The 72,089-nt window shown below is 42.8% G+C and overlaps 2 protein-coding genes and 1 pseudogene across 2 annotated transcripts; 2 read left to right on the forward strand and 1 right to left on the reverse strand.

Annotated features, from left to right (window-relative positions):
• The first annotated feature begins 2,980 nt into the window (after positions 1-2,980).
• ccd93 (Coiled-coil domain-containing protein 93) lies at positions 2,981-10,929 on the forward strand. The gene is given in 4 exon segments (NM_001140793.1): positions 2,981-3,078; positions 3,246-3,359; positions 3,517-3,609; positions 10,437-10,929. Coding segments are annotated over 4 exon segments (312 nt in total). The 5' UTR covers positions 2,981-2,994; the 3' UTR covers positions 10,458-10,929.
• A 263-nt stretch (positions 10,930-11,192) lies between these two features.
• LOC106582057 (uncharacterized) lies at positions 11,193-21,417 on the forward strand. The gene is made up of 13 exons (XM_014164751.3): positions 11,193-11,366; positions 12,265-12,410; positions 12,563-12,644; positions 12,742-12,877; positions 12,982-13,184; positions 13,306-13,442; positions 14,709-14,850; positions 14,950-15,231; positions 15,484-16,716; positions 16,826-17,595; positions 17,804-18,211; positions 19,248-20,200; positions 20,649-21,417. The coding sequence occupies exons 1-13, from the start codon at positions 11,244-11,246 to the stop codon at positions 20,651-20,653; spliced, it is 4,620 nt and encodes a 1,539-aa protein (XP_014020226.1). The 5' UTR covers positions 11,193-11,243; the 3' UTR covers positions 20,654-21,417.
• Positions 21,418-26,617: 5,200 nt separating this feature from the next.
• Positions 26,618-48,253, reverse strand: LOC106582033 (uncharacterized; annotated as a pseudogene).
• Positions 48,254-72,089: the final 23,836 nt, after the last annotated feature.

Raw genomic sequence — 72,089 nt, forward strand, 5'->3', positions numbered from 1 at the left:
GTGGTTGTCTTCAATCATTTGAAACATAATATTACTAAAGTTGTTGTCTAAATGCCATAGAGAATTGAGAATATTATCAAACATAAACTAAATTAATGAAACGCCTTATTTGAAATTCCACCTATGCACATCTGTGCCAAGAAAAGTCTGTGTTTTTGAAAACATGTTTGCATGTTCCAGCATGTCCCCAGGTCCCCAGGGCTCACAGTGTGGATCAGGAATAACTCACAAGGGCTTGACATTCTGTGAGTCTCCATGAACATCTGTACTGTGTTGTGTTCAGAAGACAAGCCAGGAATGAATAGAGAAACGTGCAAGTACCTCCCTCAGAAGGTTTATTGACATTTACAGCAACAATGAAATACCAACCATCACATGTGTGGTATTGCCTAATGAACCAGAGTAATAATGGAATGTAGTTGCATTCCGTGAGGTTTTTAAGGAGTAAGGTATGCAGGCACACAGGGACACACAGTGCTTTCTATCATTCTAAATACATGAGAAAGAAACACAGGATGGGAAAGAATATATACTGAAACTTTAGAAACAGAGGGTAGTTATTTGTGGTTCCAAGTCTACTAATTCATCATTGTCGAGGAAAATTATTGCGTCTATAGGCAAAATGCTAATGTTATTTAGCTGGTAAAACAGAAACACCAACACCAGCATGTGTGTGGCATCTTGAATGATAATGACAAAGCATTCCGTATCCCTTGTGAGCAAGTCTGTGGAACGCTGATTACAGATTGGCCAGTGTGTCCTCACCCCTATGAGGACCAGGATTCTAATGCTAATCACTGTTGGCTCCCATTGAAATAGAATGTTTTCCATGTAGCTTTAAAGCACGGAAATAAAGTGGAATACACCAGTTACACTATTGTACAGAGCTCTGTGTGTTTTGTCATTTTTATCCCTACTGCATTTTGTATCCCACTTGCTCACTGCCAATTTTAACCAATTGCACCATCTACTGGCCTAACAATAGAACTAGCTTGTTTTTGTGATAAACCAGTCACTGGTCAGACCTTTCAAGTTGAATGTACATGCTCAGATTCTAACAGGAGGAAAGTTAAGAGAATATATGAGGAGTGCTATATGATGATGCTTATTCACGCCTATAGTATATTTACCAGTCATCATACAGGTATCATCAGTTCACTCTCAATTTGTAATGCCCTACATGGGATTCATCATCAATTACAAACTGTGAGACACTCCATAAATATCAGACAGCAGACACTTTATTTTCATTCAGGAGAAACATGTCGGAGCCGAGCCCAGTGATGCTCAGCCCAGTGATGCTCAGCTGAACATCTAATATAGGTTAATTGAAAGGAGGGAGATTCAGTGCATCTGTTCTCATTGGCTGACTGTGTGCAGCTCCTCTGTAGCACAAACTGTCTGTATTAATCAGCAGCCATCTCTTAAACAGCGGCCATGGCTATCAGTGAGGTTAGTCCATTGCTATTCAGGACCGAACAGATGATAAATCATTTGTACATAATTAGTGCTCAGCAAGGTTACAACTGACACAGATTTTCATCTTAATTAGGTGGGAAATTTGTTCCATTAATTTAATTTGGTGCGCATGAGCGGGTTAGTGCCTAACTAAGTTAATCTTACACCTGTCAGTGTGGGCGAAAAGAGGGCCTTGGATGACGGGTAAACGAAAATTCTTCTTCTATGAACTGGCTTGTTTCATATGTATGCTACCATTGTGAATGTCGACTGTTTTCAGTACTGTTTCACAGTAAGCCATAATATTCTAATCACCCTAAGAAAAACATGTAGCCTATTTTGTTATTCTGTTATAAGTAACTTGCAACATGGCTCCAACTTACAAGAAAAACCTTTGGCCCAAAACACTGTTTTGAGATGGCTGAAGTCTACACACCTCTTGTCAGGTGATGTACTGTTGTAAGCGTCTTATGTTTGAGTGAGAGACACTGCCTGTAATGGTCTCAGCCGGGTGGGCATGGGTAAGTCCAAGGACTAGGTTTCTTTTCATTATTGAGGAGGCAGGGGAGTAGAGTGTATGAAGCTGTAGTAATTACCTGACAGAAGCAGTTCAATACACAGACAGACAGAGAGAGAGAGAGAGAGAGAGAGAGAGAGAGAGAGAGAGAGAGAGAGAGAGAGAGAGAGAGAGAGAGAGAGAGAGAATGACTGATTTAGGAACTGTGGGTCTCTAATGGAATCCTCCACCTGGGCGCTTAACCTGACAACTGTTACCTGAACTGATGCATAGTGCATTATGGGATCCTCCACTTTAATAGAGTGTCCATCATGTGAAATACAGAGATGTCGGGTGCCAAAGGACTCACACCTATTTGAAGGTGTAACCCGCTCTGTAATGGTGTTCTTTTAGACAATGCTGCAGTACTATTTACAAATATGGTGAATCTATTCTTTGTAACAAAAAGCATACTTGAGACAGAGGGAAATGGGAATTCAAACACAGGTTTTTAAATGTGAGTGTTAAATTGTAATGTTCTCTTTCTCCCTCCCTCCCTCCCTCTCTCTCTCACACACACACACACACACACACACACACACACACACACACACACACACACACACACACACACACACACACACACACACACAAATCTCAAGTTGTATGATTTTGTTGTCTCCAAGAAGATTGACAACCCTGTTCAAGTGAAAGATACTGATGTTGAAAGGCTTCAGACCTAGAGCTTCATCTTGTGCACGAGAATACTTTACCATAGAATCTTTAGTGGCATTAGCTCTCTCCACTGGACAAAAGTGGTATTGCAACTTTTAGAATACTTGCATCGCTTCAAATGCACCATTTGTGTTACCTCAATCCTCACTTTATCAACTCTCTCATTACTCTATTGTGGCCGTGGTACCGTCGATATTTAGCTGAGTTTACCCTACTTGTTGTATAGAAATCGTAAACACAATTTCTCACGGAATGACCAAAGTCATATGCTTTCGTCATGTGACGACACACCACATCGGTCCAACATGGCGGCCACGTCTGTCTTCCAGAGAGTGAGAACAGGGTCGAAAATAGGAGCTCAATATGATCAAGAAGGAAATCTTATTCAGGTAACATACTTAAATGTTACGCTGTAGTCTTTCGTTTTTCCAAATATGGTGCGGTTTGTGTCATTATAACAATACAACATTGCAAGGTAAACATGGCTGGGTTTGCCAGTTAGCTAGCTCACCGTTTGCTATATAAACCAACTGATGTTAGCAACTTTGGCTTGCAGGTTGAAACACGGGAGGACGAGGAGCAGAGTGTCAAGCTAGCAGAAATCCTGGAACTTCTGCTTGCTGCTGGATACTTTAGAGCCCGAATCAAAGGACTGGGACCTTTTGATAAGGTGAGTACCAGCAACTTACGTAGGGGTGGCCAAGGCCAACCCTCCTCCTTGTTAGCTGCAGACTCCTTTCGATTCCCGGTATATCATCTCCTTGCTACCCTGTAGATGACACATCTATATTTCTTAGTCCACTTCCCTGAACCATATATTGTAATAGGTGGTTGGAGGGATGACATGGTGCATCACAACATGTAACTTCGACATTGACGTGGATCTACTGTTCCAGGAAAATTCAACTATTGGACAGAAAATGTAAGTAGTTCCCAGCATTACTGTGTTTTCTGTTAGTGATGTTTCTGGACCAGTGTAACTGATGTATATTGACCTTGTGTTTCTCATTGCAGAGCACTCACAGAGAAAATCGTGTCTGTTCTGCCCAAAATGAAGTGCCCTCACCGCCTGGAGCCCCATCAGATCCAAGGGCTGGATTTCATCCATATATTTCCAGTGATACAGGTGTGCTTTCCTAGACATTAGAGTACTGCACTTAGTTTGTGATCTCATGTCTGATTCATTGCCTGTGTTGTATGGTCTTCAGTGGCTGGTGAAGAGAGCCATAGAGACGAGGGAGGAGATGGGAGACTATGTGAGAGCCTACTCTGTCTCTCAGTTCCAGAAGACACACAGCTTTCCTGAGGTGAGCACTGTTATTGTAGGGTGGCTCCATAGCAGGGCTATTAAACTCCAGCGCTACTCATTACATTTCTAAGTGCAACGTTCTGAACGTTTCACTGAATAAACCCGTCTTATGCACCGTCTGTATTGTCCATCCATCCTAGGATGAAGACTTCCTGCAGAGAAAGGAGAAGGCTGTGAAAGCAGTCCTAGATGTATCGGTGAGTGACTCGCTGACACATCATTTCTGGGTCAAATTATCCGATGGCCCTTCACAATACAGGCCCCCCTTGTTATAGTATAAAAACATTAAAATCACATATACAACATTTGTTTTTCTCCTATGGTATTGACAGGAAGTGTATAAACCTCAGAGGAAGTACAAGAGACAGGTTGAAGCAGGAGAGCTGTTGGATGAAGAGTCCAGGGTTCACTCCACCTTGCTGGAGTATGGAAGGTAGGCTACCTCTCTACCTCACACTTTCTTTCTCGCGCTCTTTCTCCATATTCAGTTCTTCATATCCAACTTTCTCCACAGTTCATGTCATTTTCACATTGATTATCAGAACCAATGTGATCTCATCCCATTTGATAATTGTGTTCCTTCCATTTTCCTATCCTTTTCCTGCTTATCATCCATCCTTGTATTAGAATGTCAGATTACCTTCTGTAAGTATGTAAATGGATTTGTTCACTGCAGGGAGTGCTTTTCACATGAATGCTTGTTATGTGTGTTTGAATACAGAAGAGAGTACAAAACACTTAAAATAAGCATGTAGTCTCTGTGTGTGTGTGTGTGTGTGTGTGTGCGCATGCATGCATGTGTTAGTGTGTTCCTTATAATGTACCAGTATCTTAACAGTGATTTAATATAAGCAAATATTTCTCCTTGGTTTTAGACGATATGGATTCAGCAAGCAGACAAAACAGGACAAGGTGAGCTTCATTGAAATCGCATGAAGTTACAAAAATCTCTTTCATCCCTGACATGTGACGTTAATTGTAGAATTATATGAATTGAAAGCCTAACACTACAGCCTTCTACAGAAAGATACATAAAGGGACAGTAGGTTGATCATTTCGTCCATTATTACAGGGATGGAAACTGGTGGATTATAGGTGTTCTGTCAACTGTAGCTGTAGTAGAAAGTGAAACCTTCATAATGAAAGATGGTTTCCCCCTGTTCCTTACAGACAGAGGATCGGAAAGCCTCGTTGACCCCGGGCTCTCAGGCCACGCCCCAAGGGATGACAGAGGTGTCACAAGAGGAGGAGGACCTGCAGGCAGCAGAGGAAGTAAGGTCACGTCCCACGTGTATCGCTCTAAACCCAACCGTAGCCACATGTCCATTGTCTAATACTTCATGAATGCATCCCTCTGTATGATGATGTCCTGTCATATTTCCTCTCAGATGCGCATCAAAACACTGATGACCAGCATGGCTGCCATGGCGACTGAGGAGGTAGGCACGACTTTAGTTCTTCTCTTTGCCTGCACCTTTACTGTGTGGTTGATTTGTGTCAAGGTTTTTTATTTAATGTGCGACATCAATATATTGTGGTCATGTGTGGCTGTCAGTAGAGCATTGCGCTTGCAACGCCAAGGGTTGTGGGTTAAATTCCCATTCAGGCCACCCATAATCACGCATGACTAAGTCTCTTTGGATAAAATGTCTGCTTTATGCCATATATTATTGCATTGTGTTTGCCTGCAGGGGAGGCTAACAGCTAGCACCGTGGGCCAGATAGTTGGGCTACAGTCTGAGGAGATTAAACAGATAGCATCTGAGTACGCTGAGAAGGTAAGCGACTCTCACATCAGGGCTCACTTAAATGGTTAACCGCAATCAACAGGTTTCTGTCATATTTTAAAGGATAAGTCAATGCCACATTGTGTAGTTAATTTGTTCCCACACACGCATTTCCAGCAGTCAGAGCTGTCTGCAGAGGATCGTCCAGAGCGGTACGGGCCAGTCCAGCAACACCGAAGGATGGTGACCTCTCTAAACAAACAGATCCAACAGAAAACCAAGCAGTTGGAGGAGGTGAGGACTGGACTCTCTGAACTTTACTGTACTTTATTGTGAAATAGCCATGTAGTTCTCTAATGGAAGGATACAATGCTCATTCTTTTAGTGACAGAAGTAAATAAAAGTATGTATTTTGTGTATTTTCAGCTACAAGCCAAGCGCTTGGAGGTAAAATCAGGGTGTGAGCAGGCTAAGAGCAAACTGATGGAGGCCACAGAGCAGACAGAGAGACTGGAGAAAGAGCTGAGTGCCCTGGAAGAGGCTGAGGGACAGGCTGATACTGGGTGAGTACTGCACATGCAGACCAACCATAGGGCATTCATTCAGCGGTTGTTCGTATAGAAAAACCCTGAAATTATAAATGTGCTTTGGACATTTCTCATCCTCCCTGTGTGTACCGCAGTCTGTTGGAGAAGCTGAGGGCTCTGGTAGGCATGAATGAGAACCTAAAGCACCAGGAGCAGGAATTCCGGACACACTGTAGAGTGAGTCTGCACACTTTCCCTAATACATCATAATAGTCCATATGACTGGTTAGACATATTTCATAGATGTACAGTTGAAGTCGGAAGTTTACATCCACTTAGGTTGGAGTCATTAAAACTCGTTTTTCAACCACTCCACAAATTTCTTGTTAACAAACTATAGTTTTGGCAAGTCTGTGCCTTTTTTAAACAGCTTGGAAAATTCCAGAAAATTATGTCATGGCTTTAGAAGCTTCTGATAGGCTAATTGACATCATTTGAGTCAATTGGAGGTGACCTGTGGATGTATTTCAAGGCCTACCTTCAAACTCAGTGCATCTTTGCTTGACATCAAGGGAAAATCAAAAGAAATCAGCCTAAACCTCAGAAAAAAAAATGGTAGACCTCTGGTTCATCCTTGGGAGCAATTTACAAACGCCTGAAGGTACCACGTTCATCTGTACAAACAATAGTACGCAAGTATAAACACCATGGGACCACGCAGCCATCATACTGCTCAGGAAGGAGACGCGTTCTGTCTCCTAGAGATGAACGTACTTTGGTGCAAAAAGTGCAAATCAATCCCAGAACAACAGCAAAGGACCTTGTGAAGATGCTGGAGGAAACCGGTACAAAAGTATCGATATCCACAGTAAAACGAGTCCTATATCGACATAACCTGAAAGGCCGCTCAGCAAGGAAAAAACCACTGCTCCAAAACCGCCGTAAGAAAATCCAGACTACAGTTTGCAACTGCACATGGGGACAAATGTACTTTTGGAGAAATGTCCTCTGGTCTGTTGGAACAAAAATATAACTGTTTGGCCATAATGACCATCGTTATGTTTGGAGTGAAAGGGGGAGGCTTGCAAGCCGAAGAACACGCTAAAGAACCCCATCCCAACCGTGAAGCACGGTGTTGGCAGCATCATGGTGTGGGGGTGCTTTGCTGCAGGAGGGACTGGTGCACTTCACAAAATAGATGGCACCATGAGGAAGGAAAATTATGTGGATATATTGAAGCAACATCTCAAGACATCAGTCTGGAAGTTAAAGCTTGGTCGCAAATGGGTCTTCCAAATGGACAATGACCCCAAGCATACTTCCAAAGTTGTGGCAAAATGGTTTAAGGACAACCAAGCCAAGGTATTGGAGTGGCCATCACAAAGCCCTGACCTCAATCCTATAAAACATTTGTGGGCAGAACTGAAAAAGCGTGTGCGAGCAAGGAGGCCTACAAACCTGACTCAGTTACACCAGCTCTGTCAGGAGGAATGGCCCAAAATTCATCCAACTTGTTGTGGAAGGCTACCATAAACATTTTACCCAAGTTAAACAATTTAAAGGCAGTGCTACCAAATACTGAGTGTATGTAAACATCTGACCCACTGGGAATGTGATGAAAGAAATAAAAGCTGAAGTAAACCATTCTCTACTATTATTCTGACATTTTAAATTCTTAATATAAAGTGGTGATCCTAACTGACCTAAGACAGGGAATTTTTACTAGGATTAAATGTCAGGAATTGTGAAAAACTGAGTTTAAATGTATTTGGCTAAGGTGTATGTAAACTTCCGACTTCAACTGTTTTTGATATATTTCACTAATTTCCTGGTAAGAGCACCACAACTAATATGGAGTGCTATTTGATTCCAGGAGGAGATGGTTCGCCTGCAGCAGAACATTGAGAACCTGAAGATTGAGTCAGGAGATGATACGGAGGATGAGAAGGTAGCACACTGGCCCTGAGAGGAGCCCTCCCAAGACCAGCTAACTCTTCTTTGTCTATGTTTAACTCTCTCTCTGTCTCTGTGTCTCTCAGGAGAGGAGTCAGCTAATAGAAAAGCAGTACAACACAGACAGAGAGAAGCTACAGAAAATCAGACTACTGATGGTAAAATCTTCAACACACACTGCTGGAGCAGGATTAATTCATGCTTATTCAGTTTGAATTGAGTTAGGCATTTTGTTTGGATCATGCAAATAGTGGTTCTCTTACCACTTCCATTATTTGCTCATGACCTGAGGTCTACTCTGATAGGCTCGTAGGAACCGTGAGATCGCCGTCCTGCAGAGGAAGATAGACGAGGTGCCGAGCAGGGCAGAACTGACCCAGTATCAGAAAAGGTTCATTGAGCTCTATGGCCAAGGTGGGTGTCTTAGCCTCATCCTCTGTTTTTGGCATATTGTTTAACAAGTTCTTGCATCAAACGCAGTTATACACAGTGTACAAAACAGTAGGAACACCTTCCTAGTATTGAGTTGCACCTCTTTTGCCCTCGAAACAGCTTAAATTCGCCAGGGCATGGACTTTAGACATGGTGTCAAAACCAATCCACAGGGATGCTGGCCCATGTTGACTCTAATGCTTCCCACAGTAGCTTCAAGTTGGCTGGATGTCTTTTGGGTACACACAGGAAACTGTTGAGTGTGAAAACCCAGCAGCGTTGCAGTTTTTGACACAATCAAACCGGCGCGCCTGGCACCTACCATACCTTGCTCAAAGGCACTTAAATCTTTTGTCTTGCCCATTCATCCTCTCAATGGCACACATACACAATCCATGTCTCAATTGTCTCAAGGCTTATAAAATAATGATTTAATCTGCCTCCTCCCCTTCATCTGTAAGAGACCATAGCTTTCACCTGGATTAACCTGGTCAGTCTGTCATGTTTTATACACTGTGTATTTTTTTTGTGTTTTCAAGTTTATTTGTCATATGGACAGGATACACATAGTATACACAGTCCATAGCAGCAGTCATGATGTGTATGTACCATGAATGTTTATGTGTGGGTGCATGTATGCTAAGAGGCAGAGAATCAGTGCAGGTGGTCAGTCTAGTTCAAGGGTTCAGCAGTCTGATGGCTTGTGGATAGAAACTGTCTCTGAGCCTGTTGGTTCGAGACCCGATTCTGTCTGCCCTGCGGTAAGGGAGTGAACAGTCCGTAGCTGGGGTGTGTGGGTTCCTTAATGATGTTGCGGTGTTAATAATGTTTGCTTTTTCGGCCTTTAGTTTCAGCAACACATAAAGAGACCAAGCAGTTCTTCACCTTGTATAACACATTAGATGACAAGAAGGTTTACCTGGAGAAGGAGGTAAGAGAAAAGTTTGCCCTCTTTGCCCTCTATCTCAATCAATTTCATAGAGCCATTGCAGTTGAAATCAGCGGTTTACTCATCATAGTCGTCATCCTCTGTCTTGATCTGTTTCTTTAGGTGAACTTGCTGAATTCCATCCATGACAACTTCCAACAGTAAGTATTGTCACAATTAACCCTCTCTAAACCTATCCTGCATTTGGTATTATGGGTAATGGAGTCCAGCAGATTTACTTCCTGTCCAAGCTGTGGTTTTTCTGTCTTGCTCAGGGCGATGGCGTCTTCGGGGGCCAAGGAACAGTTCTTGAGACAGATGGAGCAGATAGTCGAGGGAATCAAACAAAGCCGCATCAAGGTAACCATCTATTATTATCTTTACTGTCTACTGCGTAATGACAGCTTTCACTGAACATGCCAGGTGCTCACCCCCTGGCCCTAGTGACACATAAATTAGACAGCGATGTGGAAGTGGAAAAAAATTAGGCAGAGCATATTGGTAATGTGATGTGTGTACAGATGGAGAAGAAGAAGCAGGAGAACAAGATGAGGAGAGACCAGCTGAACGATGAGTACCTCGAGCTGCTGGATAAACAGAGGCTCTACTTCAAAACTGTCAAGGACTTCAAAGAGGTGAGGCCTGAGAGAAAACAATGTTCTGGGTCTGTACAGTAAAACATAAAGGAACTAGTTAACTGTTTTATGAATGTATTTTATTGTAGTCTCCCAGAGCTGAATATTGTTTTCTGAACTGTTAAAGAAGAGAATCACTGAGGTTGTTTACTGATCCAATAGTCTTTCTTACAGGAGTGTCGGAAGAACGAAATGCTGCTATCCAAGCTGAGAACCAAGGGAGCTTCGTAACTCAAATAATCTCTTATTGTTTATAAAAACTAATCTCAAAACAAATCTCATCAGTCAATGACTTTGTTTTGCTGTCTGCATTATGTATTCTCCTCTATTGGAGGTCATCATTGTTTTGTCTTATTCTGCCTATTGTGTTTTGAGATTCCACGTTTATTTGCAGCTTTTGGTTAGGGATGTCACTCGTGGCAGGGCAGAGGGATTCTTGAGAGAGGGACATTAACTGCCCTGTGCACTGTGACATGAGGAATGTTCGCTCTACTTATGTGCCAATTACCTGTGCCCGGCCCCTGTGGCATTAGCCATTGCAGTAGACCTAATGTTGTAGATAGGTACTCTGTGAAATCCCAAGTGTGCAATTGGCACTAACGTGCAGGGCTATCTGTACAGTTGTATTCATTAGCTTTCTCAGATGTTGATTAGAGTGTAACAGTGCAGAATGAGGCATGGTTGACACTGTTACTAAACTACAGCATTTCAAATTAATAAATACTATGCAGAAATATGGTTCACTTTTATGCTGACAATTTTTTCAACCAAAATCAAATGTTTTACCGGTGTCTTATTCTCTGTCTATCCTTTCCAACAGTTTACTATCAAGTTGGCACTTAATAAAATAAACAACGCACAGTCAGTAAGATTTCCTGCTGTTCAATTCCTGATCAATTCAGAAGCTACATTTAAAATGCTTTATGATCTTAATACAACGGGATGTAGCTTTAATCCAATCAAAATCCAGGATATGAGTTGTTGTAGTAAATCAATGTACCCGCTAGTTGGCTCTTTGATAGGCGCAAGGTGAACAAGCCAGTATGGCGGAGGAGGAAAGTGATTTGGAAACAGACAGACTAGAATTGAAACTGGAGACTTTGTACATATACTCTAACGACAACTGTTCAGTACAAAGCAAAGAATATTGCTCTGAGTTTTGTAAGGTAAGCTAAATCAAGGCAATTTCTGGTTTTATCTGTGAGAGAGGCAAGGAGTAGTGTGCTTCCGCCAAGCTAACGTTAGCTAGCTAGTTAGCCAGTTGCTCATCAGTACAAGCAAGGTACAGTAGCCCAGCTAACTATTTAACGTCAGTAGCTAAAGTAGTTATCTAACTTAATTGCTAAAAGCTACATATACTAGCTAGCATTAATAACACATTCAGTAAACCCACACCGGCCTATAGTTACTATTTTATTTAGCTAACTTAACTAGCTAACTTTAGCTTGCTAACGTTCCTATTTCAATGTGAAGTTGCAAGCTACTATAGTTAACTATACTTACTAGCTAGCATGCACATGCACAACTGTTTGCCTATTAGTGTGAAGTAACGTTAGTCTACTGATTGTGTCTCCTAGATAACAAACTGGAATAAATTATAACTAAGGCTCTAATAGGTTTTTCCTCGCTAGCATGCCAAGCCAGTGTTGTTTACATTTAGCCAGTTGGCTAATGATAGGCTAGCTAGTGCAGCTGTCGCATTGCATATAATATCGTATACTTGTTTGAAAAGAGAGCTAACTAGTTAGCAAGTTGTGTTTAGCACTCAGGAGGACTGGTTGAAATCTGCAACTATCTAGCTAGCAACAAGCAATGAACCCCAATTCCAGCTAGCTACCATATAACGTTCCACGACACTTCACCGAAGCGTTCCTGTGACATATGGCTTCAAATTCAGATAGCTAGCCAGCAGCCACACAGGTCTGCGCAGATCTCTACAATACCGCACCTGGAAAAAGGTTGATCATATCAGTATTCAGGAACCATATCAAAAATAATCTGGACAGGAATTTGTATCTGAATCACACCCCCTGTATCTGTCTGACTGTCTCTCTCCCTGTCTAGCTGGTGGAGGAGCATACAGAGAGATGGCAGGTGCCGCTGCCCCAGCTGAAGGTGCTGCGGACAGCTCTTACCTGCTTCACCAGAGCCACTGCTGCCTACCCCGATGACTGTCAGCATGTCAGTTACGCTCTCAGCAGTCTGGCCTTGTAAGCACTTATTTATATGGTTCTTACACTTTCATGCAGACTCAAATTGTACTGTGTTGACTTGGATATCTATTTTCTACATTGTACAATCCTGCATGACTCGTCTCTAAAATCGAGCTGAACTGGCCGAATTACATATGTCACATTTTCAGGAGCTTCTTTGAGCTGATGCTGTTCTTTGGTAAAGATGAGTGCCAGGAGGCCCCCTTGAAGGACATATTAGCCTCTTTTCAGGTGAGGCCAACCGTGATGTAGCCTATTTGTTCATACAGAGTGAAACCGTGCTGATCCATGTGGTGTGTTAACATGAGTCCCGTCTCCTCCTCTGTAGGCCTGCCACCGCCGCCTGCTGAGACACAGGAACGTCTACCTGCTACAGGTGTGGCAGGTGATCAAAGATGGCGGCCCCTGGGAGAGACCCACTCTGCAGGCCATCCTGAAAGACACAGTCCTCACACAGACAGAAGGTACCTACCCTACTTTTTTTAGCTTGTGAGTTCTCTATGCATTTCTTATTCTCTCTCATCTCCTCACTCTCTGCTCTCACTTTCCCTCGCTCTCCCCGGTACAGTGGAGAAGTATCTGAGCTCGGAGAAGCCAGTGTTCTTTGAGCTGCGTGTGCGATACCTGCAGGCCTGTGAGCGCGTGCAGGAGGCCATGGCCCTGGCTAAGAGTTGTCTGGAGCACCCCGAGGTGGGGAGGCACCTGTTCTTCCACCAGGCCTACCTCACCTGCCTGTACAAGGCCTCGCTGCATGAACACTTGCTCAAGGAGGTACAGTCACTACCTAGAACTACCTTTCACTCTGTATCTTCAGACAGACTCTCTAATCAGAGTGGACTGAAAGACAATAAACATCATCAGAGAGGATTCATGGTTGTGTTTCCTCCATCAGGTGGCTGAGATAGATGGAAGAGACGCAGTAGAGATAATCTGTAACGCAGAGAGCCAGGAGAAAGAAGAGCTGCTGCTGTCTCTTTGTAAAGCCTTCCTCAGTCAACAGCTAAACAATGGAGACATGTACTACATCTGGTCAGTAACACTGTGATATATATATTACATGTACTACATCTGGTCAGTAACACTGTGATATATATACTACATGTACTACATCTGGTCAGTAACACTGTGATATATATATTACATGTACTACATCTGGTCAGTAACACTGTGATATATATACTACATGTACTACATCTGGTCAGTAACACTGTGATATGTAGTACATGTACTACATCTGGTCATTAACACTGTGATATATATACTACATGTACTGCATCTGGTCAGTAACACTGTGATATATATACTACATGTACTGCATCTGGTCAGTAACACTGATATACTACATGTACTACATCTGGTCAGTAACACTGATATATACTACATGTACTACATCTGGTCATTAACACTGTGATGTACTACATGTACTACATCTGGTCATTAACACTGATATATGTACTACATCTGGTCATTAACACTGATATATGTACTTCATGTACTACATCTGGTTAGTAACACTGTGATATATACTACATTTACTACATCTGGTCATTAACACTGATATATGTACATCATGTACTACATCTGGTTAGTAACACTGTGATATATACTACATGTACTAGATCTGGTCATTAACACTGATATATGTACTACATCTGGTCATTAACACTGTGAGATATATACTACATGTACTACATCTGGTCATTAACACTGTGAGATATGTACTACATGTACTACATCTGGTCATTAACACTGAGATATATACTACATGTACTACATCTGGTCATTAACACTGAGATATATACTACATGTACTACATCTGGTCATTAACACTGTGAGATATATACTACATGTACTACATCTGGTCATTAACACTGTGAGATATATACTACATGTACTACATCTGGTCATTAACACTGTGATATATATATATATATATATATATAATATATACACTCTACATCTGGTCATTAACACTGATATATGTACTACATCTGGTCATTAACACTGATATATGTACTACATCTGGTCATTAACACTGAGCTATGTACTACATGTAGTACATCTGGTCATTAACACTGTGAGCTATATACTACATGTACTACATCTGGTCATTACACTGATATATGTACTACATCTGGTCATTAACACTGTGATATATATACTACATGTACTACATCTGGTCAGTAACACTGTGATATATACTACACGTGCTAAATCTGGTCAGAGCTCACCACTTTAAACAGGGCTCCATGATAACACAGTACTGTAACATAATATAATGTTGCGTTGATACAGGGATCTGGTGTTCCTGTGGAGCAGACTGCACCTCAGGGCCCATCCCACTAAGCAGGGCTTCTTGTCTGAGTGTCACCAGCTGATGCTCTCCGCCATCAACGCCAGAGCCATTTTCCCCTTCATCAAAGTCATCACAGCAGAGGTGGGTGTATAGCCAACCATCAAGTTTACCTTGATTTAGAAACTTTGTTCTGTCATTTACACAATTCAATGTAACACATTGTTCTTATTTCTTTGCCAGATGGGTAGTGAGGGAGTGCCGCTGTGTGTGGAGCTGTGTACTGCAGCGTTGCAGACAGACCTCCAGTCTGACCCTGTGACACGCAGCCTGTTGTGTAAGACCATCGCCTTCCTGCTCCCCCGCGACCTGGAGGTGTGTCGCCTCTGTGCCCTGCTGGTGTTCTGTCTGGAGCGCAGTGTGGAGGCCTACAAGACCGTGTATTTGCTCTACACACACCCAGACGAGGAGCCACACCCCCTCCACACCCCTGTCAAAACCAACATACGCTTCTATATCTTACAGGTCAGAGGCACCGGGTAGCTCGGAAATATGATGCCAAAGACTTTTGCTCAATTGCTAAATACGGTATCTATAAAATACAATAGATTATTGAAACATATACTTTGTCATAAAAAATACTTTTCTCTCTTGTCTAAATGACATAACGATAGACTGTTGGCCTGTATTTTGACCTGGCTTTGAATCTCCTCATTGAGGATGCATCTATTAATAATATATTGTCTGTAACTGAAACTGTGCCTATCCCTGGTCCAGGTGCTGAAGGAAGGGCTGTTCTTCGACCCAGAGTTCTGGAACCTCCTGACCCTGAGAACCCACTGTCTGGAGCTTATGACTGACAAGGCCATGAGGGAGGCTCTCAACGAGGTGAAGGAGGAAGAGGAGTTGGAGCAGGTGGAGGAGGAGTGGATACCAAGTTACTGGATGGAGGAGGAGACATGCAGAATACACACAGACGCCTCCCACCTCCAACCACACACTAACACAGCACTGGAGAACTCTGAGACTGCAGGGCAGGAGCATGAGGAGGGAGAGTATGGGGATGGTCCTGAGTCACAGACAGAAGACTTCCTAGTGAGGAGGAAGAGAAGGTGTCGGTCTGATGTTGACTATGCTGACGACCCAGACATTAAGTACTCACTCAGACACAATCACAGTTCTGAAAGCTCCACCAAGCTACCGGCCAATCGGCAGAGGGAATACCTGGCCAGACACGTGAAGAACAAGATCCTGAAGAGACGCGGCAGGAAACCAAGATGGCTGCTCCTGGAGATGACCAGACAGACGGAGAATGTGTCCCCGGGGAGAACAAGGGCAAGAGGGAAGGGAAGGGAGGGAATGAGAGAGAGGGGTGAGGGTGAAAGAGAGAAATGGGAAAGAGGAGAGTGGGAGAGGGGAAAGGGGAAAAGAAAGCGAGGAGAAGGGGACGAGGGTAAGAAAGCGAGGAGGCAGGGAAGGGAAGGTAAGAGACCTTACCGCAGAACTATACTTGGCATGGAGCTATCCTTCCCTGAAAATGAAGTGCCTGTGGACCAGGAGGTGGTAGAGAAACGTGTAGAACCCAGTATTGGTGTTGCACTGCAGCACAATGACGCGGAGACCTATGTCAACATGGGACTGCCTAATGGCCTACATGGTGAGAGACCGTTTGAGTATGAACCAGAGACAGAAATGGAGCTTTCAGAAGTAGATCCTTCAGTGGTAGAGCCTTCAGACGTAAATCCTTTAGACTTAAAACCTTCAGTAGTAGAGCTTTCTGTTGTAGAGCCTTCTGTTGCTGAGCCTTCAGAAGTGAAGGTTTTCGAAGGTCCCAGTGAGCAGACCGACCCAGAGCTGGACGGCCCAGCCTTGGACATGGAGGAGTGTCCACTAACACTGTTCCACATCTATGCCAAATCCTCTAAAGGGACAGATGCTAAGGAATTACAACCTTTGACGGAAGGTAGTGATGTCACAGCGTTGGAGGCAGGACCGGACTCAAACACTCAGGTTAGTGTTATCTGAGGCAACGTTGTTTTGAGAAATGAATGATTGAAGCTTAGCTACTGCAGCTGTCCTATGAATATCACCTGTTAACAGCTTGTTTCTCCTACTCCAGGGTGACGACACAAAGCCAGGCAAGGCTCCAGTCCGCTCCAAACACCTGCGCTTCCACTGCAGCCACTGCCAGAAGCTCTTCAAGGGAGGCAACGTGGTGAGACACACCCTGGCCCACCTGAAGCTGAGGAAGACTAGGCTCAGCTGTGTCTTCTGTGGCAAACACTTCCAACGGTACAACCGTGCCAAGGAACACGTTCTAGAGCACGTAGAGGAACTGAGAACCAGCACGCTCAATAGTAAGATCAAACCTGCTGTCAATGGAGATGCAGAACCCTCGGAGAACGTTAATCACGCTTCGGAGAACGAGACTAAACCCACTGAGAATGTGACAGAGCCCCCTGCTCCGACGGATCAGCCTCCCAAACCCAAACGTGTTAAAGCCAAGCCAGTGGTCAGCAAGCAGAGTAGAATCATTCAGAACCTGAGAAACCTGATCAGAAAAACCCAGAAGTTGAAAGTGGACCCGGACAACCAGGTGTCAGTGGAAGTGAAGGATGAACAGGTGACTGTGAAGGATAAAGTGGTGATTGTGAAAGAGGTGGTGCCTGGGGAGGAGACTGAGGGAGGAGAGAAGAATGAGTGTGAAGGAGGAGAGCAGGAGGGGAAGCAGAAGCAGTACCACCTGTGTCCTGCGGAGGGCTGTGACAGCATCTTTATGAAGATAGGCCCATCGATGCTGAGACATGCAGTCAACTTCCACATGGAGGATGCAGCCGTCCTGGAGAAGACCTTCCAGTGGGGGAAGGGGAAGTGCCAGATCTGCCAGAGGTAAGAAGGGTCTTTCCCCACATATTATTTTCCAGGTCAGGTACGAAGGCACTCTGAACAACATGTAGGCCCCACCTAGACCAAAATTGTAAATTGGAACCAATAGAAACTCTCTAAGGTGGGCTTTCACTGATCTCGGTGGGGGTGGGGGGGTTCTTACCGTACAATGGTGTCATTTTATGTCTCCATCTTTTTTGTTGTGCCCCAGGCACCTGTTGGTGTTCGAGCACTACAGAGACCACATGAAGCTCCATGATGCTCCTCTGAAACAGGCGTGCCTCCACATGAGCTGTGGCCAGTGCTTCAAGACCTCCCAGGAGCTCAAAGACCACATGGACACCCACCAGCCACTCCAGGCCCCCTGTGGGTACTCCGGCTGTAGGGAGATCTTCTTTACCCTCCCCTCTCTCCACGGCCACGAGTGGAGACACTACACCCAGCCCCAGTCTAAAGATGAGCTGGAGCAGGTCGCTACCAAAGAGCTGAGCTCTGAGGGTGAGGCCTCCTGGAAACAGAGGGTGAAGAGCCATAATGTGACAGTGCACGGGTGGAGGGAAACGCCTATTCCCAAATCCAGGCGCTCTGATCCTCATCTGAAGTGCATTTACTGTAACAGGTAAAAGAGTGAGACTCTATACACTGCTGTCAAATTATTTTGATCACAGCAGCATTTCAACCACGAGGTCTTCATTATGCTAAGCCTGAGACACGATTTGCAGAAGCTAGTGAGAACACCCAATTGTTACTGCTCTCCAGTATTAGGCTTCATCTGTGTCTGGGGAACTAACCCATAGATGGTGTTTGTCAGACCATAGAGCTGTGTTTGTCAGACCATGAGACAACCCGAAAATAGGTCTTCTCACAAAATTGTCTGTAGCATCCGAACGGTTTGGCCTACAAACTATAACGACCCCTCTATGATGAGACTCTCACTAAGGTGTTCTCCGTTTTGCTTTACGACCCCCACAAGCGTCTTGGGACTCGTCTGAATTTGGTACAGCCATTCTGCCAACTTCTGTCTGTAGCGTCCGAACAGTTTGGGCTTCACACTAATACGAACCCTCTGTGTAAAGGTGAGACTTTCACGAACACGTACAGTACCAGTCAAAAGTTTGGACACACCTACTCATATCACGGTTTTCTTAATTTTTTTACTGTTTTCTACATTGTAGATTAATAGTGAAGACATCAAAGAGAACCCTTAAATGAGTAGGTGTGTCCAAACGTTTGACTGGTACTGTACATGTCTGTTTTGATCTAGGACACCCACAGGCCTCACAAGACTCGTCTGAAGGTCCCCCGGTACCAGTCAAATTTGTTTAGATGTATTTTTTTTGGGGGGGGGGACTGTTGTTCCATGTAGTGCATCTGTTATTCAATGTGTTTTTATGGGCTAATAGCAGTATAACCAAATAAACATTTGCATAAAATAATGAAAAAATACTTTTGTGGGGATACTTCAAGTGGTCTTAAAATTCTAAATCTGATAGCAAAATGATCCTTGGTTTGACCTTCTTTAAACAATTCGTAGCTAAGTAATATATAGCTAAGTAATACCCACCCCCCGCTCAGTTTAGACAGAGCTTAGAGTCTTATGGCTTAAGGCCTGGTGAAAATGTTGTTGCTTATGTCCATATCTTTTTTTGTTCCAGGTACCTGTGGAACTACCAGCACTTCCTAGACCACATGAAGATCCATGATGATCCTCTAAAACAGGTGTGTCTCCATCAGAACTGTGGCCGGCGCTTTTCCAGAACCCACCTGCTCTGGGAGCACATGGAGACCCACCGGCCTCTCCAGGCCCTCTGTGGGTACTCTGGCTGTAGGCTGATCTTCTCTCGCCTCCCCTCTCTCCATGACCACGAGTGGAGGCACTACACTCAGGGCCAGCCTGAAGATGAGCCGACAGAGGAGCATAGCGCTACCAAAGAGGGGCAGACTCTGGAATCAAACACCAACAGTAAAAACAATGACGGCCCTTTGGCGACTCCAGGCACTGGTGCTGTCACCAGACCTCCCAGTGACTGCACACACAAACTAATCAACGGCCATGATGGAGAGGACAAGAAAGACCAAGCCCCTGAGACAGATGTCCCTGCCACCACTATCACCTCCCCCACACAACCCCATCCCAGTCTCGTCCAAAACCTCACTGAGCCAATGACCATGAGGGATGTGAACAATATCGTCACTTTGGCTCAGGTGATGCCTTGTGGAGAGGAACCAGTTATTACGGAACACAAGACCTTCAAACCAGAGGATCCTTCCTACTTACCCCTGGCCAAAGCCCCCCTCATCCGCCCGCCCCCCTCTACATACCTGACCGAGGCAGCCCTCAGCATGCGCAAGCGCAGGAAACCCAACGAGGTCACTTCCTGCGGGGCTGGCAGGAAGAATAAGGCTACAGTAAAGAGGCGTGTGGTGGGGAAGAAGAATGCGTTGCAGAAGGAGGTGGCGGCTGAGAAGGAGGTAGAGGAGGAGGCCCCCCCTCAAAGACAACGCTGCTCCAAGTGTTTCTCCTCCTTCCCTAGCCCAGAGGAACTGAAGAGACACCTCTCCCAAAACACCTGCTCCTCCCTCTTCAACTTCGACTCTGACGATGACAGTAAGTAGCACACACAGGAGTCTTATTCACAGAATTTGTGGAGAAAAAAAAACATGTATATTTTGTTGGTATGTTAAAGCTTTATTCAGAAATTAAGGGAATTAGGTGGAGGGAAATTAAAGAAATTAGGTGGGGAGACAGGCAAGTGGAGAAAATGTGAAGGGTGGATGCAGGGATTGAACCCTGGTCTCCGATGTGAGCTTGCACATGTGTTGCATGTGCCAGGGAAGTGTTACCACTGCATCACGGTTTGCACAAGAAATCTAAATTCTTACAACAGAATATTGAAAGGGAGAGTTTTGAAACGCATCAACTTGGTCAACAAACATTTCCGCTTATTTGTAGCAGCTGCTTATATAAATAGCATTTGCATAGTGATGCGACACCTTTTGTTTGTAAAGCAACTATTTGTTTATGCAAATATTTATTTAAATATTTTCCTTTCCAGGTTAGTGGTAAAGAGGAATGGGAGTGAAATGTTCTTCATGATGATCAGAAAAATGTTTTGTTGGTGTTCGAGCACGACAGAGACCACACGACACTCCAGGATGCTCCTCTCAGAAAACAGGTGGAGACACTTGTCTATCTGTACTCTCTGAACTGGGCCTAACACAGGCACTGTTAGCACCCAGTCGGTTCTGAGAGCTGTAGGGCCAGTGTCATGGCACACTATAATACTGGCAGCCGGTCACTAAAAATACAACACACAACTCTGGAGTAAGTGTTATTACCACAATACACTGTACATAGGTCTAGACCGAACAGTATTGCATTTGTCATTGCCACGACTTTGTTTCAATAAGTCTTATTTGCTTTAAAATCATAGTATGAAGAATCACACTAGGTTACTAATAGTGTTTCAAAAGTACTTCTAATTATGTTCTGTTTGGCATACATTTTTGTTCAGTATTTTAACAGAATTTTTCTAATGACAAAAGAGATGGTTTCACAATGTATTAGAAATTGGTAATCTATGCATTTGATGACAAATATTTTGTAAAAGAGCATCAAAATGAATTTGAGAATAAAAATCACTGAAGAACCCATAATGTGATAAACGATGTGCACTTACCTGCATTGGTCGTTTATTTATATGAACGAATGTTGATATATTTATTAGGTTTGTACTTAATGTAAATATCCTTCTCAATTCAACTCTATTTTTCTTAAAGAAAAATGTATGACTTGTTTTCAATAAACAATTTACAGTATGAACCAAAGAAGTGGTTAACTGCTGGTTATTTACTAACAGGTTAATACTATCTGGGTCAATAAGGGAGAGAATAGCAACCAGTGAACTATAAGAAATTATTTATTTCAGATGACAAATTGCATCATTTCCATCTTATAATTATTGCTTTAGTTTTTGGTCATAGTTTGATCCAGGCAAAAGCCATGACAGTGTTGATCTCTACAGGTTTGCATCATATTGTCTTTTCTGACAAGTGCAAAGACAGATGAGTTGAGTTTAGGGAAGTAGAGTAGTGAGATTAGACTGAGTCCTTTTAGGGATTGCTCCAGAGGTCAAGCTCATTGCAGATAGATGAAACGCATTACTGCTCCTGGAGCTACTGTAATCAAGGTCTTGTTAAGAAGCTGGAACAGATATGGCAGGGCTAGGACAAAAGCTAGTAGTATGGAGTACTAGTAGCTGTACCACAACAGGCCCTGTGGTTAGGAGTAGTTGGAATAGAGCTAGCTATAGATGTGGCCAGGGTCTGATTCTCTTTCTCAGGGTTAGAAACAAATTGTCTAGAGAACAGGGTCCTATCATATCCTAACTACAGGCTTCATGATCAGAGCATACAGTAATACATGCATCAAACAAACTAACACATTCCAGTCATTGTAACATGCATTTCAGTGAGTGAATGAAACACTAAAAGTAGTAACGCCTAGTAATAATTATAAACAGTATCTAGGGTTGGCTTTGACCAGTTGAGTTATTCCTCTCACTAGACTAAAGACTGTTTCACTAGAGGTACAGCAAGTCTCTCACAGACAGAAACCCAACAAACAAAGCCAAACATAGGAGTGGGAGATGGAGCAAATGTTTACGCTGTATTAGCATTTGACATAAAAAATAGTACAGTACACTCTGCAGGTCTGTGAATGGTACAGACAGTACTTGTTACAGTGATATCATGTTTTCCAGATTTTGCTCACACAGGAAGCCCTCCTCCCATTGCATCATTGTGCAGCTGACCAGAGATAAAAACAAGTGCATTGTGTGAAGCAAGGGAGACATACCGCTGTTGTTGTACCGTGGGAGAGTTCTCGAAACAGATGGACTTGAAGAGACAGTGCTGCTACACTGTACAAAGCTCTTTCTAGAGAGCAATGTACTGACAGTGAACTGGTACCTGGCTATACAGAAAGCAGAAAATCTGGTGTGCATTAAACAATTTGGGATAAAAGTTTTCCTAAACAGATATTTTTTTTATAGATAAATAGTCAAGTTTTTTCTCTTGTTAGAAAAAGTACAATTGTGTCCAGTAAGTGTTCAAAGGTAATCCAATTTTTCTTATAGTAAATCTGACTTTGGTGAGGGCTAAACTTGGTGGGTGTCAAAATAGCTAGCCCGTGATGGCGAGCTATCTACTCAGAATATTGCAAAATGTGCTTTCACCGAAAAGCTATTTTAAAATCGGACATAGCGATTGCATAAAGGAGTTCTGTATCTTTAATTCTTAAAATAATTGTTATGTTTTTTGTGAACGTTTATCGTGAGTAATTTAGTAAATTCACCGGAAGTTTGCGGTGGGTATGCTAGTTCTGAACGTCACATGCTCATGTAAAAAGCTGTTTTTTGATATAAATATGAACTTGATTGAACAAAACATGCATGTATTGTATAACATAATGTCCTAGGAGTGTCATCTGATGAAGATCATCAAAGGTTAGTGCTGCATTTAGCTGTGGTTTTGTTTTTTGTGACATTATATGCTAGCTTGAAAAATGGGTGTCTGATTATTTCTGGCTGGGTACTCTGCTGACATAATCTAATGTTTCGCTTTCGCTGTAAAGCCTTTTTGAAATCGGACAGTGTGGTTAGATAAAGGAGAGTCTTGTCTTTAAAATGGTGTAAAATAGTCATATGTTTGAAAAATGGAAGTTTTCGGATTTTCGAGGACTTTGTATTTCGCGCCACGCCCATCATTGGATATTGGAGCAGGTGTTCCGCTAGCGGAACGTCTAGATGTAAGAGGTTTTAACTAGGGACTGGACATTAGCGAGTAATATACTCGGAAGCAGTGGGTGGTGTGCATGCATCCGAAGCCTCACTAATGGCACTGACAGAGCTCCAGAGTTCTTCTGTGGAGATGGGAGAAATTTCCAGAAGGACAACCATATCTGCAGTACTCCACCAATCAGGCCTTTATGGTAGAGTGGCCAGGCGGAAGCCACTCCTCAGTAAAAGGCACGACAGCCCGCTTGGAGTTTACCAAAAGGCACCTAAAGGACTCTCAGACCATGAGAAACAAGATTCTCTGGTCTGATGAAACCAAGATTGAACTCTTTGGCCTGAATGCCAAGCGTCATGTCTGGACGAAACCTGGCATCCTCCCTACGGTGAAGCATGGTGGTGGCAGCATCATGCTGTGGGGATGTTTTTCAGCGGCAGGGACTGGGACACTAGTCAGGATCGAAGGAAAGATGAACGGCACAACGTACAGAGAGATTCTTGATGAAAACCTGCGCCAGAGTGCTCAGGACCTCAGACTGGTGCGAAGGTTTACCATTCAACAGGACAACAACCCTAAGCACACAGCCAAGACAACACAGGAGTGGTTTCGGGAAAAGTCTCTGAATGTCCTTGAGTGGCCCAGCCAGAGCCCGGACTTGAACCGATCGAACATCTCTGGTGTCATGACTTTCCTTCCTGGTTGAGGATCAAAGAGAGTCCCCCCCTCTCACCCACCAGAGAGGAAGGGGGGGAAGTGGGCCAGTCTTATGACTTTAACGACCGGTCGTAAATTCTCTCTGGACCTGCAGTACTGAACAACGGAATCTGATGTGTGTAGAAAGATTGGGCATTGGAACATTAGTTTTCAAATACAAACATCTCGAATGGTTGGTTGAGATCCAAACAATAAATCCTGTCAAAAGTTTGTTTTCTGATATCATTAACCTGTTATGGATAGGGGGCAGTATTTTCACGGCCGGATAAAAAACATACCCGATTTAATCTGATTATTACTCCTGCCCAGAAACTAGAATATGCATATAATTATTAGCTTTGGATTGGAAACACTCCAAAGTTTCTAAAACTGTTTGAATGGTGTCTGTGAGTATAACAGAACTCATTTGGCAGGCCAAAACCTGAGAAGATTCTGTACAGGAAGTACCCTGTCTGACCATTTCTTGGCCTTCTTGATCATCTCTATCCAAAACAAGGGATCTCTGCTGTTACGTGACACTTCCTACGGCTCCCATAGGCTCTCAGAAGGCGGCAAAAAGCTGAATCGTGGCTTTGCAGGCCCTGGCTGAAAAACATTAGCGCGTTTGGATAGTGGTCGGTCAGAGTACTATGAGACTGAGGCGCGAGCATGAGGCGACCCCATGTTTTTATTCTTTCGTCTTTGAACGTAAACAACGACTCCCGGTCGGAATATTATCGCTTTTTTACGAGAAAAATAGCATAAAAATTGATTTTAAACAGCGGTTGACATGCTTCGAAGTACGGTAATGGAATATTTAGAATTTTTTTGTCACGAAACGCATCGGGCGCGTAACCCTTCGTCACCCTTGGATAGTGTCTTGAACGCACGAACAAAACGCCGCTATTTGGATATAACTATGGATTATTTTGAACCAAACCAACATTTGTTATTGAAGTAGAAGTCCTGGGAGTGCATTCTGACGAAGAACAGGAAAGGTAATCAAACTTTTCTAATAGTAAATCGGAGTTTGGTGAGGGTCAAACTTGGTGGGTGTCAAAATAGCTAGCCTGTGATGGCGTGCTATCTACTCAGAATATTGCAAAATGTGCTTTCACCGAAAAGCTATTTTAAAATCGGACATAGCGAGTGCATAAAGGAGTTCTGTATCTATAATTCTTAAAATAATTGTTATGTTTTTTTGAACGTTTATCGTGAGTAATTTAGTAAATTCACCGGAAGTGTTCGGTGGGAATGCTAGTTCTGAACGTCACATGCTAATGTAAAAAGCTGGTTTTTGATATAAATATGAACGTGATTGAACAAAACATGCATGTATTGTATAACATAATGTCCTAGGCGTGTCATCTGATGAAGATCATCAAAGGTTAGTGCTGCATTTAGCTGTGGTTTTGTTTTTTGTGACATTATATGCTAGCTTGAAAAATGGGTGTCTGATTATTTCTGGCTGGGTACTCTGCTGACATAATCTAATGTTTTGCTTTCGCTGTAAAGCCTTTTTGAAATCGGACAGTGTGGTTAGATAATGGAGAGTCTTGTCTTTAAAATGGTGTAAAATAGTCATATGTTTGAAAAATGGAAGTTTTTGTATTTTTGAGGAATTTGTAATTCGCGCCACGCCTATCATTGGATATTGGAGCAGGTGTTCCGCTAGCGGAACGTCTAGATGTAAGAGGTTTTAACCTCTCTAGGGTATGTGGGATGAAATTGTCCCACCTACTCAACAGCCAGTGGAATCCCGTGGCGCGTTATTCAAATACCTTAGAAATGCTATTACTTCAATTTCTCAAAGCGTCCCACCTAGCCCATAGAGGTTAATTCAGGAAACGGTAATTCATTAAACAAACTTTTTTTGTGGTGTCCCAAGTTACTAATGAGTTAATTGTTACACGATAAATTGAATCACATAATTAAACATTGTGAATTGATTTGATAAAATAGCCAACATCAAATTAATGGTAGTCACGTCACAACATTGGAGAGACTTGTTAATAGCTGTGCAGTGACGTTCCCTATTCACCCTAACAGAGTTTGAGAGGATCTGCAGAGAAGAATGGGAGAAACTCCCCAAATACAGGTGTGCCAAGCTTGTAGAGTCATACCAAGGAATACTTGAGGCTGTATTCGCAGCCAAAGGTGCTTCAACAAAGTACTGAGTAAAGGGTCTGAAAACTTATGTAAATGTAATATTTTTTATAACTTTGTAAAAATGTCTAAAAACCTGTTTTAGCTTTGTCATTATGGGGTATTATGTGTTGATTATGAGGCACAAAATGTTTATAAATCAATTTTAGAATAAGGCTGTAACGTAACAAAATGTGGAAAAAGTCAAGGGGTCTGAATACTTTCAGAATTCACTGTATGTTCACATAGTGTAGAAGTGCAGAGGGGGAGAAACAGGAAGAAAGGATTAGGGTTAGACACACAGACCTCTTTACTGAGGATAGAAGTGTCTGCAGACGAAACTTTGTGTTTTTCTGTGTTGCTGTGTGTTTCTATGGATTGTTGCTCTGCCTTAGTGAAAGCTGTTGGTGCTCCAGTTTTAGGACAGGTACAGTAGGTGACTTTGATCTTGCCAGGAGAGGACACTCTGAAGGCTGGACCTCTTGGAAGACTCCCCATGTGCTCCAGGATCCTGTTCAACAGCTGAAGGAGAGACGGGGCAAGGCTGGGTTAGGACAGGAGACTTAAGAGACTGTTCAGTTAAAGGTGAAAGGTCAGTGTTGAGGTGCCTTCTCGTCCGTGCCTCCGAAATCTGCCTTGTACCACTTAGAGATCTGTCTGAGACTAACCTCTCACTTCCCAGAATCCACCACACAGCCTTCATCGGTCACCAGGAAAGCCTCGGCCGCCGTGCGCAGCTGACTATCGATGTCCTGATTTGTCAGAGAGGACATCATGTGGCTTTACTCACACAACTCCATTTTCAGAAAATACTGATCCTGGTCTTTAAAACAAATTCATCTGTGCCACTACATGTACAGTATTTGCAGTGTAAAACCCCAGTATGTTACCTGTGGAGTCTATGTTTTGATGGGTGGACAGTTCTTAGCTTCACAATTCCGAGCAAAATGGATTAGAGGCTCAGCGTCTGGGAGAGCCACCTAGTGGACAAGCAGAAATCAACCACAATCACCAATGAAAAAACGAATTTTACCAGTAAATCAGAGAAATAAATGGAGCCAGAGGAATGATAATGAGTTGAGCAGTTTATTCTGTCCAGATGAGTAGTGTACCTGTAAGCGAGGTTCAGTCTAAGAGAAGGGCCTGAGAAGCTGTGCGACGCCATTTCTGTTCCCCTCAAAACTCCGTTCTCTATGTCCTGCAGCTTGAATACCTCTCCCCCGATCAGGCAGCTCACGCAGATAAAGAACTACAAACAACACACAGGAACAAATAAATGTCATTGCTAAACAGAGTATTATTTGTTGTCTTTCACACAATCCTAGATGGTTCTCTTACCCTGGATCTCTGCCACATGTTGGTTGTGGCTCCCAGCCGGAGGTGTCCGTGGAGGACCGGAGCATTGTAGGTGTTGATGAAGAAGGCTAGTTTCTCCTCTCTGGTCAGAGATAGCAGCTCTACTCTCTGTAGCTGAACAGCCAGCTCACAGTAGCACTCAAACACTGGGCTCAGGGACATGGCCTTGTAGTCCACACACTGAACGGACATACACCTATTAGAGTAAAACTGTCATCTCATAATAAATGTGTTGTACTAGAGGGTTCAGTTTGTTCAGTGTGGCTGTTACCTTTCCTTCAGCAGAGAGACACTTTGAAAACTTCAGGAACTTATCCCTCCGAATGGCAGACAACTCAGCAGTTGAGAGAGAGAAAGAAGACACGTCTATATTGAATAAAAATAGAAATGCAACATGCAACAACTTCAAAGATTTTGCTGAGTTACAGTTCATAGAAGGAACTCTGTCAATTTAAATAAATTCCTTAGGCCCTAATCTATGGATTTCACATGACTGGGAATACAGATATACACATGTTGGTCACAGATAGGGGCATGCATCAGAAGACCAGTCAGTATCTGGCGTGACCACCATTTGCCTCATGTGACCACCATTTGCCTCATAGAGTTGATCAGGCTGTTGATTGTGGCCCGTGGAATGTTGTCCTACTCATTTTCAATGGCTGTGCAAAGTTTCTGGATATTGGCGGGAACTGGAACATGCTGTCGTACACGTCAATCCAGAGCATCCCAAACCTGCTCAATGGTTGACATGCCTGGTGAGTATGCAGGACATGGAAGAACTGGTACATTTTCAGCATCCAGGAATTGTGTACAGATCCTTGCGACATGGTCGCTGTGCATTATCATGCTGAAATATGAGGTGCCGGTGACAGATGAAAGGCACGACAATGAGCCTCCAGGATCTCGTCAAGGTATCTCTGTGCATTCAAATTGCCATCGATAAAATTAAATTGTGTTCGTTGTGTATAGTTTATGTCTGCCCATACCATAACCCCACCGCCACCATGGAGCACTCTGTTCACAAAGTTGACATCAGCAAACCGCTCTCCCACACGACGCCGGCACGTGGTCTGCGGTTGTGAGGCGGTTGGACGTACTTCCAAATTCTATGAAATTACGTTGGAAGCGGCTTGTGGTAGAGAAATTAACATTCAATTCTCTGGCAACAGTTCTGGTGAATATTCCTGCATTCAGCATGCCAATTGCCACTTGAGACATCTGTGGCATTGTTTTGTGTGACAAAACGGCACATTTTAGAATTGTCTTTTATTGTCCCCAGCCCAAGGTGCAAATGTGTAATGATCATGCTGTTTTATCAGCTTCTTGATATGCCACACCTGTCAGGTGGATGGATTATCTTGGCATAGGATAAATGCTCACTAACAGGGATGTAAACACATTTGTGGACAATATTTGACAGAAATAAGCTTTTTGTGCATATGGAATTGTATTTCTATCATTAATTATCAACAAAAAAAAGATAATGAGCACAGGTCCTAACTAGGAAAGACAATCTGTTCCAGAAGTTATTTTCTAATGCAAGACAAGAAGAGGCATGCAGAAATGCCAGACTCATGCAATGCCAGAGCACACACACACACACACACACACACACACACACACACACACACACACACACACACACACACACACACACACACACACACACACACACACACACACACACTCACACTTGTGTGTATAACTAGCAAAAATAGAAACTCCAAGTGGGATTTATCTGAAAGTGCCTAAACAACCTAAGAGCAAGCACAAGTGGGTGTGCCAAGGAAAAGCTCCCTAGTAGGGAGAAACCTTGAGGACAACCAGACTCTCAAGAGGGAGTCCTACCTACCCTGTAAAGGGGAGCATGCAGCAGTCTGTCCTGCATTCAGGGCTGAGTGAGGGTCATGTTCCATCAGCCTGTACAGCCTGTCACTCACTCCAAACCCCTGCCCTGCCTTGGCCATGCCCACCATGTACTTCTTGTCCAGTAACACCTGCCCAGTCTCACACACCTTAGTTCTCGCTGCCAGAGTCTGAGAATTTGAATCATAGAGTAAGAATCATAGAATAGAATCATAGAATTAGAATTTGTGTGTAGAATCTAGGAATGTCTGTATACTAATTTTAATTCCATGACTGCAGGAGGACTTACCCATGCCCCTATCTTCCTGCAGCTAGCCAACCAGCTGTGCTCCTGTGAAGCTGTTTCTGCACATGCTCAGTCCCCTCCACTGATATCCAAACACATCGCTCCGCTTGAGCTCTTCTATCACGTCCGCTAACGCATCCCTCTCACACTTAAACTCTGAGGAGAATGCACACAAGGCTTTCACTGGGGGATACAGTTAAAAAGAGTCAATCCTCTCCTGTTTGAATGGATGCCACTCACCAGACACCAATACTACAGGAATGTGTAAGAGCAAATGGTTGGAGCAATTGAGAAATGCTTCATTCATATTTCTCTACAGTGCAGCTATGAAATATAATATGTATTTCTTACTCTCTAGTCTCTATGAATGTATTTTATGGACATGAGTGGTTACACGGGAGCCTATAACTCAGATACACATATTAGAGCCGGGCAGAGAGGCCAGGTGCTGGCTGGTCTGGGGCTATCAGGTAACACTGATCCACTGTCTGCATGGGCTGTGGTGACAAGAGATGGGCACACACACCCACACACAGCTGCTGGGGATGCTGAAACAAAACCAGCCTGTCTCTCATGCAGCAAACTCCAACATTCCAGACAGACAGGCAGCCAGCCAGCCACTTCTTCCCAGGTCTTATGACTCTGATATTACAGCTGGTATTCCAACAGTAGCATGTGCAAATAGGTCTGTTCCATGATTAAAACTAGAGGGAGACTAGATTAGTCTCGCTACGAGGGTCTGGCCTGAATGACGACCAGAGAAGAAGAGGTCTTTTAGAGCAGGGTTTCCAAAACTCGGTCCTCGGTTTTCAATGACAACACCTTTGTGGTGCGTCTTCCATTTAAACAGGTGTTAGGAGACGCAGATAGCTAATTAGCACAGGTAGTCCACTCTGTCTTCCATCTGTTTTCTGTAAACAAGTGCTGTAACATGGAAATATGGGAGTGTGGGAACCCTAACCCTTTAAAAGTGTGTATCAATTATTCCTTTTGTTTAAAAAAAAAAAATTCTCACTGATATGAAAGATAAGGTCCATATGCTCAGACCGTTCAGACCGAGCGTTGAGGCTCTTAACAAAACTCCCCATACAGAAGACGCCTTCAACCAATGACACTTATGTGTAATGTAATAGAACACGATAAAGGGCTAGCTAGCATAAGGGATTCTATTTGTTAGAGCAACGTTGTTAGTTTTCCTACAAGCCTCTCATTCTAATAGTAATATTTCATATTCTCACACAAATCACTGTATATGCATTACATATTGGCTAATAGAGAAAAAACTATTCTTTGTGCCGATGTAAAAGTGGGATGGGGAGTACTCAGCAGGGTCTGTAGAATCTATATGGTGTCAATCAACCTGGTCTCAGAGCATTTCGTATGATTCTGTATGTAAACCCAAGACACTCCATTTAGTATATGTTACATTTCATATGGTATGTATTAATTTGTGGATGTCCATCACCCATTTTGTATGATATGTTAAGAATTACAATTTGTATTATATGTTATGAATTTGCAAAATGTGCAATATGTTACGAATTCTAGCTAGGTGGCTAATGTATGCTAGCTGGCTAATGTTAGCTAGGCTAGGGGTTAGGGTTAAGGTTAGGGTTAAGTTGAGGAGTTATATTAAGGTTAGGGTTGGGGGAAAGGTTAGACCCCAAAAATGTCATCATATTACTCCAGTGCTAGCCTTTTAACACTGGCTTCCTGTTAAGGCTAGGGCTGATTTCAAGGTTTTACTGCTAACCTACAAAGCGTTACATGGGCTTGCTCCTACCTATCTATCTGATTTGGTCCTGCCATACATACCTACACGTACGCTACAGTCACAAGACGCAGGCCTCCTTACTGTCCCTAGAATTTCTAAGCAAACAGCTGGAGGCAGGGCTTTCTCATATAGAGCTACATTTTTATGGAATGGTCTGCCTATCCATGTGAGAGATGTAGACTCGGTCTCAACCTTTAAGTCTTTATTCAAGACTCATCTCTTCAGTAGGTCCTATGATCGAGTGTAGTCTGGCCCAGGGGTGTGAAGGTGAACGGAAAGGCACTGGAGCGACGAACCGCCCTTGCTGTCTCTGCCTGGCCAGTTCCCCTCTCTCCACTGGGATTCTCTGCCTCTAACCCTATTACGGGGGCTGAGTCACTGGCTTACTGGTGCTCATCCATGCCGTCCCAAGGAGGGGGCATTACTTGAGTGGGTTGAGTCACTGACATGATCTTCCTGTCTGGGTTGGCGCCCCCCTCGGGTTCGTGCCGTGGGGGAGATCTTCGTGGGCTGTACTCGGTCTTGTCTCAGTGTAGTAGGTTGGTGGTTGAAGATATCCTTCTAGTGGTGTGGGGGCTGTGCTTTGGCAAAGTGGGTGGGGTTATATCCTGTCTGTTTGGCCCTGTCCGGGGGTATCGTCGGACATGGCCACAGTGTTTCCCGACCCCTCCTGTCTCAGCCTCCAGTATTTATGCTGCAATAGTTTATGTTTCGGGGGGCTAGGGTCAGTCTGTTATATCTGGAGTATTTCTCCTGTCTTATCCGGTGTCCTGTGTGAATTTAAGTATGCTCCCTCTAATTATCTCTCTCTCTTCTTTTCTCTCTCTCTTTCTCTCTCTCTTTCTCTCTTCTCTCGGAGGACCTGAGCCCTAGGACCATGCATCAGGACTACCTGGCCTGATGACTCCTTGCTGACCCCAGTCCACCTGGTCATGCTGCTGCTCCAGTTTCAACTGTTCTGCCTGCGGCTATGGAACCCTGACCTGTTCACTGGACGTGCTACCTTGTCCTGGACCTGCTGTTTTGGACTCTCTCTCTACCGCACCTGCTGTCTCTAACTCTGAATGATTGGCTATGAAAAGCCAACTGACATTTACACCTGAGGTGCTGACCTGTTGCACCCTCTACAACCACTGTGATTATTATTATCTGACCTTTCTGGCCATCTATGAACGTTTGAACACCTTGACCATATTCTGTTATAATCTCCACCTGGCATAGCCAGAAGAGGACTGGCCACCCCTCAGAGCCTGGTTCCTCTCTTGGTTTCTTCCTAGGTTCTGGTCTTTCTAGGGAGTTTTTCCTAGCTACCGTGCTTCTACATCTGCATTGCTTGCTGTTTGGGGTTTTAGGCTGAGTTTCTGTACAGCACTTTGTGACATCAGCTGATTTAAAAAGGGCTTAATGAATTAATTTGATTGATTGATTGATGGATAGCTATAAGGGTTAGGGTTAGCTAACATGCTAAGTAGTTTCAAAGTAGGTAAAAATTAATAAGTACTTGAAAAGCTGCTAATTAGATCAAATAAAAGTTGTCCGTGATGAGTTTCGACCTTGCAACTGTTGGGTTGCTGGACATTTGCATTATACGCCAACCCATCCATCCCGACCAGGCACCCAATTTCGTTTTTGCCTTAAGTAAGCATCTGTCTTATGTAACCATATCAAAGGTAACATATACAAGTTTCAGTGTGCAGGTTTTAACGTTACGTCTAGTCTATGAGACCAGGCTGATATCTTCGGTGTCTTGACTTTTGATTGAGCTGCACCACTGACACTTCCTCATACAAACTCTTGGCTACATCAGGATGAAAATCAGAAGCAGGTTCTTTATCCTCAAAGTGTGTACATTTTGCATTTTAAGTTTGCAGTCTGGGGGTCGTCTCTGAGCAGTTGACATTCCCTCATTTAAACTATCCACAGGTGATAGACTTTGAACCTCAGCATCATTTACATTCTCTGTTTGTACCATTCTGTTTAATATATTCTTGTTGTCACTAGCAATGGAATGTAGAAATGTGTCACATTAATATAGGTATGACAGTCCATCATTGTTCCAGTCTTTGAAGCAGTTGGCTTCTTAATTAATCCCCTGCTAATAATCTGTATTTGGCACTTCCATTAGCGCAAGGCGAGAGTGCATGAAAGTCGTGTATGGAATGCCATTTTATACACCCCTTTTTGTTTTTCCAACTGATGCTCAACACAAAAACAGTCAATTAATGTATTGTTTTGGAATTAATATGACATGCAGGATTAAATGTAGGCATTACAAGAAAGACCCAGTAATAACCAGCAGGCTGTTCGACACGGCCCCCTGAAAAACTGAACATATTTGGTTAGTAGAACCTCAACTGAGTATTTTCCACCCCAGTTGACTTGAGATAGGTACTGTAGTAACATTTTCTCTTTACCAGTGTGCAGTGACTAAAATATGAAATCACATTACTATGCTTTTGGGCCACGTACACTAAGGTCAGGGCTCTGTGCAGGCCAGTCAAGTTCTTCCTCACCGATCTTGACAAACCATTTCTGTATGGACCTTGCTCTGTGCACTGGAGCATTGTCATGCTGAAACAGTAAAGGGCCTTCCCCAAACTGTTGCCACAAAGTTGGAAGCACAGAATTGTCAAAAATGTCATTGTATGCTGTAGCATTGAGATTTCCCTTCAATGGACTAAGGGGCCTAGCCTGAACCACGAAAACAGCCCCAGACCATTATTCCTCCTCCACCAAACTTTACAGTTGTCACTATGCACTTGGGCAGGTAGTGTTCTCCTGAAATCTGCCAAACCCATATTTGTCTTTTGGACTGCCAGATGGTGAAGCGTGATTCATCACTCCAAAGAACAGTTCTTATGCTGACATTGCTTCCAGAGGCAGTTTGGAACTTGGTAGTGAGTGTTGCAACCGAGGACAGACGATTTTACGCACTATGCACTTCTAGCAGGGCAGACATTTGACGAACTGACTTGTTGGAAAGGTGGCATCCTATGATGGTGCCACATTGAAAGTCCCTGAGCTCTTCAGTAAGGCCATTCTACTGCCAATGTTTGTCTATGGAGATTGCATGGCTGTGTGCCCGATTTTATACACCTGTCAGCAACGGGGGTGGCTGAAATAGCCAAATCCACTAATTTGAAGGTGTGTCCACACACTTTAGTATATATAGTGTATTTGCCACATATTGTGACAACATAACGTTCTAAAAGTGTAGCTGTCCATGGTGCTGATATGTGTCTCACTGTTCATTTGTCAACATAAACCTTCCTGTGACCTAGCTTTTCTTTCAAACACACCTGTTTTGTTTTCTAGGGACTCTAGTGAGTAGACTGGACCCTGGTTTTATGGACACACAATCAATAATTTTTCCTATTTTCTTGCCTGCCGAAATTCGCCCCCACCTTCTATTTTGGGATTGCAAGACCTGGCACACTTCAGAATAATTTTTGGTCACCTATCATGCCCTCTGATGTGTGCCACAGGAAGTATTAGACTCTAGTCACAAAAGGAAGTGGGTATTTCAGAAATAATAGTTTTCAGAGCCCTCTACTGATCTTTCTACCCATCCCTCAATCCCCCATCCCATCCTGCTTTTCCCTCTTATGGCTTTTCCTATAATTTTCTTTTACACTTTTTCTGTCTTAGTTTTTAAGAATGTAGGTACAGTAGTAATAATAAAATAATTTTTTATTTCACCTTTATTTCACCAGGTAGGCTAGTTGAGAACAAGTTCTCATTTACAACTGCGACCTGGCCAAGATAAAGCACAGCAGTTTGACACTTACAACGACACAGAGTTACGCATGGAATAAACAAACATACAGTCAATAATAGAGTAGAAAAAATAAAAATCTATATACAGTGAGTGCAAATGAGGTAAGATAAGGGAGGTAAGGCAATAAATAGGCCATGGTGGCAAAGTAATTACAATATAGCAATTAGACACTGGAATGGTAGATTCATTTGCAAGTAGAGATATTGGGGTGCAAAGGAGCAAGATAAATAAATAAATACAGTATGGGGATGAGGTAGTTGGATAGGCTGTTTACAGATGGGCTATGTACAGGTGCAGTGATCTGTGAGCTGCTCTGACAGCTGGTGCTTAAAGCTAGTGGGTGAGATATGGGTCTCCAGCTTCATTGATTTTTGCAGTTCGTTCCAGTCATTGGCAGCAGAGAACTGGAAGGAAAGGCGGCCAAAGGAGGAATTGGCTTTGGGGGTGACCAGTGAGATATACCTGCTGGAGCGTGTGCTACGGGTGGGTGCTGCTATGGTGACCAGTGAGCTGAGATAAGGCGGGGCTTTACCTAGCAGAGACTTGTAGATGACCTGGAGCCAGTGGGTTTGGCGACAAGTATGAAGCAATGGCCAGCCAACGAGAGCGTACAGGTCACAGTGGTGGGTAATATGTGGGGCTTTGGTGACAAAATGGATGGCACTGTGATAAACTGCATCCAATTTGTTGAGTAGAGTGTTGGAGGCTATTTTATAGATGACATCGCCGAAGTCGAGGATCGGTAGGATGGTCAGTTTTACGAGGGTATGTTTGGCAGCATGAGTGAAGGATGCTTTGTTGCAAAATAGGAAGCCAATTCCAGATTTAATTTTGGATTGGAGATGCTTAATTTGAGTCTGGAAGGAGAGTTTACAGTCTAGCCAGACATAATAACAATAATAAATCTAATATTTGTACTCTGGGCGAAGAAGAAAGTTCAAATATATAAGTCAACATGAGTGCATATCCATAATCACAGTAAACTGTTATAATAAACGAAAAAAATAAATGTATAATAGTATAATAAACAAAACTATGACTGAATGCGCCTCCAGGAAAAATACCCTCCCCAATTGGTCCCTTCGCCCTCAATAGGACATCCCCAGCACCCCCACCATCCCCACCAACCCTCAATAGGACACCCCCAGCACATCCAACATCACCATCAACCTCCCCCCACCCCCCCCCCCCACCCCTCAACCACAAAACAAATATATACCAAGATATACAGTTGAAGTCAGAAGTTTACATACACTTAAAGGTTGGAGTAATTAAAACTTATTTTTCAACCACTCCACAAATTTCTTGTTAACAAACTATAGTTTTCGCAAGTCGGTTAGGACATCTACTTTGGGCATGACGCAAGTCATTTTTCCAACAATTGTTTACAGACAGATTATTTCACTTATAATTCACTGTATCACAATTCCAGTGGGTCAGAAGTTCACATACACTAAGTTGACTGTGCCTTTAAGGAGCTTGGAAAATTCCAGAAAATGATGTCATGGCTTTAGAAGCTTCTGATAGGATAATTGACATAATTTGAGTCAATTGGAGGTGTACCTGTAGATGTATTTCAAGGCCTACCTTCAAAATCAGTGCCTCTTTGCTTGACATCATGGGAATATCAAAAAAATTGTAGACCTCCACAAGTCTGGTTCATCCTTGGGAGCAATTTCCAAATGCCTTAAGGTACCACGTTCAACTGTACAAACAATAGTATGCAAGTATAAACACCATGGGACCACACAGATGTCATACCGCTCAGGAAGGAGAAGTATTCGGTCTCCTAGAGATGAACGTACTTTGGTGCGAAAAGTGCAAATCAATCCCAGAACAACAGCAAAGGACCTTGTGAAGATGCTGGAAGAAGATGCTGGAGGTATGAAAGTATGTATAGCCACAGTAAAACAAGTCCTATATCAACATAACTTGAAAGGCTGCTCAGCAAGGAAGAAGCCACTGCTTCAAAACCGCCATAAAAAAGCCAAACTATGGTTTGCAACTGCACATGGGGACAAAGATTGTACTTTTTTGAGAAATGTTCTCTGGTCTGATGAAACAAAAATAGAGCTGTTAGGCCATAATGACCATCGTTATGTTTGGAGGAAGAAGGGGGAGCCTTGCAAGCCGAAGAACACCATCCCAACCGTGAAGCACGGGGGTGGCAGCATCATGTTGTGGGGGTGCATTGCTGCAGGAGGGACTGGTGCACTTCACAAAATAGATGGTATCATGAGGTAGGAAAATTATTATCTCAAGACATCTGTCAGGAAGGTAAAGCTTGGTTGCAAATGGGTCTTCCAAATGAACAATGACCCCAAGCATACTTCCAAAGTTGTGGCAAAATGGTTTAAGGACAACAAAGTCAAGGTATTGGAGTGGTCATCACAAGCCCTGACCTCAATCCTATAGAAAATTTGTGGGCAGAACTGAAAAAGCGTGTGCGAGCAAGGAGGCCTACAAACCTGACTCAGTTACACCAGCTCTGTCAGGAGGAGTGGGCCAAAATTCACCCAACTTATTGTGGGAAGCTTGTGGAAGGCTACCCGAAGTATTTGACCCAAGTTAAACAATTTAAAGGCAATTCTACCAAATACTGTGAGTGTATGTCAACTTCTGACCCACGGGGAATGTGATGAACGAAATAAAAGCTGAAATAAATCATTCTCTCTGCTATTATTCTGACATTTCACATTCTTAAAATAAAGTGGTGATCCTTACTGACCTAAGACAAGGAATTCTTACTAGGATTAAATGTCAGGAATTTTGAAAAACTTAGTTTAAATGTATTTGTCTAAGGTATATGTAAATTTCCGACTTTAACTGTAAATGGTAACTGTGTTACTCAACTTTACTATTTTTGTAACGATCGTCCAAAGGAGTAGACCAAGGTGCAGCGTGGTGAGTATTTCTCTTATTATTTATTATAAATCAGAACACTAAAACAAAATCATAAACAAATGACAAACGACCATCACGTCTTGCAGGCTATAACAAGCAGTACAAAAATAAGATCCCACAACTACAGGTGGGGAAAGGCTGCCTAAGTATGATTCCTAATCAGAGACAACAATAGACAGCTCCTTCTGATTAGGAACCATAATCGGCTCAACACAAAGAAATAGACACCATAAAATGCCCACCCCACCCCACACCCTGACCTAACCACATAGAGAAACAAACCGTCTCTCTCAGGTCAGGGCGTGACAGTACCCCCCCCCCCCCCCCCCCAAAGGTGCGGACTCCTGGCCTCAAACCTGAACCTATAGGGGAGGGTCCGGGTGGGCATCTAATACTTGGCGGCGGCTCTGGTTCGGGGCGTAGCCCCCTCACCACCCGCTGATCCCCCCGCTTCTGTGTCGCCGGAGGAACCAGACCGTGGATCATTGCCGGAGGCTTAGGACCGCCAACTGCCACTGAGGACTCTGGGCTGAAGGCCGCCGCTGAAGACTCTGGGCTGCAGATCGCCGTTGAAGACTCTGGGCTGCAGACCGCCATTGAAGACTCTGGGCTGCAGACTGCCATTGAAGACTCTGGGCTGCAGACCGCCATTGAAGACTGGGCTGAGGAGCGTCACTGGAGGCTCCGGACTGAGGAGCTTCACTGGAGGCTCCGGACTGAGGAGCGTCGCCGGAGGCTCCGGATTGAGGAGCGTCGCCGGAGGCTCCGGAGTGAGAAGCGTTGCCGGAGGCTCCGGACTGGAGAGCGTCGTTGTAGGTTCCAGACTAGGGACCGTTGTTGCAGGCTCCATGCCTTGGATTATCAATACAGGTTCCGTGCCATGGATCATCACTGGAGGCTTTGTGCCATGGATCATCACTGGAGGCTTTGTGCCATAGATCATCTCTACAGGTGCCGGGCCATGGATTATCCCTACAGGCTCCGGGCCATGGATCATCACTAGAGGCTTCGGACCATAGATTATCACTGGAGGCTTTATTCGTGGAGCTGGAACAGGTCTCACCGGACTGGAGAGACGCACTGAGGACCGAGTGCTCAAAGCAGGCACTGGCCGTACTGGGCTATGGAGGCGTACTGGAGGAAGAGTGCGAGAAGCAGGCACAGGACGCACTGGGCTATGGTGGCGCACTGGAGGGAGAGTGCGCGGAGCAGGCACAGGACGTACTGGGCTATGGAGGCGCACTGGAAGTCTGGAGCTTAGGGCTGGCACACCCCGTCCTGGCTGGATGGTTATTTTCGCCCAGCAAGGGCGGAGCGCTGGTACAGGACGAACTGTGCTGCGCTGGTGAACGGGGGTACCATGTGTAGAGCAGGCGCAGGATAACCTGGGCCGAAGAGACGCACTGGAGACCAGATACGCTGAGCCGGCGCACTTCTTCCTGGCTGACGGCCAACTCTAGCACGGCAACGATGAGGAGCTTGTACCGAGCGCACCAGGCTGTGAGTGCGCATGGGCGACACAGTGTGCATCACCGCATACCACGGTGCTTGTTCAGTCACTCGCTCCCCATGGTAAGCACGGGGAGTTGGCTCAGGTCTTAAAACCGCCTTAGCCAATCTACCCGTGTGCCCCCCCGCCAAAACAAATTTTGGCGCTGCCTCTCAGGCCTCCATTGTTGCCTTGCCTGTCGATCTCGTTGCTGTAACTCCCTCGCTGCTTCCACCTGTTCCCATGGGAGGCGATCCCTTCCGGCCTGGATCTCCTCCCATGTCCAGGATCCTTTGCGATCCAGGACGTCCTCCCATGTCCAATCATCCTGCTTGGTCCTTTGCACGCTGCTTGGTCCTTTGGTGGTGGGATCTTCTGTAACGATCGTCCAAAGGAGTAGACTAAGGTGCAGCGTGGTGAGTGTTCATCTTATTATTTATTATAAATCAGAACACTAAAACAAAATCATAAACAAATGACAAAAGACCGTCACGTCTTGCAGGCTATAACACAGCAGTACACAAGAATCAAGATTCCACAACTACAGGTGGGGAAAGGCTGCCTAAGTATGATTTCTAATCAGAGACAACGATAGACAGCTGCCTCTGATTAGGAACCATACTCAGCTCAACACAAAGAAATAGACACCCTAGAAAGCCCACCCCCCACCCTGACCTAACCACATAGAGAAACAAACCGTCTCTCTCAGGTCAGGGCGTGACCATTTTTTAAAATGTCTTCAGCTTTCTAATAGTTATTTCCCCCTTTACTCCCCCTTTTTTGCATCCTGTAGCACAAACTCAAAAAAGTTCTGGGACACTGTAAAGTCCATGGAGACTAAGAGCACCTCCTTCCAGCTGCCCACTGCACTGAGGCTAGGAAACACTGTCACCACCAATAAATCCACTATAATTAAGAATTTCAATAATCTTTCTACGGCTGGCCATGCTTTCCACCTGGCTACGCCTACCTCGGTCAACAGCCCTGCACACCCCCACAGCAACTCGCCCAAGCCTCCCCAATTTCTCCTTCACCCAAATCCAGATAGCTGATGTTCCGAAAGAGCTGCAAAATCTGGACGCTTACAAATCAGCCGGGCTAGACAATCTGGACCCTCTCTTTCTAAAATTATCTCCCGAAATGGTTGCAACCCCTATTACTAGCCTGTTCAACCTCTCATTCGTATCATCTGTGATACCCAAAGATTGGAAAGCAGCCGCGGTCATCCCCCTCTTCAAAGGGGGAGACACTCTAGACCCAAACTGCTACAGACCTATATCTATCCTACCCTGCCTTTCTAAGGTCTTCGAAAGCCAAGTTAACAAACAGATCACCGACCATTTCGAATCCCGCTGTAACTTCTCCGCAATCTGGTTTCAGAGCTGGTCATGGGTGCACCTCAGCCACGCTCAAAGTCCTAAAGGATATCATAAACGCCATCAATCAGAGACAATACTGTGCAGCCGTATTCATCGACCTGGCCAAGGCTTTCGTCTCTGTCAATCACCACATTCTTATCGGCATACTCAACAGCCTTGGTTTCTCAAATGATTGCCTCGCCTGGTTCAACAACTACTTCTCTGATGGAGTTCAGTGTGTGAAATCGGAGGGCCTGTTGTCCGGACCTCTGGCAGTCTCTATGGGGGTGCCACAGGGATCAATTCTCAGGCCGACTCTCTTCTCTGTATACATCAATGATGTCGCTCTTGCTGCTGGGGATTCTCCGATCCACCTCTACACAGACGACACCATTCTGTATACTTCTGTCCCTTCTTTGGACACTGTGTTAACTAACCTCCAAACAAGCTTCAATGCCATACAATTCTCCTTCCGTGGCCTCCAACTGCTCTTAAATGCAAGTAAAACTAAATACATGTTCTTCAACCGATCACTGCCCGCACCTGCCCGCCCGTCCAGCATCACTACTCTGGACGGTTCTGACTTAGAATATGTGGACAACTACAAATTCCTAGGTGTCTGGTTAGACTGTAAACTCTCCTTCCAGAATTACATTAAACATCTCCAATCCAAAATTAAATCTAGAATTGGCTTCCTATTTCGCAACAAAGCATCCTTCACGCATGATGCCAAACATACCCTCGTAAAACTGACCATCCTACCGATTCTCGACTTCAGCGATGTAATTTACAAAAGAGCCTCCAACACTCTACTCAACAAACTGGATGCAGTTTATCACAGTGCCATCCATTTTGCCACCAAAGCCCCATATATTACCCACCACTGCGACCTGTACGCTCTCGTTGGCTGGCCCTCGCTTCATACTCGTCGCCAAACCCACTGGGTCCAGGTTATCTTCAAGTCTTTACTAGGTAAAGCCCCGCCTTATCTCAGCTCACTGGTCACCATAGCAGCACCCATCCATATCATGCGCTCCAGCAGGTATATCTCACTGGTCACCCCCAATGCCAATTCCGCCACCTTTCCTTCCAGTTCTCTGCTGCCAATGACTGGAACGAACTGCAAAAATCAATGAAGCTGGAGACACATATCTCCCTCACTAGCTTTAAGCACCAGCTGTCAGAGCAGCTCACAGATCACTGCACCTGTACATAGTCCATCTGTAAACAGCCCATCCAACTACCTCATCCCCATACTGAATTTATTTATCTTTCTCCTTTGCACTCCAGTATCTCTACTTGCACATTCATCTTCTGCACATCTACCATTCCAGTGTTTAACCTGTTAGGTCTAGGGGGCAGTATTGACACGGCTGGATAAAAAACGTACCCGATTTAATCTGGTTACTACTCCTGCCCAGTAACTAGAATATGCATATAATTATTGGCTTTGGATAGAAAACACCCTAAAGTTTCTAAAACTGTTTGAATGGTGTCTGTGAGTATAACAGAACTCATATGGCAGGCAAAAACCTGAGAAGATTTCATGCAGGAAGTGGCCTGTCTGACAAGGTGTCGTTCTTCTTGTCTCTGTTTATTGAAGAGTGAGGATCTTAGCTGTCCCGTGACACTTCCTACGGCTGCCATAGGCTCTCAGAAGGCGGCAAAATGCTGAATCGTGGCTTTGCAGGCTCTGGCTGAAACAAAGTAGCGCGTTTGGGTAGTGGCTGGTTACAGTACTGTGAGACTCAGGCTCGTGCCCGCGTCGACCGAAAGCTTTGTTTTCTTTCCTCTGTTTAGCTAAATGGACATTCCCGGTCTGAATATTATCGCTTTTTTACGAGAAAAATGGCATAAAAATTGATTTTAAACAGCGGTTGACATGCATCGAAGTACGGTAATGGAATATTTCGATTTTTTTTGTCACGAATTGCGCCATGTGCGCGACCCTGATTTACCATTTTGGATAGTTTCTGGAACGCACGAACAAAACGCCGCTATTCGGATATAACAATGGATTATTTTGGACCAAACCAACATTTGTTATTGAAGTAGCAGTCCTGGGAGTGCATTCTGACGAAGATGAATATTTTTGAAGATTTATGATAAAAACATCCTAAAGATTGATTCTACACATCGTTTGACGTGTTTCTACAAACTGTAATAGAACTTTTTGGACTTTTCGTCTGGACTCTAGTGCGCGTGCCTTCTGCATTTGGAATAGTGAACCTAACGTGCGAACAAAATGGAGGTATTTGGACATAAAGATTAACTTAATCGAACAAAACAAACATTTATTGTGGAACTGGGATTCCTGGGAGTGCATTCCGATGAAGATCATCAAAGGTAAGTGAATATTTATAATGCTATTTCTGACTTCTGTTGACTCCACAACATGGCAGGTATCTGTATGGCTTGTTTTGGTGACTGTGAGCTGTACTCAGATTATTGCAAGGTGTGCTTTCGCCGTAAAGCTTTTTTGAAATCTGACACAACGGTTGCATTAAGGAGTAGTTTATCTTTAATTCTATGCATAACAGTTGTATATTTTATCAACGTTTATGGTGAGTATTTCTGTAAATTGATGTGCTCATTCACTGGAAGTTTTGGAGGCAAAACATTTCTGAACATTACACGCCAATATAAAATGGGGTTTATGGATATAAATATGAACTTTATCGAGCAAAACATACATGTATTGTGTTACATGAAGTCCTATGAGTGCCATCTGATGAAGATCAAAGGTTAGTGATTCATTTTAGCTGTATTTCTGGTTTTTGTGACGTCTCTCTTTGCTTGGAAAATGGCTGTGTGGTTTTTCTTGTCTAGGTGCTGTCCTAACATAATCTAATGGTATGCTTTCGCCGTAAAGCCTTTTTGAAATCGGACACTGTGGTTGGATTAACGAGAAGTTTATCTTTAAAATGGTGTATAATAGAGGTCGACCGATTAATCGGAATGGCCGATTAATTAGGGCAGATTTCAAGTTTTCATAACAATCGGAAATCGGTATTTTTGGATGCTGATTTGGCTGTTTTATTTTATTTTATTTCAATTTTTAGACCTTTATTTAACTAGGCAAGTCAGTTAAGAACACATTCACATTTTCAATGATGGCCTAGGAACAGTGGGTTAACTGCCTTGTTCAGGGGTAGAACGACAGATTTTTACCTTGTCAGCTCGGGGATTCAGTCTTCCAACCTTACGGTTAACTAGTAAGAAGCCAAGGTAAGTTGCTAGCTAGCATTAAACTTATCTTATAAAAAACAATCAATCATAATCACTAGTTAACTACACATGGTTGATGATATTACTAGTTTATCTAGCCTGTCCTGCGTTGCATATAATCGCTTAGGTACACGTTGCTCCAACCATAAACATCAATGCCTTTCTTAAAATCAATACACAAGTATATCTTTTTAAACCTGCATATGTAGTTAATATTGCCTGCTAAGATTAATTTCTTTTAACTAGGGAAAATGTGTCACTTCTCTTGCAAACAGAGTCAGGGTATATGCAGCAGTTTGGGCCGCCTGGCTCGTTGCAAACTGTGAAGACTATTTCTTCCTAACAAAGACAGCCGACTTCGCCAAACGGAGGATGATTTAACAAAAGCGCATTTGCGAAAAAAGCACAATCGTTGCACGACTGTACCTAACCATAAACATCAATGCCTTTCTTAAAATCAATACACAGAAGTATATATTTTTAAACCTGCATATTTAGCTAAAAGAAATCCAGGTTAGCAGGCAATATTAAACAGGTGAAATTGTGTCATTTTGCGTTCATTGCACGCAGTCAGGGTATATGCAACAATTTGGGCCGCCTGGCTCATTGCGAACTAATTTGCCAGAATTTGACGTAATTATGACATAACATTGAAGGTTTAGACTTAGGGATGCCACCCGTTAGATAAAATACGGAACGGTTCTGTATTTCACTGTGTCACAGAATAAGTCGTACTCATCGTTGAAAATGTCATACATGAGAGAGACGGACCAAGGCGCAGCGGAAGTGTGGACACTCATGTTTCTTTAATTAACAAAACAAGTAAAGTATCCACTGGAAAAACAAAACCATGAACAGGACTCACATGACAGTGCAGCAGGCTAAACCAAAAAAAGCAGTGCTCACAACAATTCCCCACAAATGACAAACACAAACACACCCTAATATATGGGACTCTCAATCAAAGGCAAATAGACAACACCTGCTTTCAACTGAGAGTCCCAACCCCAATTAACCAAAACATAGAAACAAACACACTAGACTAAACATAGAATACATGAAAACCAAACAGTGCCCAAAAACCCCGGAATGCTTAAATCAAATGCCCCTTCAACAAACACACCACCCCGAACCACATAAAACGAATACCCTCTGCCACGTCCTGACCAAACTACAATACTAATTAACCTTATACTGGCCAGGACGTGACACACTGACAGGAAAAAGGTGTTGTTTTCGAGATGATAGTTTCTGGATTCGATCATATTAATGACCTAAGGCTCGTATTTCTGTGTGTTATTATGTTATAATTATGTCTATGATTTGATAGAGCAGTCTGACTGAGCGGTGGTAGGCAGCAGCAGGCTCGTAAGCATTCATTCAAAACAGAACTTTCGTGTGTTTTGCCAGCAGCTCTTCGCAATGCACTGCACTGTTTATGACTTCAAGCCTATCAACTCCCAAGATTAGGCTGGTGTAACCGATGTGAAATGGCTAGCAAGTTAGCCGGGTGCGCGCTAATAGCGTTTCAAACGTCACTCGCTCTGAGACTTGGAGTAGTTGTTCCCCTTGCTCTGCATGGGTAACGCTGCGTCGAGGGTGGCTGTTGTCAATGTGTTCCTGGTTCGAGCCCAGGTAGGAGCGAGGAGAAGGACGGAAGCTATACTGTTACACTGGCAATACTAAAGTGCCTATAAGAACATCCAATAGTCAAAGGTAAATGAAATACAAATCGTATAGAGAGAAATAGTCCTATAATTCCTATAATAACTACAACCTAAAACTTCTTACCTGGGAATATTGAAGACTCATGTTACAAGGAACCACCAGCTTTCATATGTTCTCATGTTCTGAGCAAGGAACTTAAACGTTAGCTTTTTTACATGTCACATATTGCACTTTTACTTTCTTCTCCAACACTTTGTTTTTGCATGATTTAAACCAAATTGAACATGTTTCATTATTTATTTGAGGCTAAATTGATTTTATTGATGTATTATATTAAGTTAAAATAAGTGTTCATTCAGTATTGTTGTAATTGTCATTATTACAAATAAATAAAAAGTAAAAAAATCGGCCGATTAATCGGTATCGGGGGTGTTGGCCATCCAATAATCGGTATCGGCATCGGCGTTGAAAAATCATAATCGGTCGACCTCTAGTGTATAATACTTGTATGTGTGAGAAATTTGAATTATGAGATTTTTGTTGTTTTGAATTTGGCGCTCTGCTATTTCACTGGCTGTTAGCGAGTGGGACGGTAGCGTCCCACAAACCCCAGACAAGTTATCTTACCTCATTTGCACACAATGTATATAGACTTTTTTTCTACTGTATTATTGACTGTATGTTTGTTTATTCCATGTGTAACTCTGTGTTGTTGTATGTGTCAAACTGCTTTGCTTTATCTTGGCCAGGTCGCAGTTGTAAATTAGAACTTGTTCTCAACTAGCCTACCTGGTTAAATAAAGGTGAAATAAAAATAAAAAATAAATAAGAAAATATAAAATAAATGTCTGCAATGCTCTGGCGATCTGAAGAAGTCTCTGCTCACCGTACCATCCCCAGACAAATAGATTGGTCGAATGGATGAACTGGACAATACAGAGGTGTAAGCAACATCTGTAGACTGATGTTATAACATATTTAACAGGCAGTAGTGGTTTTGAGATAATCAATTGTAATGTTCTAAAAACTTTCACATTCTAAGAATAACTTGTGTCATATCATTTTCTATTCAATCATATTTTCAGATCCATCTCTAAATTAGTGGACCAAAAACCAAAAGAGTGGGACAAGCACCTTGATGCCGCAATGTTTGGTTTAAGAACCAAGAATCAAATGACAACAAAATACTCCCCCTTCTGCCTGATGTTTGGTAGAAAGGCTCGCTACCCATCAGAGGTTCCAGAACATTACAGGGTTGGTGTACATCATTTTACATTCTAGTTGATTTGAGAAGGGCAGACTGTATCTTTGTAAGTTTAAATTAATATCAGAAATGTATGTTATAGATTGACAGCAGTGTCGAGGAGGTCTTGGCAGTGGAAGACTTAACAGAACATATGCTGAAGCTCAATGAGGTTCTCCAGACTGCCATGGACAACACTGCTGAGGTCCAGAGGAAATCCTCCAAAAAAACAAAAGACACAGTGCCAAAACTTAATGTGGGTGACAGAGTGTGGAGGGTAAATATCTGAAGCCAGCAGAGGAACGGGGGCAAGCTAGATCCCAACTATCTCGGCCCATATACGATTTGAGGTCTTGAAGGGAAAAGGGTGGACTTGGAAGATGACAAGGGTGTTATCTTCCCTAAAACAAGCGTGGATCACCTGAGGCCTCATGTAGAGGAGACTCCTCCGATCCCTCATAAAATAAAATCAGCAGCCTCCAGAACCACCACACCAGCAGGTGCAGCCTCCACAGCCACTATACCAACAGCCTTCATCTCCAAAACCACCACACCAGCAGGTGCAGCCTCCACAGCCACTATACCAACAGCCTTCATCTCCAAAACCACCACACCAGCAGGTGCAGCCTCCACAGCCACCACACCAACAGCCTCCTCCTCCAAAACCACCACACCAGTAGGTGCAGCCTCCACAGACACCACACCTGCGGCCTCCACCTCCACAGCCACCACACCAGCAGGTGCAGCCTCCACAACCACCACACCAGTGGCCTCCACCTCCACAGACACCACACCAGCAGGTGCAGCTTCCACAGCCACCACACCAACAGCCTCCTCCTCCAAAACCACCACACCAGTAGGTGCAGCCTCCACAGCCACCACACCTGCGGCCTCCACCTCCACAGCCACCACACCAGCAGGTGCAGCCTTCACAACCACCACACCAGTGGCCTCCACCTCCACAGCCACCACACCAGCTGCCTCCGCCTCCTCAGCCACCACACCAGCAGCAGCAGCAGCAGCAGCTACTGATATAAACAAATGTATGTATGTAATCTTGTCAGATTGATTCATTTATATATCTCAGTACACATACAGGTACATTTCTCCAGGTGTTGCAGAGGCTTGGGGAGGAAAAGATGTATATGTGCTGTTGTCTAGAATCGGCCGATATAAAATATTTTATCAGGATCTCCACAGAACTGGTCCAAATATGGAGCTGGAAAGTGAGGTAAAACTGTGTTGCACATACAGTATATGTAAACACTGTATGTGTGTGATTAATCTGTGTATTTATAAGGAAAACCTAAATTGTTGTTTTTCCATGTTAGAGATTTACCTTCATTGTCTTTCTTTTTTTCTGTCATACCATCAATGCTTACATGTTCCATCTGGTGCAGAATTTTAATAGGCAGTCAACCGAGCAAACTTTCTACATTGACACCTTTGAAATGACTGGCATTTGGGGGAGCAAGAAATCAAAATTATTCTCATAATATCATGAAATTATATTATATGTTATATTTGACCGATTTTGATCTCAAGCAACTGTATCCTTGCTCTTTTAAATGTCAGATTTATCCAATGATGTACAAGTACATTATTGGCATCATCAATAAACACAACCACTGGACTGTGACAGTAAGAGCCGCCAAGGCAGTACTAAGAACTAAGAAATGCATTCATAATACGGAATATACAGGTGAACACATACATATGTAAAATGTGTGTGTTCCACATGTGTGTATTTATGTGTGTGTTCGATGTGTCTGTCTGTCTGTCTGTCTGTCTGTCTGTCTGTCTGTCTGTCTGTCTGTCTGTCTGTCTGTCTGTCTGTCTGTCTGTCTGTCTGTCTCTCTGTCTGTCTGTCTGTCTGTCTGTCTGTCTGTCTGTCTGTCTGTCTGTCTGTCTGTCTGTCTGTCTGTCTGTCTGTCTGTCTGTCTGTCTGTCTGTCTGTCTGTCTGTCTGTCTAAACTTGAAACGTTATGCTGCCATCCCAGAAGAGGGCTCTGTTCCTCGACCCAATGGGGGAAAGTGCCAGAAAGATAAAAAAAGACTGAAAAAAAATAAATAAATGCTTTACATTTTTTTTAAAATACAATGGAATCAATAAAGTCTTTGAAATGCTATACTGTTATTAATCTCTATATTGTAATCAGTAATATGTGTTTCAAAATGCTGTACTTGTAGTAACATACATGTTCAGATCATTCCTGAGAGAGAAGGGGTGTAATATCTCCAGATGGGCGTGTGGTACCCTTCCTCACCCATGCCAACAACATATTACTTCTTGTGGGGTCTTTGCCTTGAAAGTAAGTATGAGAGTATAAGTAATGTACAATTAACCTACTGAAAGTATACTGACTAAAAGGCAAAACAGAACTGTCAAATGATATTATAGCTGTGTCGTTGTATACTTGTGAATTAGAATCATAAGTGTAACATCATTTTGTTGCGTAAAACTGAAATGCCCATCAACTTTTTCCCCAGTTTGCTGAATGTGTTCTGAAGGAGGAATCGATTGTCTTTTCAAATACGGACAAAGATGTTAACATCATGAGAAAATAAATAGCAAAACATTGGTATGTTCAATTTCTAATTTAATATAATTGTAGATAAAAAAAAAAACAATCTTTGTTCCAACTTCTGACTTAATGGTCAACAAAACACATGTATTTAAATAATTATGTTACAAAAAACCTATACTATTCCCTTGTTCCCTGTTTACTCAGAAAAATAAATGTAAAGATGTATAGACTACTTGACATTATGTTTTGCTAGATGCCCTGAGCCAACTGTGCCATTTCTGTGGGGAGGTGGACAGTAATGAGGAAAACACTAACTGCGTAATTGCTTGTTCACTTCTAAAAGGCACATTTTTACGAGTACGAATTTGTATAAGCAATAATATTTCTAGAGGTAGTATCATCCGCTTTGTCTGATAATGAAATATTTGGCAGGAAAGAAAATAGCCTTGCCGAAATCCTCCCCCATTTCTAATTGTCACGGTCGTCGCTAGAAATGGAGGACCAAAACGCAGCAGGTATGTGTATACTCATCTTCTTTATTTACCGGAAAAGAAGGAAAAACCAAACAAACACGTATACAAAAATAAACAAACCGATGAACGACAAAATGACAGCCATCAAGGCACCACAGCAATCGAAGAACAATCTCCCACAAAATACAAGACAAACACACCCAACTAATATAGGACTTCCAATCAAAGGCAACACCAAACAGCTGCCTTCAATTGGAAGTCCACCCCAATTAACTCAACATAGAAACACACTCACTAGACTACACATAGAAATACATAAACATAGACCATAACCCAAAACCCGGAAATAATAAATCAAACGTCCTCCTAACTAACACCCAGAACCACATAAAACAAATACCCTCTGCCACGTCCTGACCAGACTACAATAACAATGAACCCTTATACTGGCCAGGACGTGACACTAATATCCTTAATTTTGTGGCTAGTCAAATACTTTCGGTGGAACACATCAGAGTCAAATACTTTCGATAGAACAAACTTCACATCAGGATAGGCAACCGAAATTAATAATTATTGTATGTGTGTTATATTAAACATAGAGGAGGGAGTAAAATGTAGGCAAGCAATAAACATTTCAGAACAACTACTAGTCGAATAAGACATGGGAGAGATGATGAATTTTGGAAAAGAGATGTTTTTATAGACTAATACACTTGAAACAAACGGCCAAACTGAAAACTGCAGACATTACTAGTGCCTCCCCCGCCATCAAACCGACATAAAAAATAAAATGAAACGCAGCCTAACGTGATCAGAAATCTCAACTAGCAAGCAAGTCACAGCGATGAAGAATTGAGTGCATGCGTGAGGGGAGAATTCTGGCAGGGGGGGAGCTTTTCGGCACAACACCGGAACGCTAATGTTGCTGCTGTGACACTAATAACAAACGGTGCCCACAAACTGATTCACGGAGACAGCAGCACAACCTGTTCTAGTTATGCTATTTAGATTGTCATTATGGAGACACCTATTTTCAACTATTTTTCCATAAAGCATATTAACGCGCTAGAACTGGTATAACTGCGACAAAGCACTGGAAAATGACTTAAGGCTCACTAGAGTGCTTTAGATAAATTTGTTCAGAGGTAGTTAGAAGTAAACTGCATTCTCAGTGGTGATTTTAGCATGTAAATCTTGATGGGGCAAACTCCATCATTTTTTTTAGATGCATGCCAGCAAAGCCACTACACAACACAACACTATACATGAATTGCACTATAACGGTGACAAACAGTGCCCAGAAACTGTTAGGGCCTACATAACGCTATCCCAACAGCAGAGCTTTCTTTACATCACCATAGAGTGAATCCTTACCACTGCTACACCTGGCTATCAGCAGAGCCTTGTTTGGCAGAGAAACAGTTCATTCAGCCTCATTTACAGCCTTTTTATGGCTGACTTGCTTAACCTTGTGTTCGTTACATGTTAATTAATTCTGTGTTCCCGGTCCAAAATCACCACACCATTATAGCTGATTATAAATCCATAGTAATACATATATTATCACCTAATGTTGAGTTAGATCTTTTTATCAACTTAGGTTCTTGTGAACATTACAAGTTTTGAACTTCTATTTGCTATTTATGGCCTGTAGGCCTTATTGACCTGAGCTCATAGAACTAGTTTTTGAGGGGAGAAAAGTATAATGTATGGATTATTTTGACTATAACAAATACTCAGATGAAACATATTGTGCTATTTATCACAGACTAATTTGAGTCAAAGTTTAACAAGGACTCTCTCCTCCTCACCAGTGTCATGATCAAAGATATGATCAAGAGCCTCACATACAGTATATCGTTTTGTCATTGTGCTGCCACAGAATGAATTGTGAGCAAGACCTCAAAAAAGATTTATATACCAGAGCTGCGAGAAAAGTTCTATATATTATTGAAACAATTCTGCGATTGTTTGTGAGAATGCCAACAACTGTGGTTCCCGTGGGGGAAAGACTCTATTGGGAAAAGGTTCCCGTGGGGTTGCCATGGAAGCCAAGAAGGGGAGTGAGGTGTGTGTGTGTGTTCAAACAGACATGCATGTGGGGGTCTGGGAGAGGAAGTGTGTCCATCTGATGAATGGGCATGTGCCTGAACTCAATTTTATACAGTAATTGTAGTCTCACCCATTCATTTCTAATGACCGGTCATTTATGACCGGGAACACCACAGGTGTACAAAAGTCAAATAAAACACCAAAAATGTAATGAAAATCATCAAAATGCATTTTGTGTGTTCAGATGCCCTGTGTGGACAAAGTAATGGAACCTTATGACAATCAGATTAAATTAAATACATTTTTCAGAGAGAAAACTTCCAATTCGACCGGAACACAGCAGGAGGGTTAAACAAATGTGGTTGCTACTGACAATTGAGATGTACAAACTATGGCATAAGGGAACGATGAGCGGATAAGAGGTAATCCGAAATTTAGATTAAGACAATAATGAGCGAGAGAAGCGGAGTGGGCAAGGGACAATTGGCCAGCGTGAACGTGGCGTGGGGGAGGCGCGGAAAAAATGTGGCATTTCCCAACTTTATGCAAATCACAAGCGACGACCGCTGGCCGATGACCAATCATATCAAATCAAATCAAATGTTATTTATAACGTGTAGCCCTTACCGTGAAATGCTTACAATGCAGTTCAAGAAATAGGGTTAGTAAAATATTTATATTTTTTTATATATTAAATAAACTAAAGTAAAAAACATCTAATCAATCAAAAAGTAACACAATAAATTGACAATAACGAGGCTATATACAGGGGGTACCTGTACCAAGTCAATGTGCGGGGGTATAGGTTAGTCAAGCTCATTTGAAAAGTGACTATGCATAGAAAATAAACAGCGAGTAGCAGCAGTGTAAAAACAAAGGGGAGGGGTGTCAATGTAAATAGTCTGGGTGGATTCATTGTTCAGCAGTCCTACGGCCACACCATCAAGAGCATCCTGTCTGGTTGCATCACCGCCTGGTATGGCAACTGCTCGGCCTCTGACCGCAAGGCACTACAGAGGGTAGTGCATACAGCCCAGTACATCACTGGGGCCAAGCTTCATGCCATCCAGGACCTCTATACCAGGTGGTGTCAGAGGAAGGCCCTGAAAATGGTCTAAGACACCAGCCATCCTAGTCATAGACTGTTCTCTCTGCTACCACACGACAAGTGGTACCGGAGTGCCAAGTCTAGGTCAAAGAGGCTTCTAAACAGCTTTTACCCCCAAGCCACAAGACACCTGAAGAGCTAATCAAACGGCTACCCAGACCCCTCTTTTACACTGCTGTTACTCTCTGTTTATTATCTATGCATAGTCACTTTAACTCTACCTACATATACATATTACCTCAATTACCTCGACTAACCGGTGCCCCCAAACATTGACTCTGTACCGGTACCCCCTGTATATAGCCTCGCTATTGTTATTTTACTGCTGCTGTTTAATTATTTGTAAGGTCTACAGCTGTTGTATTGGGCGCATGTGACAAATAACGTTTGATTTGATTTGGATTTGATTTGATATTGAGTGGTTCCCATGATGAATTTGACGCTATGCAACCCAACGCTGAAGACTTTCAGCAAAGATGGCTGACAAAAATACTAGGATGGAAGCAAATGTAAGTAATTATAACATCATAACGAATCATGTAAAAAAATGTACAGCTGAGAAGAATATGTTAGTTAATGTAGAGACAATTTAGAGATAAACGAAAATAGCTATTTAGCAAGCTAGCCGACTAGCTAACATTAGCCATTTAGCTAGCTAGCTTTATGGGCATTGTGTCATGAGTATACATTTTTACATTTTAGTCATTTAGCAGACGCTCTTATCCAGAGCAACTTACAGTAGTGAATGCATACATTTCATTTCATGCATTTTTTTGTACTGGCCCCCCGTGGGAATCGAACCCACAACCCTGGTGTTGCACACACCATGCTGGCGTTGCAAACACCATGCTCTACCAACTGAGCCACAGGGAAGACGTATGACATTGTAATTTGTGTTGTTTAATGTTTTAGGGACTCCTGAGAAAAAAGCAAACCAGTCTGTCATCTTGTGAAACAGTGGATGAAAATAATTTAACATTAGCTAGCTAAAACATTTACTGCAAATTGAATGTACAATTTTGTAACCTTTCCTTGCTGATATTTGCCATGCAATGCAGCTGAAGTAACATAGCTAGCTAACTATTTTCTTGCTTATTGTGTAGTGGAGGATAAAAATACATGTATGCCTATTGATGTGTAGCTAGCAATGTAGCCAAGCTGTGTATGGACCCTACATTTTACATTTTAGTCATTTGTTTGGTGTAAATATTAGTTTAGAACCTCGCTATGAACCTGAGCTATCATAGTCGGTTGTATCGACTTTAAACAGTCTGAATGGCATGAATGAAGCCAATGGATTGAGTAGAATGTAATATAACTTGACTGTGCTAAGGTCGCAAGTCTTATATACACTACCGTTCCAAAGATTGGGGTCACATAGAAATGTCCTTGTTTTTGAAAGAAAAGCACATTGTTGTCCATTAAAATAACATTAAATTGATCAGAAATACAGTGTAGATATTGTTAAAGTTGTAAATTACTATTGTAGCTGGAAACAGCAGATTCTTTATGGAATATCTACATAGGCGTTCAGAGGCCCATTATCAGCAACCATCACTCCTGTGTTCCAATGGCACATTGTGTTAGCTAATCCACGTTTATCATTTTAAAAGGCTAATTGATCATTAGAAACCCCTTTTGCAAATATGTTAGCACAGCTGAAAATTGTTGTCCTGATTAAAGAAGCAATAAAACTGGCCTTCTTTAGACTAGTTGAGTATCTGGAGCATCAGTGCTTGTGGGTTCGATTACAGGCTCAAAATGGCCAGAAACAAAGACCTTTCTTCTGAAACTCGTCAGTCTATTCTTGTTCTTGCAGCTTCATTAAATACACTGCTCAAAAAAAATAAAGGGAACACTAAATAACATCCTAGATCTGAATGAATGAAATAATCTTATTAAATACTTTGTTCTTTACATAATTGAATGTGCTGACAACAAAATCACACAAAAATAATCAATGGAAATCCAATTTATCAACCCATGGAGGTCTGGATTTGGAGTCACATTCAAAATTAAAGTGGAAAACCACACTACAGGCTGATCCAACTTTGATGTAATGTCCTTAAAACAAGTCAAAATGAGGCTCAGTAGTGTGTGTGGCCTCCACGTGCCTGTATGACCTCCCTACAACGCCTGGGCATGCTCCTGATGAGGTCGCGGATGGTCTCCTGAGGGATCTCCTCCCAGACCTGGACTAAAGCATCCGCCAACTCCTGGACAGTCTGTGGTGCAACGTGGCGTTGGTGGATGGAGCGAGACATGATGTCCCAGATGTGCTCAATTGGATTCAGGTCTGGGGAACGGGCGGGCCAGTCCATAGCATCAATGCCTTCCTCTTGCAGGAACTGCTGACACACTCCAGCCACATGAGGTCTAGCATTGTCTTGCATTAGGAGGAACCCAGGGCCAACCACACCAGCATATGGTCTCACAAGGGGTCTGAGGATCTCATCTCGGTACCTAATGGCAGTCAGGCTACCTCTGGCGAGCACATGGAGGGCTGTGCGGCCCCCCAAAGAAATGCCACCCCACACCATGACTGACCCACCGCCAAACTGGTCATGCTGGAGGATGTTGCAGGCAGCAGAACGTTCTCCACGGCGTTTCCAGACTCTGTCACGTCTGTCACATGTGCTCAGTGTGAACCTGCTTTCATCTGTGAAGAGCACAGGGCGCCAGTGGCGAATTTGCCAATCTAGGTGTTCTCTGGCAAATGCCAAATGTCCTGCACGGTGTTGGGCTGTAAGCACAACCCCCACCTGTGGACGTCGGGCCCTCATACCACCCTCATGGAGTCTGTTTCTGACCGTTTGAGCAGACACATGCACATTTGTGGCCTGCTGGAGGTCATTTTGCAGGGCTCTGGCAGTGCTCCTCCTGCTCCTCCTTGCACAAAGGCGGAGGTAGCGGTCCTGCTGCTGGGTTGTTGCCCTCCTACGGCCTCCTCCACATCTCCTGATGTACTGGCCTGTCTCCTGGTAGCGCCTCCATGCTCTGGACACTACGCTGACAGACACAGCAAACCTTCTTGCCACAGCTCGCATCGATGTGCCATCCTGGATGAGCTGCACTACCTGAGCCACTTGTGTGGGTTGTAGACTCCGTCTCATGCTACCACTAGAGTGAAAGCACCGCCAGCATTCAAAAGTGACCAAAACATCAGCCAGGAAGCATAGGAACTGAGAAGTGGTCTGTGGTCACCACCTGCAGACCCACTCCTTTATTGGGGGTGTCTTGCTAATGCCTATAATTTCCACCTGTTGTCTATTCCATTTGCACAACAGCATGTTGTCATGACGTTGGCCTCGTGTGGTACAGGGAGGACAGTTGACCCCCTCCCTTTTGCACCACCACCCAACCTACCTTCCCCCCAATCCACCCTGTGTGTAAAGGGTTGTAAAAACTCTAAAATTCCAGGAGAGTCTCTGGCCACATGGCCCATAGAGAGACACAGGAAATTCTTCCAACTCATAGAATTGGAGAGCCAAGCGACATTTTGTGTTCTGGAGAAGGTATGGAAGATTGGTGAAGAATCCAGCTACGAACTGATCCGCTTGGTACAATTTTGTGATTCTCAGAAGAGACAATATAGCCATATTACCATAAAACTGTTTATATAATAGCATCAGCTTGAGACTTGCATCATAATGGGTGTGTAGAATGTATTAATAAGGATAAAGCTTTTATAATACAGTGAGATGCTATTGTACTGATGTTAATGTGATAGAATTGTATTTCTGTAACCAAGTCTAGCTCAGTCATAGGCACGCCCCAGGGACACATACAGGACCAGGCGTCATTTGACAAGCCTGTTCGATGGGCACTATAAAACACCCCCTGATTTACATTTCTTCAGACCAGGCCTACACTCCATGGCCAATAGGTTTTACCATCCAATTCCTCTACTGAAAGTGAACCATACCACGTGGTTAACTTTTAGACTATTGATACCGACAGAATAAGAACAAGTCTTTGATATTAATTATTAGCCTGCAGCTAAGTAAATTATATCATTGAACGCGAAGACCAACGAAACAACCATTCTATGACGACATTAATGAATGTCGCTTTGAAAGATCCATTCTAACCGAGAGAGAGACTCTCCATCAGAACGACGATCGAACAAGGATCTCGACGACACATGAGCGTAAATATATATTGATTGCAATTGTTCCCGAATGAGCGAGCCTTCAATTGTCAATTGTTAATATTAATGAACTCTGTGTGCCACAGCTGAACTTTTATGATCCATTGTTCAACAGGCCGACCTGCCTGTTTAGCCCACCAGGGCACATTCCTCTACCAATCCTTTGTGACGATAATTACTGTTTGTATGTTTTCTGTTAATTACTTAGTGTAGTAAATAAATGATTTTAAGACAATTGATGTATGGATGATTTTAGTAAAGACTGGGTTCGTGCAGATACAACAATTTACGACGTTTGGAATGAGACTGGACTCGAGGTAAAATACACCATTTAAACCAGAAGATAATCGGCCTATACTATAATAGAATATAATATTATAGTACAGGAAAGGTATATTAGGAAAATTATAGCTTTGTAATCTGAATATTCTCCTTGGTGCCCCGATCTCCTAGTTAATTACAATTAAACGATTAATCAGTTCAATCGCGTGATAATAATTACAGGGAGTTAATTGATAAACATATCTTCAGTTTAATGCTACCCAAAGACTCGACACATTGGAGCCCCCGTGCGAGGAATCTAAGATAGAATTGGACTTTGCTGTCAAATTCTATATATCAATTGTGCAAACAGAATTGTACAAACAGCTGCTGTCTAAAAAAAAGTGATTTTGCATTTTCCATTGAGAGAAGCTATTTAGAGTAGCTCCGGTCTTATGTCGATAGCAGTGAGGGATACATTCCAGTTTTAGTCCGTTAGGCCAAACGGTACTATTTCTGTCGGTAAATATTAACTTCTAGAGTAAGGTTAGAAATTAGAAGTTAACTGTCCGGTAACCGAGCCGAATAATTTGCCTACCGCACTAAGACAGTGTGGGCAGACCGTATGCGTATCGGTATTTAAGTACTGTGTCGCTCCGGTCAGCATAAACGCCAGCAGAATAGGCTGAAGGGGGTTAAGGTGAGACGTCACTAGAAAACCCACCCTTTCCATAGTGAAAGGATCCTATTTTGGTGCTTGGAAGGATACTCCTGAACCAAGTAGCAATAGCTTAGCATTAAGGGCAAGCTAACAGAAGGGCTAGCGCGACGGAAGTCCGACCTTTGTACTTCCGTTTAATTTCAGCATTCTGCACCCTGGTGGTGAAGAATTGCCAGTACATCTCTAGGGGAAATTCAAACGTGGAGCATGTCTCATTCAATTTAACTAACAAGTGAAATTGCCAGATTTACCTTTTCAAGTGGATCTTTCAAATAATATCCAAAATTGATTGGGCGTCTACAATGAGACATGATTAACTTTTTCCAAACTTAACTTAGATGAAGCAATGCTCTCAGGTTAATTGAAAGTTAATTCCCAGATAGCCTATACAGGTTTGATATATCATAAATAGATTAATCAGTAAAATCTGCTTTAGCAAGGCACAGTCAGTAAAACCCCTTTACTGACGCTCAGCCCCAGGGAGTACCTAGTGGTGAAGGGTCCCAACATTTGACCTACGGTTTACACTTATGATATCCAATCAATGGAGATTGTATGGATTATCGTCTCATTCAATTTATTTAGTTAAATTGTCGAACATACCTTTCTCAGTTCTTCCAATTAAATGAGACAACTTAAACTTTGCATATTAACCGGGATGAAGCAACCTCTCAGGTAATTCAAGTTTAATACCCAGATAGCCTACCCAGGTAGGACTAATCATTGGCATTGATTAATTCAATTTGCTTTGGCAAATTCATTCACGTCCAACTTCCACAGTACTGTACAGTACTGATGGTTCATTAACGTCTATAAATAGATTAAAATCGTCTTTGCAGTTTTCCACGTTCCCAAATTTTGGAAAATTAGGAAAAACATTTTTTCCTTTCAAATGTTCTAATAATGTGCAGGCTATCAGAGGGGGTGGTCCCCACTCGCCCGCTAATTAGTGAACCTCCACCCGTAAATGGATTGATCTCTGTCCTCAGCAGCGATAACAACCCTAATTATGCCATTAGTGGAAAAGCAGACAACAATGTTTTCCAAAATCAACCATCGGGCGCAGGCCTCGTAAAGGTTCTCTCCAGTCTAGCTCTGATGTCTTGCCATCCGAGATTGCCATCTGTCCAATACCGCAGTGCACAGCTGAAGCACGAGCAGGTAACGGTAGACATAAAGGGACAGGTGGAGAGAACCGGGAAACCAATGACAAATGCAGAAAAGGGAAAAATTCTGCTAGCTATGGAACTGCGTTCGAAAACTGAACAATTAAATGTAATTGCAAAAACGTATGACGATGAACAAGCACAAGCTCTTCAACAAAATCGTTGTCTACAGGAACAACTCGATTTAGCCAAAACTAAATACGATGATGTCCATGCCAAACTAGATAAATCTGAAGAGTTATCTACAAACAGGAGCGCTCAACTTGACAACATGCATGCTGTTTTGTTGAATGTTACTCAAAATAACACGGTGCTCCTCAAAGCGCTGCAGACCAAAGACGATCAGTTAATGAACACAATGGAAAAAGTTGGATGATAAATCAGCAGAACTTATTGAAGTCGCTGACCAAATGAATGATGAGAGAACTCAGGTGATGAGGTTGGAAATATTGATTTCTAAGCAAGCAGAGGAAATCTCATCACTGAATCTCTCGCTCCGTACTCAAGACCTCTATCTGCAAACCATGACAGATAAGTTTGAGACCGAAAGGAGCAGGTGTGACACTCACGTGTCCAAAATCAGTACTCTAAGCGCTCAAGTGGACTCTGCAATGCAGCAGAATTCCACCCTTAGGTACCATCTGGAGGAAATCCAGAATGGTCACGCTCTACAGCGCGACTACCCATCCAAGCAACCGGAACCCTGTACTCACAGGAGTGAAGACAATAGGTTTCAGACCTTGCCTCCCTCATGTGTCCCTCAGTCTTCTCCTCTTGGCCCTTCGGCACTGAGTAATATGGCGCCTCTTGGCCAACAACAACAAGGCTTGGCTTCTTCTCTTGGCCTTTCGGCCCCAATCTCTCCACAGGATGAAGCCAACCCTCTCCGCCCGCTTGGCGCGGAATACCTTGACAAACTCGTCAAGAATTTCCCCACCTTTGACCCCGTTCCAGGTCAGCCAAACGATACTGAGACGTTCCTAGCTGACATAGAGGACGCGTTGGGTGGCTACCCGAATGCTACGGGTTCTGACAGGGTTTACCTGTTGAAGCGAACGTCGAATAGACACGTGACGAGGTTCATTCGTCTACAACAGCAACACGTGCTAAATGACTATGCTAAACTTGCCACAGCTTTGAAATTAGAATTCAGTGGTTCTGCGACTCGCAAACACGATAGCTCACTGGCTAACACTGTCAAACAAGCTCGGAACGAACACCCACAAGCTTACTATCATAGGCTTCGTTCAGCTTACTTTGGCCTACTCACTGAAACAGGAATGGAAGAGCTGTTACCATTCAAACAAATGTTTCTGTCAAACATGTATCCCACCTTCATTACCTACTTGGGCCCTGCAGCCCACGTTGGCTTGCCTATCTTACAACTCAGAGAGCTTGCAAGCACAGCTTTTGAGGCATCAAAAGTTCACAACGCTAAGAGCCCTGACCACTCAGTTTTGAAGTTTAACCAGGAGCACTCACTCCAGTTAGAGGGTGCATTATCAGGTATTGGAGCGTCGAGAGATGACGCACAACAACAGTTTCTACCACGAAACCATGATTCCAATAACCTCCGCGGTCGAAATAACTGTAAAGTATGTAGCCATCAACATGACTACCGCTACAATCGACCCGTTCGCTACGTTCCTGCACCCAACCCACAAAAAGTGTCAGAGCACAAGGGTAACAAAGGGTTGATGGACGATCAAAACGTAGACCAATGTTCTCCAGAAGTCCCACTACGGGAAGAACTTAAGCTAGAACAATTTGATAAAAGGGTAAAAGATAAGTCACAAGGACTAGACGGGGAATTACCGGACACCAGGTCCGCAGGAATTAACACCCATAGCAAGGACGTTAAAGTTCAAATTTCTCCCGCTCTCATTCAAGACCCTATCCAGGGCCCGCTTGATCAAGAAACAAGCCCCCGGGCTCTGTCTATAGACTCTGATACAAAAGTTGCGAAGAAAAATGTCAAATTCTTCGTTAAAGCCAAGCCCACTCAAAATCGGAAAAGTCAATCTGCTTCCATCTTGAACAGACATGGCACATCACGTCGTTGCGAACGACCACTCCACTTTGTGGGGAATATGTCCACTAACCACGAATTTAACTTCTTTGGGCAAGGAGGCAGTATTTTCACATCCGGATGAAAAACGTACCCGATTTAATCTGGTTACGACTCCTGCCCAGTAACTAGAATATGCATATAATTATTGGCTTTGGATAGAAAACACCCTAAAGTTTCTAAAACTGTTTTAATGGTGTCTGTGAGTATAACAGAACTCCTATGGCAAGCAAAAACCTGAGAAGGTTTCATGCAGGAAGTGGCCTGTCTGACAAGGTGTTGTTGTTCTTGCTTCTGTGTATTGAAGAGTCAGGATCTTAGCTGTAACGTGACATTTCCTAGGGCTCCAATAGGCTCTCAGAGCCCGGGAAAAACCTGAACGATGACGAGGCAGCCTCAGGCTGAAACACATTACCGCCTTTTCCAAGTGGCCCATCAGAGGACAATGGAATTAGGCGCGTGCCCGAATCGACCCCGTGCAGTATTTTCCTTCGGCTGTTTAGCTAATTGCAGATTCCCGGTCGGAATATTATCGCTTTTTTACGAGAATAATGGCATAAAAATTGATTTAAAATTGATTTTAACAGCGGTTGACATGCTTCGAAGTACGGTAATGGAATATTTAGAAATTTTTGGTCACGAAATGCGCCATGCGTGCGACCGTTATTTACCATTTCGGATAGTGTCTAGAACTCACGAACAAAACGACGCTGTTTGGATATAACGATGGATTATTTGGGACCAAACCAACATTTGTTATTGAAGTAGAAGTCCTGGGAGTGCATTCTGACGAAGAACAGGAAAGGTAAGACCATTTTTGTTATAGTAAATGGGATTTTGGTGAAGACTAAACTTGCCGGGTGTCTAAATAGCTAGCCCTGTGATGCCGGGCTATCTAGTCAGAATATTGCAAAATGTGCTTCATCCGAAAAGCTATTTTAAAATCGGACATATCGAGTGCATAGAGGAGTAATGTATCTATAATTCTTAAAATAATTGTAATGCTTTTTGTGAACGTTTATCGTGAGTAATTTAGTAAATTGGAAGTATGCTTTTTCTGAACGTCACATGCTAATGTAAAAAGCTGGTTTTTGATATAAATATGAACTTGATTGAACAAAAAATGCATGTTTTGTATAACATAATGTCCTAGGTGTGTCATCTGATGAAGATCATCAAAGGTTAGTGCTGCATTTAGCTGTCTTCTGGGTTTTTGTGACATTATATGCTAGCTTGAAAAATGGGTGTCTGATTATTTCTGGCTGTGTACTCTGCTGACATAATCTAATGTTTTGCTTTCGTTGTAAAGCCTTTTTGAAATCGGACAGTGTGGTTAGATTAACGAGAGTCTTGTCTTTAAATAGCTGTAAAATAGTCATATGTTTGAGAAATTGAAGTAATAGCATTTCAAAGGTTTTGAAAATCGCGCCACAGGATTCAACTGGCTGTTACGTAGGTGGGACGAATTCGTCCCGCCGGTCCCATAGAGGCTAAACGGCCATACCTGGAAACAGTCCTGGAGGACTGCTTAGCTTGTCATGCGCTAATTGATTCGGGTGCGACCATATCACTCATCTCTCAAACATTGTTTGATGATCTCAAAAGGGCTTTGAAGCCAACTAAACATTGGTTAAAAGTGGAACGATGCGACACTAAACTTCGAGGGGTCACTCAGACTACCTCGCCTCTCACATTGAGAGTCATGCTGAAACTACACTTCCTGGACGTATCGCTCGTTCACCCTGTGTATGTTACCAGCCTCGAAACTGTAACCCTGCTACTTGGAGCAGACTTGATGGATCGGTTACTCCCATTGATGGATTGGAAAACCAACCAGGTATGGTCACAGGCCACAGTGCCTTCTCCACTGACCACACCGTCTCCCCCTAACGCTAGCTGCAACGCAGTCATTCACAAGGGGTATCTGTCGAAAGCACCCCTTGGGAAAAAGACGTTTAGAAACCTCTTGGTACAAAATCCGATCCACGGAGATAGTACGATATCTCGACACATTCCATCAGCCAACCTGATTGAACATTCTTTTCATGATTTCGAGCCAGCTGTCTCTGTGAATGAGCAACTTCCCTCCTCCTTGCATTCATGCAATACGGTAGTTGAGATGAACTTTTCAATGTGAAATTTATTGTCAATCAGTGTTGCTTCCTAAGTGGACAGTTTGATTTCACAGAAGTGTGATTGACTTGGAGTTACATTGTGTTGTTTAAGTGTTCCCTTTATTTTTTTGAGCAGTGTAGTACGCACAAAACACCAGTCTCAACGTCAACAGTGAAGAGGCGACTCCGGGATGCTGGCCTTCTAGGCAAAGTTCCTCTGTCCAGTGTTTGTGTTCTTTTGCCCATCTTAATATATATACATTTTTTTGGCCAGGCTGAGATATAGCTTTTTCTTTGCAACTCTGCCTAGAAGGCCAGCATCCCGGAGTCAACTCCTCACTGTTGATGTTGAGACTGGTGTTTTGTGGGTACTATTTAATGAAGCTGCCAGTTGAGGACTTGTGAGGCATCTGTTTCTCTAACTAGACTCTCTAATGTACTTGTCCTCTTGCTCAGTTGTGCACTGGGGCCTCCCACTCCTCTTTCTATTCTGGTTAGAGCCAGTTTGCGCTGTTCTGTGAAGGGAGTAGTACACAGCATTGTACGAGATCTTCAGTTTCTTGGCAATTTCTCGCATGGAATAGCCTTAATTTCTCAGAACAAGAATAGCCTGACGAGTTTCAGAACAAAGTTCTTTGTTTCTGGCCATTTTGAGCCTGTAATCGAACCCACAAATGCTGATGCTCCAGATACTCAACTCGTCTAAAGAAGGCCAGTTTTATTGCTTCTTTAACTTCTTATGGCTTGAATCCCGTTAGTGGGATCGATATGACGACAGCCAGTGAAAGTGCACGGCGGCAAATTCAAAACAACAAAAATCTCATAATTATAATTTCTCAAACATACAAGTATTATACACCATTTTAAAGATAAGATTCTCCTTTAATCCAACCACAGTGTCCGATTTCAAAAAGGCTTTACGGCGAAAGCAAAACATTAGATTATGTTAGGACAGCACCTAAACAAGAAAAACCACACATCCATTTTCCAATTAAGGAGAGGCGTCACAAAAACCAGAAATACAGCTAAAATGAATTACTAACCTTTGATGATCTTCATCAGATGACACTCCCAGGACTCAATGTTACAATATACATGTATGTTTTGTTCGATAAAGTTCATATTTATATCCATAAACCCCATTTTACATTGGCGCGTGATGTTCAGAAAATGTATTCCCACCAAAACCTCCGGTGAATGAGCACATCAATTTACAAAAATACTCATCATAAACGTTGATAAAATTTACAACAGTTATTGAAAGAATTATAGATATACTACTCCTTAATGCAACCGCTGTGTCAGATTTTAAAGTAGCTTTTCGGCGAAAGCACATTTTTCAATATTCTGAGTACAGAGCTCAGCCATCAAAGCAAGCTATACAGTTACCCGCCAAGTTCTGGAGTCAACTAAACTCAGAATTAGTATTATAAATCTTCCCTTACCTTTGCTGATCTTCGTCGGAATGCACTCCCAGTACTCCTACAAGAAATGTTCTTTTTGTTCGAAATACTCCATATTTATGTCCAAATACCTCCGTTTTGTTCGCGCATTCAGATCACTATCCAAAGGCATAACGCGTGAGCGTAAAACAACAGACAAAAAGTCAAATAGTTCCATTTCCGTTCGTAGAAACATGTCAAACAATGTTTACAATCAATCCTTAGGGTCTTTTTAACATAAAACGTCGATAATATTCCAACCGGACAATAGCGTATTCATTACAGAAGAAAAAGAAGGAGCGGCGCGCGAAATGTGCCTGCGCAGTAAACAACTCACTGGTCCCAGGCAGTCCTCTGATTGACTGAGCTCCTATTCTCTGCCCAGTAACAGTAGACGGATGAAACAAGTTTCTAAAGGCTGTTGACAGCCAATGGAAGCCTTAGGAAGTGCAAAATGACCCCACAGACACTGTAGTTTGAACAGGGATTAGATAGAAAAACTACAAGTCACTTCCTGGTTGGATTTTTTCTCAGGTTTTTGCCTGCCATATGAGTTCTGTTATACTCATAGACATCATTCAAACAGTTTTAGAAACTTCAGATGTTTTCTATCCAAATCTACTAATAATCTGCATATCTTAGTTTCTGGGAGTGAGTAGCAGGCAGTTTACTCTGGGCACGTCAGTCATCCAAGCGACTCAATACTGTCACCATCCATAAGAAGAACAACAGTTTTCAGCTGTGCTAACATAATTGGTTTTCTAATGATCAATTAACCTTTTAAAATTATAAACTTGGATTAGCTAACACAACGTGCCATTGGAACACAGGAGTGATGGTTGCTGATAATGGGTCTCTGTACGCCTACATGTACAGTATGTAGATATTCCATTTTAAAAAATGTGTCGTTTCCAGCTACAATAGTCATTTACAACATTAACAATGTCTACACTGTATTTCTGATCAATTTGTTATTTTAATGGACAAATAATTATCTTCTTTCAAAAACAATCTAAGTGATCCCAAACTTTTGAACGGTAGTGTACATGTATTTATTACCAAGCATTAGATCCCCACATTGTAGCCTGTACATTGAATACATTCACTGTTCATGTACTTTACCTTGGCAAATAAAGATGCTGTTCAGGTATGAATGTCTGTGAGAGATTCTTTTTCAGTCATATCCAATACCAGGAGTGTCAAACTCCAGTCTTTGAATGATGCTGTGTCTGCATGTATGTATTACAATTATACACTTCACTGTTTACTGGTCCTGGGACATCAATGGTTACAAATTGTAACTTTGCGGTAACTTTGCGGTAGACTAGAAACATGATTTAACTAGTTAAAGGCTGATTTATAATTCATATATACAGAAACAGAATTAACAAACAGTACACTACAATTCCTATGCATCATGTAAATACTCTAAAACTGTTTCATCTCAATATCTAATTTCCTTCATCTGCACTGATCTGAGGACACTGTGTAGGTGTATGTCACGCCCTGGCCATAGAGTTTTTTTTATTCTCTATTTTGGGTAGGCCAGGGTATGACTAGGGTGGGCATTCTATGTTCCCTTTTCTATGTTCTTTAATTTCTATGTTTTGGCCAGGTATGGTTCTCAATCAGGGACAGCTGTCTATCGTTGTCTCTGATTGGGAACCATACTTAGGTAGCCCTTTTCCCTCCTTGTGTTGTGGGAAGTTGACTTTGTTTATGGCACATAGCCTTTAGCTTCACGGTTTGTTGGGTAGTGTTTATTGTTTTGTTCGGCGTCTTTTCTAATAAAAAGAATATGTACGCTCACCACGCTGCACCTTGGTCCTCTCATCTCAACCGACGTGACAGTGTAGTATTTCATGAAATGAAAGACTTAATTTCAACCAGTAGAGAATGTGAAACGTTTAATTGAAAGAAGTTCATTATTCAACTGTTATAAATACATAATACAAGCACTAGAAATATTATAATTTTAATATTATAAATACAAGTTCAATCTGTGCTTCAATGCACATCTGGTCTGCATTATAAAAACAGAGGAAGAAAGAGGAGGTTGGGAGAGAAGTGTGAGAAAGAGTATAAAAGACAAATGGAAAGACGTAAGAACAGAGGAGCAGTGAAGACAGCATGTGATTAATGAATTACAGTGCTACTAAACGTAATATTCTCTCACGTCATCACAATTACATAGTGTCTTTAGCGGTGTCTCCTAACCAGCAATGGGCAGCTAGTTGGCCCGAAGGTCATCTTAAGAATGTGTGAGGTGGCCTCTCTCACATCACAACATACTTGCAGACGAGTGGAGAGAGCAATAGCATGATTAATCGTTATTTTTTAATTCTAAAACTGACCTTGGATCATTAACTCTGGGACTACTACATCTCTATGTGCATTTCAATGTAAAGCATTTCTTTAATAATACTTCCTGTTGACCCGACCAAGTGACTTCTGATCATGCTGTGCCCTCTATGTAGCCAGTTCAGATGCGGGAGGGGTTCATAACACAGCTGATATAACCTAGAGGAATTAGGGAGAAGGGGGAGAGGGATGAAGTAAAGGAGAGAGCTTTATTAAATAAGGTAGTTAAAGAGATAGTGTTCAACAGGAATCTGTGTGTGTGGCCTCACCTGTTGTCCACAATAAGTGGGTGCAGAGTCCTTTATACTGAAAAACATGCACAGACCATGAGGACAAACAATATAGCGTAGTTATATACAGTTGAAGTCGGAAGTTTACATACACCTTGAGCAAATACATTTAAACTCAGGTTTTCACAATTCCTGACATTTAATCCTTGTAAAAATTCCCTGTTTTAGGTAAGTTAGGATCACCACTTTATTTGAAGAATGTGATTTATTTCAGCTTTTATTTCTTTCATCACATTCCCCGTGGGCAAAATACACTCAATTAGTATTTGGTAGCATTGCCTTTAAATTGTTGAACTTGGGTCAAACGTTTTGGGTAGCCTTCCACAAGCTTCCCACAATAAGTTGGGTGAATTTTGGCCCACTCCTCCTGACAGAGCTGGTGTAACTGAGTCAGGTTTCTAGGCCTCCTTGCTCGCACATGCTTTTTCAGTTCTGCACACAGATTTTCTATGGGATTGAAGTCAGGGCTTTGTGATGGCCACTCCAATACCTTGACTTTGTTGTCCTTAAGCCATTTTGCCACAACTTTAGAAGTATGCTTGGGGTCATTGTCCATTTGGAAGACCCATTTGCGACCAAGCTTTAACTTCCTGACTGATTTCTTGAGATGTTGCTTCAATATATCCACGTAATTTTCCTTCCTCATCATGCCATCTATTTTGTGAAGTGCACCAGTCCCTCCTGCAGCAATGCACCCCCACAACATGATGCTGCCACCCCCGTGCTTCACGGTTGGGATGGTGTTCTTCGGCTTGCAAGCCTCCCCCTTTTTCCTCAAAACATAATGATGGTCATTATGGCCAAACAGTTCTATTTTTGTTTCATTCAGACCAGAGGACATTTCTCCAAAAAGTACAATCTTTGTTCCCGTGTGCAGTTGCAAACCGTAGTCTGGATTACCTGTTTCCTCCAGCATCTTCACAATGTCCTTTGCTGTTGTTCTGGGATTGATTTGCACTTTTCGCACCAAAGTACGTTCATCTCTAGGAGACAGAACGCGTCTCCTTCCTGAGCGGTATGACGGCTGCGTGGTCCCATGGTGTTTATACTTGCATACTATTGTTTGTACAGATGAACATGGTACCTTCAGGTGTTTGGAAATTGCTCCCAAGGGTGAACCAGACTTGTGAAGGTCTACAATTTATTTTCTGAGGTCTTGGCTGATTTCTTTTGATTTTCCCATGATGTCAAGCAAAGAGGCACTGAGTTTGAAAGTAGGCCTTGAAATACATCCACAGTTACACCTCCAATTGACTCAAATGATGTCACTTTGCCCATCAGAAGCTTCTAAAGCCATGACATCATTTTCTGGAATTTTCAAAGCTGTTTAAAGGCACAGTCAACTTAGTGTATGTAAACTTCTGACCCACTGGAATTGTGATACAGTGAATTATAAGTGAAATAATCTGTCTGTAAACAATTGTTGGAAAAATTACTTGTGTCATGCACACAGTAGATGTCCTAACCGACTTGCCAAAACTACAGTTTGTTAACAAGAAATTTGTGCTGTGGTTGAAAAACCGGTTTAATGACTCCAACCTAAGTGCATGTAAACTTCCGACTTCAACTGTAAATAATGAAGTGTCTTACTATTCTCCATGGTTGGTCCTCTTGCTTATTCTTTGAAGGAGCCACAGTTATACACCTGAGCCTGCTTACTGCACAACACAATCCATCAATCAGATTGATACACAAGTGTGTAGGTGTGGGTTATAGGGTGTCTAATTATTATATATTTTTTTAAATCAATAAATATGGTTGACTTTTAAAAGAGCCAGTTTTGTTTTTGCACAGACATCACACCCTTACCTAAACAGCACCCACACCTGAGAAGTAGAAATTAAGAGAATCTGGGAATTGAATAACTACAGTTGATATAGCTAAGTAAATGGAAGAATACTGTTATTGCAATGTGGATGGCTCATAAAAGAGCCTTTGGTTGTGCATAGTGTAGACTATGGTGTTGCCAGGGAACAGCACCCTCTTCGAAGAAGTAGGAGGTGAAGATCTCCAGCACACAGATTGCCTCCTGTGCTGCGTTGTTGGCCCCCATCCTTGAAAGATCCTGCAGAGCAGCAGACCTCTCTTCTGGCACATGGTGGCAAGCTTCAGATTCCCTCCTGGTCCTTGTGTCCATGCTCATGAAGTTATGCAGGACACAGGTAGCCTTCACATGCCTGAATTCCCCCAGGAGGCAGTCCCAGATGGCCTTGGTCACCCAACCTCGCAGCGCCCTACACGGTAACTGTAGGCGATCGTTTTGAAGGAATATCCAGTTGCAAGGTATCTGTAGGAATATCGAAGACAATGTCATTATTAGCTAATAATGTCATTATTATACTTTTACATCACCAGGTCATTGTGGATTACTAAAGTATAATATCTCTTATAACAAATTATGATAACATTGGCGAGATAGATGCTTGTTTATTTGACAATAGTAGGATCATATCAAGGATAGCATCACAAATGAATACATAAATACTACTTGAAGCTTGCTGATGAGTTGATCATTTGAATCAGCTGTGTAGCACTAAGGCAAAAATAAAAATGTGCACCCCAGGAGTCCCCAGGACCAGGACCAGGACTGAGAACCACTGCTCTTCATCTGCAGACAGGCTTTCACAGCTCTCTGTATCTGAGGCCAGAAAACATCAAGAAACAGACTTCCTTATACTCAAACTAGACAGTACTGAGTATTATGTTACTATTATCTCCGTCCTCACTTCTAGGGACTGGAACGACACAAAAGTACCTGCCCTATCCAGAATAGCCTACTCTCTCACTTTGACAGTTGGGGCTGCTATCCTTTCGCCGTCCTCCATGGCTGTTAGCTAGCTACCTACAAATGCATTTGCAGTTTATTTTTTACAATAATAAATACCTCAAGATAGCTAGCTAATATGAAGTTAGGTAGCTGATGATATTTAATTCACTTAGTTAGCTAGCTAAACAGTATGTAATGTTAGCTAGATAGCTATAGTGCATTCAGAAAGCATTAAGACCCCTTGGCTTTTTTCACATTTTGATACGTTACAGCCTTATTTTAAAATTGATTAAATTATCTACAAACAATACCCCATAATGACAAGAAAAACAGGCTTTTAAAAAACAGAAATACTTTATTTACATAAGTATTCAGACCCTTTGCTATGAGACTCGAAATTGAGCTCAGGTGCATCCTGTTTCCATTGATCATCCTTGAGATGTTTCTACAACTTGATTGGAGTCCACCTGTGGTAAATTCAATTGATTGAACATGATTTGGAAAGGCACACACCTGTCTATATAAGGTCCCACAGTTGACAGTGCATGTCAGAGAAAAAAATAAGCCATGAGGTAGAAGGAATTGTCCGTCGAGCTCCGAGACACGATTGTGCAGAGGCACAGATCTGGGGAAGGGTACCAAAACAAATTCTGCATTATTGAAGGTCCCCAAGAGCTCAGTGGCCTCCACCATTCTTAAATGGAAGAAGTTTGGAACCACAAAGACTCTTCCTAAAGCTGTCCGCCCGGCCAAACTGAGCAATCGGGGGAGAAGGGAGGTGACCAAGAACCAGATAATCACTCTGACAGAGATTCAGAGTTCCTCTGTGGAGATGGGAGAATCTTCCAGAAGGACAACCATCTCTGCAGCACTCCACCAATCAGGCTTTTATGGTATAGTGGCCAGACGGAAGCCACTCCTCAGTAAAAGGCACATGATGGCCCACTTGGAGTTTACCAAAAGGCACCTAAGCACTCTCAGACCACGAGAAACAAGATTCTCTGGTCTGATGAAAATTGAACTCTGGATGAAATGTCATACCCAGGAAGACTCGAGGCTGAAATCACTGCCAACAAAGTACTGAGTAAAGGGTCTGAATGCTTATGTAAATGTGATATTTCCATTTTTTTCCTAAACCAGTTTTTGCTTTGACATGGGTTACTATGTGTGGATTGGTGAGGATTTTCTAAAATCAATTTCAGACTAAGGCTGTAACATAACAAAATTTGGAAAAAAGGGTCTGAATACTTTCTGAATGCACGGTTAGCAGCTCATTTGAATTAGCCTGCACTGTAGCTATTTTGCTAATAATACATATTTTTTAAACATTTTTTTAATGTATTTACTTACTTGAATAGTTTCTCCCTATAACAACACAGGGCAAGACCCAGATGCAGACACAGGAG

The sequence above is a fragment of the Salmo salar genome, chromosome 21 (assembly GCF_965601325.2).
Source record: "Salmo salar chromosome 21, fSalSal1, whole genome shotgun sequence".
In the NCBI taxonomy this organism is placed as follows: Eukaryota; Metazoa; Chordata; class Actinopteri; order Salmoniformes; family Salmonidae; genus Salmo; species Salmo salar.

Bases quoted from the DNA above. Each gene is read 5' to 3' on its own strand.
- LOC106582057 (XM_014164751.3), top strand. From the start codon at position 11,244: ATGGCGGAGGAGGAAAGTGATTTGGAAACAGACAGACTAGAATTGAAA. The intron at 16,717-16,825 runs GTTAGTGTTATC...CTCCTACTCCAG, and splicing joins GACCGGACTCAAACACTCAG to GGTGACGACACAAAGCCAGG. The intron at 17,596-17,803 runs GTAAGAAGGGTC...GTTGTGCCCCAG, and splicing joins AAGTGCCAGATCTGCCAGAG to GCACCTGTTGGTGTTCGAGC.